Here is a 71,729-nt window from a genome sequence, read left to right as displayed (position 1 = left end):
AATCATTCCAAGAGGAATGGAAATTGTATTTTGCACCGTAGTATTGGAAACAAGAATAAGTGTATTGTTTTTCATTTAATATTGATAGTCTGACCAAGAGGTAAAAATAATAGAGGTTTAATGTCAAAACATAGAACTAATAATAAACTTGTTGTACTAATATTCCTCTTCTTTAACATGTACCACAGGTAATAGCTAACTTTTAAAATTATAGATTTAATAAAATGTTTTTGTGGAAAACTATTGGAAAACTTTAAAGACTCTCCTAAGTATAGAATATTACTAAATTTAGGATTCATTTTAGTTAATAATGCATGTATGTATTTTTCCTCTTTCGTTAATTAATAATAATAATAAAATTAATCCCCCACCCCACCCCCAAATGGGCCTTTCTGAACATGTAAAAATATCCTATACCTGAATCCAAAACAGAATAGTTATGAGAACTGGTTGATCAGATATAACTTTTTTTAAAAAAATTATCTTCTAAACAGACAACAGCCACATACAGAAGACTCCTGTGCCTTCACAGAAATCTAAAATATTGTTTCCTTCATAGTAAACCCTCTGCAAAGAGAAACTGAAGGATGTTTTTATTTGAGGTGCACCCTTGTTAACATTCACTGCATGAGTTTGCAGGTGTTATAAATACTCTCAGTCGCCCGCTCTATCAGGCACTCAAGAGACTCTCTGTAACCTGCCTTATCAGGTTCAGGAGAAACAGATAATCGAACCAGTGGTCAGAATTCAAAGCAGCTTCAATAACGGGAGCAGAGCAGGTGGTGTTTCCTGTTCTACTCAAAGCAGCATAGAGATTACAACAGTTTATTATTTCCTTTATCTCCGGTGACACAATGGTCCCGCTCCTTTCCATTTGCCAAGGAAATCAGGAGGTACAACTTTCCAGAATGCCTATTACATATCAAGAGCCCTACCCCACATGTAGCAAGCCCTTTACCCACTTACATACATTCCCATGATCATTATCAATGCCCCTTATTCATACCAGGGCATAAAAGTTAATATGCATTAGCTAATTATGCATGCCTCTTTTACACAACCCCCCCCCCCCCGCCCTTTGCTTGTGGTTTATTTCTATTGCTTGCTGTTTATGTCTACTCAGCCTTGTGACTTTTGTTATAACTCACAGACACTTGTTTTGGTTTATTAACTTCCTTTTCATCATATGTTTTCATCTCGCAATTGGAACTTTCCACTCCAACCCATAGCCTATGAACAAATATTAGTCTGTTAAAACCTTTAACCCTTTTATAACACAGGCAAAATAAGCTGATCAATGAAATCATATTCAGCTTTTAAATCCTTTGTTTCTCTTTCCTCTTTTTTCTGATCGATTGGCTCCTCCCATTTTCACTTCTTTCAGAAGGGCTAGTCCCGTGATGGCGAACCTATGGCACGCGTGCCACAGGTGGCACGCGGAGGCCTCTCGCCGGGCCACGAGTGCCCAAATCTCCCCCTCCCCCGAGTAGGTCACCGCTGCCATTCCCCCTCTGCCCGAGGGAGAAGGCAGCCACTGGCAGCACAGGGAGCTTATTTATTTATTTTATTTATTTAGATTTTTATACCGCCCCATCCCCAAGGGGCTCCGGAGATACAGGGTCTCAATGCGTGGATGAGAAGGTGGTGTAAAGCAGAGGGTTTCAGATTTGTCAGGAACTGGGGAACCTTTTGGGACAAGGCAGGCCTGTACAAAAGGGACGGGCTTCATCTTAACCAAAGAGGAACCAGGCTGCTGGCGCTCAACATTAAAAAGGTGGCAGAACAGCTTTTAAACTGAGCCCTGGGGGAAAGCCGACAGGAGCTGAGGTGACTTCTGTTCAAAGTACAGTATCTATGGGAATGCAGGCAGAGAGGGAGGTTTTTCTAAATCAACCACATACAAGCGAGGAACATAGCAATGTGCATGTGACAAGGGATAGTGTCTACAAAAGACTTGAGGGTAAAGCACATAAATCCCAGGTTAAGGACAGAGACAGGGTATACAGGTGTCTCTATGCTAATAGTAGAAGCCTTCGACCTAAAATGGGGGAGCTGGAGTACAGAGTTTTGAAGGAGTACTTTGATATAGTGGGCATTACAGAGACATGGTGGAATGAGCAGAACCAGTGGGATGCTGTTATCCCAGGTTACAGGCTCTACAGGAAGGATAGGACAGGGCGTATTGGGTGTGGGGTGGCCCTCTACATCAAAGAGAGCATAGTGTCACATAAAATAGACAATGCAAGGGGAGCTGGTTCCCCTACAGAACCACTGTGGATATCAATACCAGGTGTGAAGGACAGTTTAATATTAGGGATATATTATCGTCCCCCTGACCAAAGTGCACAAGAGGATTCTGAGATGGAAAAAGAAATCAGAGAGGCCAACAAAAACAAAAATGTAGTGGTAATGGGTGATTTTAACTATCCCCATATAAACTGGAAAGATGCATGTTCAGGACATGCAGGGGGGCCGTCCGGACACGCAGGGAGCCATCCGGACATGCAAGGGGGCGTCCGGACATGCGGGGGGGCCGTCCGGACACGCAGGGGAGCGCCGTCCGGACACGCAGGGGGGCCGTCCGGACACGCGGGGGGGCCGTCCGGACACGCGGGGGGGCCGTCCGGACACGCAGGGGAGCGCCGTCCGGACACGCAGGGAGCCATCCGGACATGCAAGGGGGCGTCCGGACACGCAGGGAGCCGTCCGGACACGCAGGGGAGCGCCGTCCGGACACGCAGGGGGGGGGGCTGTCTGGACAAGAAGAGGAGCTGTCTGGACACGCAGGGGGGCCGTCCGGACACGCAGGGGGGCCGTCCGGACACGCAGGGGGGCCGTCCGGACACGCAGGGGGGCCGTCCGGACACGCAGGGGGGCCGTCCGGACACGCAGGGGGGCGTCCGGACACTCAGGGGTTGCCGTCCGGACACTCAGGGAGGCGCCGTCCGGACACTCAAGGGGGCGCCTTCTGGACACGCAGGGGGGCGCTGTCCGGACACTCAGGAAGCGTCCAGACACACAGGCATCCGGACAAGCAGGGGGGGCTGTCTGGACAAGAAGAGGTGCTGTCTGGACACGCAGGGGACGTCCGGACACACAGGCATCCGGACACACAGGGGGGCGCCATCTGGACACGCAGGGTGATTTTAACTATCCCCATATAAACTGGAAAAATGCATGTTCAGGCCATAGTACGGGGAGAACATTCCTGGATATGCTAAATGACTGTGACGCAGGGGGGCCATCCAGACAGTTTAATAGTAGGAATATACTATCGTCCCCCTGACCAAAGTGCACAAGAGGATTCTGAGATGGAAAAAGAAATTAGAGAGGCCAACAAAAACAAAAATGTAGTGGTAATTGGTGATTTTAACTATCCCCATATAAACTGTTAATGGCTGTTATTTGCCAGGTGATGCTGTTTACCATCATCCCACACATTAAGGAGGCTTCTCTGCTGAAGCTGTGCTGTTTATTTTATTAAAAAGGTAAACCTCTAGCACTTCTTGTTGCAGAGATATGCTTTCCCCCTTATATCTCTGCAAGAAAAATAGGGATTTTTGTAAAAAAAAAAAAAGCAGGCTAGGAATTGAGACAACCAGACATTTATATTGTTATATTGATATTCAATTGCTGTTTTTAAACAGCCCCCCCCCCCCCCATGATAGGGGAAGAAAAAAAGCCACCATGAGGCTGGGGTAGGCTGGGGTGACCAACCCATGGCACTCCAGATGTTCATGCTGGCAGGAGCTGATGGGAATTGTAGTCCATTAACATCTGGAGCGCCATGGGTTGGCCACCCCTGGGGTAGGGGAAAAGGTTGTTGAATGGATGGGATTGGGAAACTGAACTTTCCCGCCTACCCAGCAGCCAAGCTTGGCTACATTGTTTCCCAACATTTTGCACCAAATCTGATTTAGGGAAAATTCAAGGAAAAAACAGGGAGAATCCCAGGAGGTGGCCAAATGCACCACAGTACTTGGGAAAGCAAAATGAACAACTCCACTTTACCACTGCAGCAAACCCAGGGCAAGTAACCCACATGGAAATGGCCAAACACGGGCGATACAGCCAAAGAACTCGCTGGAAGAAGCAAAGCTGTACTGATGCCTCCTTTGTGTTTCAAACTGCTTAGGGAGCAACAGCTGCAGTTGTGGGCACAGATTGATCTTAGCAGAAAGAATTAAGCCTTTTAGAAATATGAGCCACAGCAGATGGGACCGTAGGGGGAGAACCAAATGTGTCTGCGTGTACATTTTTCCAAATGGAGGAGCTGCAAACAGAGGTTGACGCAGAAGGCGAGGAAGGTGAGGCCTTCATTTGACACCCTGCACAAATCCTTCCTCTCACGAAGCACCAAGGTAAAAAATAAACGTCAGATCCGTAATTAGGAATTCCTGTGCTTTTTAACCAATTAGTAGCTGTATGCAGATATGCCCCAGATAAGAGGAGAGGTGAGAAGCACTGTTCTTTCTACGGAAATAATAAAAACACAAAGTGCTAAAAGGGGGATAAAAAACGCACTTCTACCTACAGAAAGAACTGTCGGCTCGGTAGTTGGTAGTCAGGAGACCTTTGCACTTGACTAGAAGAAGAAGGGTTGGATTTATATCTCCCCTTTCTCTCCTGTAAGGAGACTCAAAGGGGCTTACAATCTCCTATCCCTCCCCCCCTCACAACAAACACCCTGTGAGGTAGGTGGGGTTGAGAGAGCTCTGAAGAACTGTGACTAGCCCAAGGTCACCCAGCTGGCATGTGTGGGAGTGCACAAGCTAATCTAGTTCACCAGATGAGCCTCCACAGTTCAAGCGGCAGAGCTGGGAATCAAACCCGGTTCCTCCAGATTAGATACATGAGCTCTTAACCTCCTACGCCACAGCTGCTCCTTAACCACTACACCACACCGGCTCTGCTCTTAACCACTACGTCACACTAGGAAACAGCCTGGGTGGAGAGAAGTTACCACCTCTTCATCCCGGATCTTCAAGGGAGTAGACTAGTTTCCCTGAATGACAGCTCACCCAATTACGACCAATGTTTGCTGCACAGCAAGGCAATCACAACTGAATTCACATATATCAACAGAGCGGCATGAAATGCCACAGCTCTGGACTGGATCCAGTTATAGATCTTCACTAGTGGGGAGGTTTTCCAACCAATTTCTACACTTCCACTGCAAAACTTCAACTTGCCCCTCATATTAATTTTTTTTTGGGGGGGGGATCATCAGGGTAGCCAGCAACCTGGCCAAGAAAAGTATCCTGCCCTGTTAACAGAAGCTTAATATATGAAAATGGGTAGCTGAAGCTTTTCATGGGACAGAGGTAAATAGCATCACCCTATTGTGGGAACAGGCCAGAATGTGTATAAATTTGTATTTGATTAAGTTATAGAACCAAAGAATTGCAAAGAATCAAAATGGGAGCTTCTGTGTAAGTGACCAAAAGCCTGCAGTTTTGCAGCAGGTCAAAAAGGCATGTTACAAGCTTGCTAGTGAAGATGCGGGCAAGCAAGATAACATCTTTAGCATCTTGTAACTACAGGTTACTACGTGACAGAAGACAAATGCATTTTAAAACTTTTGTTTTTGGGTTAGAAATGAATGTGATTAGTTAAATTACAAAGTGTTTTTCTATATAGTTAAATGAACACATAAATGATAAGGAGAAATTCACATGTATTAGTATTTCACTATAATTCTATTGTCTTAGAATCATTGTATAATTGTTAGAATCATGTTTTAACATTTCATGCTGGGAAACAGAAAAGTTTTATGATCTAAAAGTATGTAGAGTCAGAACTGCATGCCCTGGAGGTATAGCTCTCTCTGGGAGAAACTTAGCAAAACAGGTTTTTCTTGGAGGAGCAAGCTAGCTTTATTGCTGCCCTTTGTATATGCACAGAGAGACAGCACGCACTAACAGCATGTAGCATTTGACGTAGAATAAGGGGCTGTCTTACTGTGACCAGAGACAGATCTGACCAATGGGGTTTGAACACACATGGTAGCACGTGAAAGAGGTATGGACTATGATGATTGTGTGACGTCTGTATTCTGTATCTATAAAGATTGGGGTCTTTCATATGCTGGGCGTGACTCTCACTTGAGAGCCACCCGAAAGGGGGCGTGTTTCTCACTTGAGAGCATCAGGGCCTCTCCCTCAGGGGAGTTCACCTTCTGTAACCTTCTGTAACTTGTCTAAATTCTGCTAAGTAAAAACTGTCTGTTTGTTTCTAATGTCAGATGTCTTTTGCTTTATTTCAAATTTTAAGTTTTTCTTAAAACTAACTCAGCTGTGTAGGACCAGAAATGCGATCCTGGCCCCACACTATTAATAACAGCTCATTATTTAGGAGCAGCAGTGGTGTAGTGGTTAAGAGCAGGTGCATTCTAATCTGGAGGAACTGGGTTTGATTCCCCGCTCTGCCACCTGAGCTGTGGAGGCTGTGGAGGCTTATCTGGGGAATTCAGATTAGCCTGTGCACTCCCACACATGCCAGCTGGGTGGCCTTGGGCTAGTCACAGTTCTTCGGAGCTCTCTCAGCCCCACCCACCTCACAGGGTGTTTGTTTTGGGGAGGGAGGACAAGGAGATTGTCAGCCCCTTTGAGACTCCTACAGGAGAGAAAGGGGGGATATAAATCCAAACTCCTCCTCCTCCTCCTCCTCCTCATTAAGCCTCTATTGAAAAGGGGCAAGTTTTTTTTCCCTTTGGATTGTTGGCAACCCTTTCTGTTCCCCAGGAGCAACATTCTGGCCGGCGGGGGGATAAGGAAACTGGAAAAGTCTCGTTGCAATTACATAAACAACTTCACTTGGCAGAAATTGCTGCTAGGTCCAATCCATAAAAAACATGGCCTTTGAAAAATCAGCTTTTATTGATTCAGAGAGGTGGGTTGACAACAAGGCCCGACTCCAGCCTTCTGCCCTGCTCTTATAAAGGGCACCATCCAAATTTCTTTCAGTGCCCTTAATTTTATTTAATGGCACCAGGGAAGAATGGGCTATTATACTTTATTTCACGGACTGGGAAATCTTCATCTCGATTGCAACAGAATAGATGCAGGCATAGTATTTCTGCAGGTTTTTTTTTTCACAGACAGTCATGTTCAGAATGAAAGCCTCTAAAAGAACATTCCAGTGGGGGCATGTGTGTGGAGGATTTGAAGGTTTCACTGGACCAGAGTTTGATGAACAGCAAATATAGAGCGCTTCACAGAGGAAGCACATGAAAAGAAGGCAGCTGTGGAAGAAAGAACAGACAGATTCCCTCCTCCTTTGCTCTTCCCGTCGCTTTTCTCTCTTCATCTGTCTGCCGTCTCCCTGCTTTATCTATCAGCTCCTTCTCCCATGGTCCTAACGTAATATACTGTAGCAACTGTCCTACGGCTTTTAAGTAATTTAAGAAGATCTTGCAACCCGCAAGCCATGTGTATACAGCTACTTTCTGCACCAGACCAAGTAAGGGTACAGGCAGAAATCTGGACATCTTCATAGAGCTTGTGGAGGGAGGTATCTATAATTGGAAGAAAGCATATCTGATGTGTCTTTTCCTACATGCACAAATGTATATCTCTTACACTGTGCTTATTACACACAGACATTAACATGGATTAGAAACCCCCCATGGAAGGCCATGGAATGCAGGGGAAACCCCAGTTCTCTCCACAACTGCTAAGAGTACTAAGGAGCTCACTTAGATAATTTTGAACATTTGACCCTTGAGATCAGTGCCACACGCAACATAGAAGCACATTTTTACAGCTCAGTCCTCATATGTTCACCAAAGAGCAAGCCCTATGGGTGTACTCCCATGAAATGCACACATTGTGTTGTTGAAGGCTTTCACAGCTGGAATGAACTGGCTGTTGTGGGTTTTCCCGGGCTGTGAAGTCATGGTCTAGTACAGGGATCTGCAACCTGCGGCTCTCCAGATGTTCATGGACTAATGGGGCTGATGGGATTTGTAGTCCATGAACATCTGGAGAACCGCAGGTTGCAGACCCCGGTCTAGTAGTTTTTGCTCCTAATGTTTCACCCGCTTCTATGGCTAGCATCTTCAGAGGCATGTCACAGTGAGATGTGTTGAAAAACTACCAGACAGTGGCCACCCAGCTCGGAAACCCACAATAGACAAAATGCACATAGGTTCACAATCTTAGCTAGATAAAGGTGGTACATATGGAACTGCCACTTAAGACTGTTTAGAGCAGAGGTTGGCAACCCGGAGCTCCGGAGCTGCATGCGGCTCTTGCATCCTTGTACTGCGGCTCCCTCATTTGGCACCTGGGAAGGAGGGGAAAGGATGCCAGAGGGAGGGAGGGAGGGAGGGAGGGAGGGAGGAAGGAAGGAAGGAAGGAAGGAAGGAAGGAAGGAAGGAAGGAAGGAAGGAAGGAAGGAAGGAAGGAAGGAAGGAAGGAGGGGATGGGGAAGGAGGCGTGCTCGCCACGTCCCAAGTGCAACTTGCCATCATTGGCATCGCCGCTGCTGTCTATCCTGCCTGCTTGGGATAGCCCGCCCCCCTTCCTTCCTTCCTTCCTTCCTTCCTTCCTTCCTTCCTTCCTTCCTTCCTTCCTTCCTTCCTTCCTTCCTTCCTTCCTTCCTTCCACTGACGTCCTTTTCTCTCCTTCCCTCGTCTGGCGCCTGCTGTCACCTGCCCAGCTGGGGGCGTCCTCCATAAGTGCAGCTACCACCCCTGCAACTTACTCTGTCTGTCAGCTTGCTTGGCTGGCTTGCAGGCTGAAGGCGGGACTTGGGAAGGCCAGGGGCGGGGCCTGGGGGGGCGGGGCCATGCCCCCATGGCTCTTTGGGTGTTAAAGGTTGCCGACCCCTGGTTTTGACCATTGGCTTCCCAGCCTTGTTGGACTTGTGGGCACTTTGGGAAATTTGTAAACAGGTACTGGACAGCACTTCAAAATGGCTGCCATGGGGAAGCCGCAGAACTAAGCGCAAAATGGCTTCTATATGTGTATTATGGCCACTGATTGTTCACTGGAGCTTTGATTGGCTGTACAATTTAAAAAAACATTGCTTGGTAGCAGCTGCCACCACAGCACAAGGATCTTCACCTGTGATTAAGGTAGCAGCCATTTTGTAGATGGCTATGCCTCCTGAGGCAGCCATTTTGTGGCTTCACCCAAGAGTCAGAAATCCAAATGTACCTCAGGGTCAAAAAGGTTGAGAACCCCTGCTCTAGGAATCCCTGCTTTGGAACAAGGCATCCATAGAAATCAGGGAATTGATGTAAAGTTTATCCTTTACATTGGTAAGGATAAACTTTACATTGGATCACTTATGAAATGCAACTGGGGTTAAGTACTGGGAATGAAGTCTGAGTTCATCTACTGACACTGAAGTAGATGTGTACATAAAAATTGAAAAAGTAATGTGTGGTGTAAATGATTGGCAATTCATTCCCTGTTTGGATTCACCACGCCTCAGACAAATGGGCAAGCAGTTCTCAATGCAGACCTGCTGTAGGGCCTTAACCTGTTTCCCAGCTGTAAAATGGGGCAGTAACATAGCTAACACAGGAGATGCCACAAAGTTCAAAGCTGTGCTTTTCAGAATAAGGCCCATTGAATGCTATGGAATTTACTCTGTCCAAAGGGCTGATAGCCTATTTTCAGGTGATTATCCATTTGTCCAGGTGAGAGTAAAGAAGCCTCAGTAAGGGAAAATATAGGAAGTTTATTGTCTGCACAGAGACCAATCCAAGAGACCCGAGCGTGCTCTCAAGGTGTCTCAAGAATCAAAAGACAGTTAGGCAATTACAGAAAGTCGGACATCACAGCTGAGCCCAGCACGTTTGCATATCACCATCTGTCAATCAAGATGAGCAGAACCAATTAAAAAGAAGTCTAATGAAGGGCTCTGATTTCTTGCCTGCCCTGCAAGAACTCAGCTGGCTGCAAAGTAAAAAATCTTTTTACGTAGAAGTCTGCAACCAAAACAAGGGAAATAAAGGAAGGCCATAGGATTACTCCTTGCCTCTCTACAAGACATTGCCCTAAGACACAACGTAAACATGTTGCAGGGCCACAGCACCGCTGACATTTAACAGAGAATTGAGGGCTAACTCAAACAGTGGAAACCAAACCCCATTTGTTATCTGCCCATGTCGATCAATTCAATTTGATTCCAATCCGATTTCAGTGATTTGATTTTTTTGATTTAATTTGACATTTCGATTGAATTCGATTTTAACTTGATAAAAAAAAAATGACCCCCCCCCCCCTATTGCATCATGCTGAAAACCATTTAGGTCTGCTGCCTCTGCGCCAAAGCAAATCTCAGCACCGCAGTTCCAAAGGGGCAGTAATAGATCCAAGGTGCAGGAAAAAAGATTCCACCTAAACATTAGGAAGAACTTCTCGGCCTTTTGGCTAAGATCAAGTGTAGTGTAGGAAGAACTTCCTGACTGAGAGTGGGATTCACCGCCTGGGAGAGTCTCCTTCTCTGCAGGTTTTTAAACAGAAGCTAGATGATCATATGTTAGGTGTGCTTTGACTGTATGTTTCTGCAGGGCAGGGGGTTGGACTTGATGGCCCTTGTGGTCTCCTTCTTTTGCAGCTATGAGGGAGAGGGCAAAAGGGTGGGAGCCTGAGAAAGCATTTCTGGGCGAGCGCAGGCACTCCAATTGCCCCACGGATGTACTTTTCCTGTTGTAAAGGCCGCATAAATCCGCATGGGTCCCTGCAACCGGCTTCCTGCAGGCTCCCGCCACGCCTCGTTGCAAAGCGCTCCCGGGCGGCTCTTTGTCCCGGAGGCTGCTCTGGAGCGCCCCCTGTCCTCCCCGCGCGGAGAGGCAGGGCGTTGTCGCCTCGTGGAGCCCGTGCGGGAAATGACCACGTGGCGGCGAACAGGCAGCAATGGGCGAGGTGCTTCTGCAGACATCTGCATACGCTCGTGGGAAACGAGCAGAGGGAGGGGAGGCGAAGAGAGGAGAGGCAACTGCATTGCGGCAAAGTCTGGAATGAAAACGAGAGGAGTGAAAGCAGGAGCCACACCCTGTGCTTCTCCCCCCCTCCTTTGATTTGCGCATGCTCTGTATGACCGGAGCCCTTTTCATTTTTTGCCGGAAGATCCTAACCTCTTCCAAGTTCAGTCGAGCCTCTCAGTTTGTTTCTTGATTTCTCCCAAGAAAATTGGAAGGGGGAGTGTGTGTGTGTGTGTGTGTCGCAGTTGGATTCTATGAATCGGAAATAAGGTCTCGCATTTCGCTTCCTAGTACGTGTGCTTAGGATGGCCGCCCACCTCCTTGCAAATGCAGAGCAATGGTAACTAGTAGATCCTACTTCTTGCGAAGAGAAACGCAGGGTTTTCCTGTTTCCTCCATATGGTTTCGTGACCCCCGTAGCAGCTCCTGTTGTGTTTGAATACGCAAGAGTCCCCGTGCAGCAATTCTGTAGCCTGCAACCCCCTGCTTCGTCCCTGCTCCTTCATTTGCAAGCGACGTTAGTAGTGAATTCAGTTCATCGACTTTTTGAGACGGGGGAGAGTTCGGTGAGCACCTGCCAAACTTTTAAAAATCAGTATCTGAACGTCTTTTGGACTTGGAAGAGAGAACTCCTCTTGGCACACTTGATTTTGTGGTTTTTCTTGCAGAGCTGCCTTTCTGAAGCCGGCAAACAAGGGACTCATTTGTCAACCGATGTGAAACGGTGACCAAGTTTACCCACACTATGCCAGTACATCATCCTAAGCCTGGCTGCTTCCACATTGCCGACATTTCAGCCAAGGCACAAATCGTCCTCTCCCCTAGTTTGGTGGTAGGCTGGCGTCTGAAGAAGAAGAAAAAGAGTTTGGATTCATAGCCCACTTTCCTCAACCCTAAAAAGTTCCGAAACAGATTACAAACTCCTTCCTTTCCCTGCTCCAAAGCAGACACCTTATGAGGTAGGGGAGGCTGAGAGAGTTCTAAGAGAACTGTGAGTGGCCAAAGGTCACCCAGCAGGCTTCATGTGGAGGAGGAAGAGTTGGTTCTTATGCCCTGTTTTTTCTCTGTCTTAAGAAGTCGCAAAGGGGCTTGCAAACCCCTTCCCTTCCTCTCCCCACAACAGACACCTTACGAGAATGGCGGGGCTAAGAGAGTCCAGAGAGAACTGTGATTGGCCCAAGGTCACCCAGCAGTCTTCATGTGGAGGACACAAATCCAGTTCACCAGATTAGAGGCTGCTGCTCATGTGGAGGAGTGGGGAAACAGACCTGGTTCTCTACAAATGGACCTTGAGCTTTTTTGGAGATCCTAGCAGGGGAGCGCAGCTATTGTATACCCTTGACAGAAGAACGGTGCACAGCAGTGGCGTAGGAGGTTAAGAGCTCGTGTATCTAATCTGGAGGAACCGGGTTTGATTCCCAGCTCTGCCGCCTGAGCTGTGGAGGCTTATCTGGGGAATTCAGATTAGCCTGAGCACTCCCACACACGCCAGCTGGGTGACCTTGGGCTAGTCACAGCTTCTCAGAGCTCTCTCAGCCCCACCTACCTCACAGGGTGGTTGTTGTGAGGGGGGAAGGGCAAGGAGATTGTCAGCCCCTTTGAGTCTCCTGCAGGAGAGAAAGGGGGGATATAAATCCAAACTCCTCCTCCTCCACCAAACTCCTCCTCCTCCTTCAGCAGTGGCATAGGAGGTTAAGAGCTCGTGTATCTAATCTGGAGGAACCAGGTTTGATTCCCAGCTCTGCCGCCTGAGCTGTGGAGGCTTATCTGGGGAATTCAGATTAGCCTGTGCGCTTCCGCACACGCCAGCTGGGTGACCTTGGGCTAGTCACAGCTTCTCAGAGCTCTCTCAGCCCCACCTACCTCACAGGGTGTTTGTTGTGAGGGGGGAAGGGCAAAGAGATTGTAAGCTCCTTTGAGTCTCCTGCAGGAGAGAAAGGGGGGATATAAATCCAAACTCTTCTTCTTCTTCCTATCTGGGATGGTCATCCTCTTCCACTGAGCGCTCAGCTTCAGGAGGGACACATGTGGAGCGTTGAGGGAGGGAGGGGACACCCGCCTAGCCAGCCAGATCAGCCAAATCAACCCTGGCGATCAACGGGGTAACAGATGTCATAGCCAGATCGCCCTCACGTCCTGGTTCTCTAGATTTGGAGTCCACTGCTCTTAACCACTACACCACATTGCTATAGGCCTCAGAGATCAGACATTGCTACAGACCACAGAGATCAGACATTGGTGTATACTACAGAGATCAGTTCACCTGGAGAGAATGTTACCGCCAGGAAAATAGGAAAAATATTTTCCTGAGCCTATCGCTGAACTACACTGGCTAAGGACCAGAGCACAAAGACCAGTGTTATCCAAAAGTCTCCATAAGGCCTGGAAAGGACGTACATACGTGGTTGTGCCAATGTTTTACATGGTTTCCCTCTTGTTTTTATCCCTTCTTAGGATTTAAATGTAAGCCCCTCAGTGTTGGATTTATTGGGGTGCTGTGTGGTTTCCGGGCTGTATGGCCGTGTTCTAGCAGCATCCTCTCCTGACGTTTCGCCTGTATCTGTGGCTGGCATCTTCAGAGGATCTGATGATGGTAGGAATGGAAAGCAAGTGGAGTATATATACTGTGAAAAGGTGAGGCCATCTGAATAGAGTAGCCTGGCATGTGAGTCACAGAGAAGTCTGTAGCATGGGAGTAACAATGAAGCTAGCAAGGTCAATAGGTGAATGGACTTTGAACTGAAATCACAATGTTACCCGAGCAGCAGCGGTAACAAGAATGGCCACTTTTGGAGGGCAGAATGTATGGCATCACAACCCTGCTGAACTCCCTCCCTTCTGCAAACTCTCCCTTCACATCTCCAGAAATGTGCCAATCTGAAGATGGCAACCCCATGCAAAGCTTGGCCTTGTATTTATTTATTTATTTATTTATTTATTTATTTATAATTATACATGGAAAGTACACAGAACAGAGAATTAATGTTCTTGTATTTATGGGAGAAACTGGACTGCAGAGAAAATGGACCGTTTCAGGGTGGGAGAAACTGGACTGTAGAAAAATATCACAGCAAGGAAAGGAAGAGTTGGAAAGAGAAAATCCTTTCTCAGTTCTGCATTAATAAAGGTTGTTATGCTAATCTAGAAGCCTGCGGGCACAGAAAACCCTGTTGTGGCACCACCTAGGCCAGTGGTGGCGAACCTTTGGCACTCCAGATGTTATGGACTACAATTCCCATCAGTTCCTGCCAGCATGGCCAATTGGCCATGCTGGCAGGGGCTGATGGGAATTGTAGTCCATAACATCTGGAGTGCCAAAGGTTCGCCACCATGGACCTAGGCGAGGCAACTTGAAATAACAACAGAGAAGTTATTCCATGAAAATAGAGGAAATTGTGTGAGACTCGACTGTTCAGGCCAATGTTTGGGATTCATCCCAACTATGTTTATTTAGAAATAAGGACTAATGACTTACAAATCAGGGGTGTCCAACTCTGGTGCCCCAGATGTTCATGGACTACAATTCCCATCAGTCCCTGCCAGCATGGCCAATTGGTCGTGCTGGCAGGGGCGGATGGGAATCGCAGTCCATGAACATCTGGGGCACCAAAGTTGGACGCCCCTGACTTACATGAAAGTAAATATTTCCACTGTACATTTTCATATGTCATAGAGGAGAGCTCCATCAATGGCTAGTAACTCTGGTTAGTGAAGGAACAAGGCAGTAAACCACTGAAATCCAGCGCAAGCAGGAAACGTTGGGAAAAGCTTCGGCTTCTTTGCCCTTTTGTTGGGCCTCTGGGGTGGCTGGCCGGCTACTGTGTGGGATGGGATGCTGAACTAGAAAGGTCAGAGGTCTGATCCAGCAGGGCTTTTCTTATTCATATCCAACATTTGTATCTCAGGGCCAGCAAGGCAGGTAACAATTAAAAGAAGTTAAATAAAAGCACGTAATAATAAAAAAAACAATTAAAATCATATGTAAGTTCAGGACTTCGCCTGTTGTTCATAGGAAACAGTAATTAAAATACAGGGCAGGAAGGAGGGATTACTGAGGCAATGCCAGATGAAACAAAAAGTGATTCACCCACTGGTTGAAGTTCATGAGAGAAAGGGAAATAAAACTCTCTGAGAAGGGAGTTCCATAGTATTCTGTCTGGGTGGCTCCTCACCTCCCTGCCTTGTGTGTAAAGTGCCGTCACGGCTAGCCAACGGCCACCTCGTAGGGTTTTCAAGGCAAGAGACTAACTGAGGTGGTTTGCCATTTCCTGCCTCTGCATAGCAACCCTAACATTCCTTGGTGATCTTCCATCCTAGGATCCACCATGGGCAAATCTGCTTAGCTTCTGAGATCTGATGAGATCAGGCTAGCCTGGTCCATCCAGGTCAGAGACCCTCTGCTTTAGTACAGTGGATCCTCAGATAGCTGAGCCCTGGGCTGTACCAGCTATGGGAAATATCACCCTGAGTCACCCTGCTTGAAAGAAGCCGGGCGACTCAGCAGTGATGGTGAACAAGCAGCACCTTTCTCCATCCTGGCTGAGCAGCTCAAAGGTTGCTCCTTGTCTCTAGCCCAGTGGTTCTCAACCTTCCAAATGCCGCGACCCTTTAATACAGTCCCTCATGTTGTGGTGACCCCCAACCCTAACATTTATCCATTTTACAGATGGAGAACACTGATGCAGAGTCTTAGGCGACCCCTGTGAAAGGGTCGTTCGACCCCCAAAGGGGTCCCGACCCCCAGGTTGACAACCACTGATAGAACAAAGAACAAAGTTAACCACATGGGCTGGAAACGAAGATTTTCTGGATGCCAAAGAGAGTTAACAAAGGGTATTCTAAGCTGGACCGAGCTGAAGGAAGCAGTTCCGTGCCTGGTCTGAACCAAAACACTTGCCTGGAACAATGCTTGAGATGTGCTGAGAAACCTGTGTATTAGAAACGTTTATTATTTTCTGTTTTCCCAATAAAAGCTTTGGAAAACTCAGAGGTGTGGAGTGTCACTCTGGAAGAAAAGAACCCAGGATTTAAAGAAGCAGGAGTGGACCCCCCCCCCCCATTCACAGACACTTGGGATTAAAGCAACCTGACTAATAACAGGCTTGCTTGCCGCACTTTACTGTCACAGTGGGATGGAGATTACCAGTGACATAATCCTCCCACAAAATCCCCTGGTGCATTTCTATTTGTCTCTTTACTCTTTCTGTTTGTCTCTTTACTCAGATTCTAGCTGGTTTTAATGATGTAAGATCCGTTGAGCCCTGTAGGTTTGGGGGTGGGAAAAGCAGGATACACATATTTTAGACAAGATACATTAAAACAAACATAGACGGATGAGATTGTATCTAACTAGAGCACAATGACACAATTCATGTGGTTTGGAACGGAATATAAACCTCATCCACGATGATGTGTTTTTGTGCAGTAAACAGTAAATGTTTCCTTCCAGTCTTTCCCATAGCAAAGCAATTCTCTCTGCTATCAAGGGTGACAATAATTTAGTCCACTAAATAGCTCCTGCATCCTAGGGAAAGTGTAACGGAGCCAAGTTAGGAGAGATTGAAGATTTGATCATGAGGCTTCTGTTTTTATGCTGTATTCTTGGTCCAAACCTAAATAATAAATCAACAGAGCTTCAGAGGAAATAGTTGGATATCTGCCTGAGTTCCATACTATGGGTACAGCATTAGACCTCTGAGTAACCTGTATTCCACTTCATTTTGGCAGGGAGGTTGGGAAAAACAGTGCTGGGTTATTCACACACATTTATTCACCATTATCTTTTATTTAGCTGGCTGGAAAATGTCACTAAACCCAAGACATAAAATATGCAGACACACACATACATGCAGAGAATGTTAACATAACTTGCCTATTTTTAGATGTTCCCAGCATGATAGATGACCCAATTCAGAGTGGAACATCAGATTCACACTGCTGACTTCCAGCAAGAAATACCTGGGAAATATCTATTATTACCCATCCTCACCAACACTCCACCCAGGAACATTCTCTTTTCATCCCTATGTTTAATAGGCTTAATTCCTGTTTTTTCTACAGCATTTGTTTTTATTCCTCAGGGTGGTGGATTCTCCCCATAAATTTTGTTGTCCAAATTTTGTAAATCATTGTAGTTCATGATTATCTCCTGAATAGAGAAGGAGCTACCCGTTAGAACCAGAGGATACGATGACGAAAGCCAAGGGGAGAAATCTAACAAATCAACACACATCTTACTTAATAGCAGTTGCCCTGGTTTTAAATATGACTGAGACTAGAAATGTGATCTTCTAGGCAGTGGGTTTCCAGCTAGATCCCACTTCTGAACTTAATCTACTTTTTTGGACTTTGACCGGGGGGCCTTACTTCCCCCTCCTCACTGTACAACACAAGAATCCCACATCAGTTGTCACCAAATGAGGCTATCTTTGATTTTTCATTTAAAAAATATGTCCGCTAAAATGCTGTATTTCATGGCCATTTTGCAGAGGAAAACTCAGATGTGACTCCAGGAGGCTCTTCTCTTCAGTTACTGCTGCTTCTTCCTGCTCTTATGATCCACTTTTTGAGAATTACTATTGTGAATTGAACCCACCGTTTGGGAATACATGCAGCTAACAGAAGAAATGTTTTGGATTTATACCCCACTTTTCTCTACTATAAGGAATCTCAAAGCAGCTTACAAATTGTCAAAGGCTTTCATGGCCGGAATCACTTGGGTGCTGTGTGGTTTCCGGGCTGTATGGCCGTGTTCTAGCAGCATTCTCTCCTGACGTTTCGCCTGCATCTGTGGCTGGCAGAGGATCCTCTGAAGATACCAGCCACAGATGCAGGTGAAACGTCAGGAGAGAATGCTTCTAGAACACGGCCATACAGCCCAGAAACCACACGTGTCCAAATCCAACGTGAATGTGAGGCCCTAGAGAAGCAACGGGCTGAACTAATCTGGAAGGAGAGAGACCTGATCGACATGGAAGCACGGGAACAAGCAGCTGCTGCTGACCTCCAACGGGAACTCACGATTCAGGCTACCATGAGGTCGGACTGCCGGCGCGACACGGCGAGTCAGGCTCGCCTGCGACCCAAGGACAACCGATCCACCAGACCACAGCCTTGGAGCTACATTCAACCCGTACCATTGCAGCAAGCTGCCCCAATCCCCCCGGTACCCCCAGGTCGCTGCTTTCCCCGGCCTCGTATGCCAGCTCATTTCAATGGGACGGCATCCAAACTACCCTATCTTATCCTTCAACTAGATGCCCACATGCAAGAATATGATGATATGCATCGCTCCGAATGAGAAAAGGTTCGAGACATTGGTTCAGTATTGGATGGAGAAGCGGCTGAATGGTGTGTGGAATTGTTTGAACTAGACGCGGAGGAGCTGAATTCAGTGGCTGAATTACTGCAAGGACTGCGTCTCCGTTTCGAGGATAGAGATGTTGTTGACAAGGCTAAGAAAACCTTAAAGACGATCCGGCAGGGCAACAGACCATTTGCCGACTTTGCCCAACAATTTCGAGTTGCGGCCATTAAAATACCTGACTGGCCAGATCGCATGAAATGTGAATACTTCTATGAAGCTGTTGACCCCGAGATTCATTGTTGGGCTGTCATGAAAAATGAACCCCGCACCATAGCCGAGTGAATCGAAGTCGGAAGTATCATCGCCTGCCAAAGGGGGCGGAAGCTTCCTTACCCGCCATTCCACGGACTGTGTTATCTCTGACACAATTGGGCCTGGCTGTCACTAGAGCCTAAACTCGTGTGCATCCCAGTCCGGCTCCACCTTCGGTCCCGCCGCCCATCATGTCCCCCCTTACACAATGACATTGTTATGTCTTTCTTACGAGACCTCCTTCTAGCAGGGAGGAGCCCCATCCCGGAAAATGAAAATGATCCTTCACTGGTTTTAAAGGATGGGGTATGGTGAAGGGGGAACCGTTGGTACGTTCCGCCTTCTCTACGTAAGCAGGTACTCCTTGCCAGGCATGATGCTAAACAGGCGGGGCATTTCGGATTTTTGAAAACGCTTCATTTACTGCGCCACCAATTTTAGTGGCGTTCTATGCACAAGGATATTGAAATGTACGTTACAGGCTGTCCCACATGTGCAGAGGCCAAGTCCATTCCTGGCAAATCCCACGGTTTATTACAACCCATTCCTCCTTCCTCCTATCCATGGCAAGTTATTTCCATGGTTTTTTTTAACGGATCTACCCAAGAGTCATGGCAATACTGTTTTATGGGTTGTGGTGGATTTGTTTTCCAAACAAGCTCATTTTATACCTTGTTCCACCATCCCTTCAGCCCCCAAGTTGGCGAGAATGTTCATTCAACATATCTACCATTTGCACTCTGCCCCCGCTAAGATAATTTTGGACAGAGGTCCTCAGTTTATCTCCAAGTTTTGGAAGGCTTTCTTAATGCTTTTGGGGGTTGAACCCGCGTTGTCTTCTCCGTATCACGTGCAATCTGATGGCCAGTCGGAACGGACCAATCAGACATTGGAACAATACCTGTGTTGCTACACCAATTACCATCAGGATAATTGGGCTGACTTACTGCCTTTTGCGGAATATGCGTACAATAATGCGGTGCACAGTAGCACCAAGAAAACTCCCTTTGAAGTTGTTTCTGGACGCTCTGCCCCACCGTTTCCTCTGTTGGGCTCCGATCCCTTGCAACCCCCTGAACTAAATGACTGGATCCAAACCATAGTCAAAGGGTGGGACTCGATTGGTATAGCTCTCCACCAGGCTCAGGAAGCCCAAAAGACTCAGGCAGACAAACACCAGAGTGATTTCCCTTTGCATGTTGATGATTGGGTGTATTTGTCTACAAAAAATCTCTGTGATGTACATAAATATTCCAAACTGGGAAAAAAGTTTATTGGTCCTTTTAGAATTGTACAAGTTATTAATAATGTAACTGCTAAACTTGAGTTACCTAAGTCTCTTAGCAATATTCACCCTGTTTTCCATTCCAGTTTGCTCAAGCGGGCTCCAGATTTTGATGCCTGGCATGGCCCTCCAGAACGCCCTCCGCCAGATAAGGTAATCTTATCTGCTGGGCAATTGTAACAAACTGAAAACCATTTTAGATTCTTCAGGCTCTGATGGCACACTTGAAGAACATCAAGAAATAGGTCAAAAGAGCCAGCAGCAAGTCATAACAGGCCATTGTTTCCTTCTCTGGTAATAACTATTGCTGACGGGCAGCTGATGCCCAAACCCTGCTGTCCAAGGTTACAAAAAAAAATCCTCTCCTTTTGCCAGAGCTTTTTCATTGGATGAGGGCAGAGGCATACTCTGTCCCTCTGAAAGTTATCAGTAAAATTGTGAATTCATCCACCACCACTTCCTGCCCCTCCAACCTCACCCAAACACCAAACTGGACCTGACACCAGCCCTCCAACCTCCCCACCCCCCCGCCCTAAACACCAACCTGGGCTGAGCACCAGCCCTCCCAAGCCCCGTCCCCCACCCTAAACACCTAGTCAGGCCTGGTGGGGCAGCAGCCGCCAAACTGGGCACAGCACCAAAGAACAGAGACACCTCTCCCCACCCTAAACACCAAGGGACTATTTTCTACTGCGGAAGCTCAGTACTCTCTCTCTCTCTTCTGGCAAAGCGCTACTGACCGAACTTAGATCTTTCAGTGGGAAAGGGTATGGTGAACCTTTGGCACTCCAGATGTTATGGACTAAAATTCTCATCAGCCCCTGCCAGCACGGCCAATTGCCCATGCTGCAGGGGCTGATGGGAATTGTAGCCCATGAACATCTGGGGTGCCAAAGGTTCACCACCACTGGATAGGTGATGCTATTTCCCTCTGTACCGTTTCTGCTATGCACATAGTCATTCACTATGATCTATAGCAGGGGTCTGCAGCCTGTGGCTCTGCAACCAATTGCCAATGCTGGCAGGGGCTGATGGGAACTGTAGTCCATGAACATCTGGAGTGCCAAAGGTTCGCCACCACTGGATAGGTGATGCTATTTCCCTCTGTACCGTTTCTGCTATGCACATAGTCATTCACTATGATCTATAGCAGGGGTCTGCAGCCTGTGGCTCTGCAACCAATTGCCAATGCTGGCAGGGGCTGATGGGAACTGTAGTCCATGAACATCTGGAGTGCCAAAGGTTCGCCACCACTGGATAGGTGATGCTATTTCCCTCTGTACCGTTTCTGCTATGCACATAGTCATTCACTATGATCTATAGCAGGGGTCTGCAGCCTGTGGCTCTGCAACCAATTGCCAATGCTGGCAGGGGCTGATGGGAACTGTAGTCCATGAACATCTGGAGTGCCAAAGGTTCGCCACCACTGGATCACTATGATCTATAGCAGGGGTCTGCAGCCTGTGGCTCTGCAACCAATTGCCAATGCTGGCAGGGGCTGATGGGAACTGTAGTCCATGAACATCTGGAGTGCCAAAGGTTCGCCACCACTGGATAGGTGATGCTATTTCCCTCTGTACCATTTCTGCTATGCACATAGTCATTCACTATGATCTATAGCAGGGGTCTGCAGCCTGTGGCTCTGCAACCAATTGCCCATGCTGGCAGGTCATTCACTATGCAGACCCCTGATCTATAGGCAGGTGAAGCTTGGCATGGCGTGGAGGGAAATAGCATCACCAGGTAAACAGCAGCCTCTGTTAAAGGGGCAGGATTTCTGTCCCCTTCTAGGCTGTTGGCAACCCTACTGCCGTCTTGGCCCCAATCCAATGAAAAAGCAAGCCCTTGGGAATAGAGAGGAGTTCAGAAGGGCAACTCCGGGCTTCAACGGAAACATTGTCGCTTCTGGAGAACATCACCCACAGTTGCTATTTACTAGCTTCCGAGTGTGGAGGCAGGAGGGCGGGGCAGAATTCTGCGATAAATCAAGAAATGCAAAGGGAGATTTGGGTGTCTACCTGTCCTTTTCTAAAGGTCCAGGTGAGAGGCTTCAAAGCGGAAAGGGGCATCTTTGTTGAACGGCAGGAAAACTCGCCTACGCACACACAGACGGGGCAGGTGCCCATCATGAACTGAAAAGCCCTCTCTTGTTGGCCTCGTTGCAGAAGAAAATGTTTTTTTAGCATCCTTGTTCCCAGGCTTTTCCAGCTGGCTGCAATGCCGCTGGCACAGGCATGCATCTTTGGCCCCATTCCTGAGACTTGAGAGTGCGATGGAGGCATGCTGGGGACGAAGCCAAGCTGCTGTTGATTAGAAATACTAGCTAGAGCAAGTTTGAGAGGAGGGAGGTATAGGGGGGGTAAGACTTGGGTTTGTTGCCACTGTGCATATTATTATTATTTTTTAATTAAATTTGATTAACCGCCCACCCCCGAAGGGCTCTAGGCGGTATACAACAAAATCACAACTAAAACAATGTGCACAATAAATAAGTGATAAATAGTTAAAATACATAACTCAGAATAAGCAGCATTCCAAAACCTAGAAAAACAATATTAATAATACTAATGATGGCTCCCAGTCCCAAGGCCAGGAGGGGACAGACAGTACCGAAAGATGTCACATTTGGGGTAGCTATTCTTGGCTATTAAGAATGTTCTCTCTAGAGCAAGACAGTGAGTCTAAGTCGGTCTACTCAACGAGGCTTACTCTCAGGGAAGTGGTCTTAGGTTTGCAGCTTCCATTGCAGGCATTTGGGAGAAAGTCCTTTAATACAAGCTTCACACATGGAAATGGGCAGTGGAAGATTTTCATGGCAAGGAGGCAAATATTCACTTTGCCTAGTAAATAACCCATGAAGATTATTAAAGGGGCAAGACATTTTCCTCCAGGTTGGCTGGCTATCCTAACGATAGTCAAAATCAAGCGTTCACCTGCTCCACTCTGTTTCCCAACTGTGGCCAGCTACCCTGCTCAAAGATAGCTACCTTCTGTTGTGGTTTGTCCCAGAATATGATAATTAGAGTTATACTGCCTCAAATCATGGAAGTTTCATTAATCCGTGATGACTAATAACTGCGTCTCCCATGTAATTGCCCCAATTTAACTCAGCATGAAATGCAATGTTGACTGAACTACTTGTACTAAACAGCGCATCCTAAACTTGCCCTGTCCCTGATTAAATTGTAATGATCTCATGCAAAGGGGATAATTGATTTTATGCCACAGAAGCATTTTGGCCATACTGCACCAACCTCTGGGTCCAGGGGTCTCCGACGTGGTGCCCATGGGCACCACTGCACCTGCTGTCACCATTTCAGGTGCCTGCCAAAGTGGGTGGAGTTGGACAGAGCTTTCGGCCAACATCCTTCTGATTGGCTCCTGGAATGTAAAATGGTGCTTTGGCACTACTACAGCACAGGGATCTGCCGCAGCAACTATTCTGTGGTTGGTTTCCCCTCCTGAGGCAGCCATTTTGTTTCTGCGCCCACCATGATGTTGGCATTCCAAACACGCCGGCAGACTCAAAAAGATCGGGACCCCTGTGGCAAACAGCTATTTATTTCCAACTCAGGCCTGTTTTCTTTTGTTTCTTTTAAAAATTTAAATCTTTATTGAATTAAAAAAACCTAGTATGTTTCTTAATTATACCGATCTATGGTATTGAAAAAGATTACATATCGGTCATTAATACGTTCTTTGGAAGATTCAGCTTCAAATATAGAATCATAAAAATAGATGACTTTCGCTCTATGTCCAGAAGTGATCTGGAAAGAAAGAATAACAGACCAAAAAAAAAAAAGAGAAAGAAATTAAGAATGTAGAGGCATCATTGTTGTCTGAATACCATAATATACAATAACAGCTCCTTTACTGTCAATAACCTCTATTATTCTATACATAATCTGAGTATAATTAGAAAAGGAAGAGTTTGGATTCATATCCCCCCTTTCTCTCCTATAGGAGACTCAAAGGGGTTTACAAACTCCTTTCCCTCCCCCCCCCTCACAACAAGCACCCTGTGAGGTAGGTTAGATGACTGTGGTCCCCCCCCTCTCCACGCCTTTCAGTGCTTTCAGGCACTTCAGTATTCATTACCATTGAACGTTTGGGCATCCTAAAATGACTACAGGGCCACCAGCAACTCGTCTCTTCCTCGCCTTCTCCATTTTGCTGTGCTCCGTACCTTCTCTGCAGGCTTTCCCCAGTACTTGCCAATCCTTGCCGGCTCGTCCCTCCCGGGGAAACTCGGAAACCGGATAAGGGAGGCGTCTCACCTTGGTCCGCCATTCGCCCCGCCCCTTCCCCAACCGCGCGCCTCTAGGACTATAAAGGGTCCGCCCAGGCGGCCGGAGCCAGTCTAGAAAGCGGCTTCTGCTCACTGGCGGCTTCGTAAACGAGACAAACAGTGAGGAAGGCTTTCGTCCCCGGACTTTTTCTTCCCGCCAGTCATGGTGAGTGGTGAAGACTGCACCTGACGCCTCTCTGGGGCTTTAGCCGGTTGAGGTCGGGGAGCGCACTTTTGCAAGCAAGGAAACTTTTTGGAAGTTAGTCTGCACAGTGGGGCGGCGCGGAGAGGGATGAGAGTTGCCTTCTGGAGGGTGCCTGGCTCGCCTCCATAAGGCAACTCTCATCACTCCATTGCGCAGACTAACTTCCTAAAAGTTTTCTTGTTTCCAAAAGTTGGTGGGGTTGAAAAGAGCTCCGGGAAAAAGAAGCCTCGTCTCTCTCCCCCCCCCCCTTTCCGAGGGGTCCTGTGAGCAGGGAGAAGGATCACAGCCCACCTCTGCAAGTAACTTCTTCAGGGCAAGACACGCGAGTATATCTCTTGCCCGTGTGCGTACTCCCGCGTAGACTAGTTTGGATTGCTGGGTGCACAGGAGTGCCCCCAGGCGTAAATACGCACGGCAGGAAGGAGCGCCATTTCCTTGGCTTGTGAACCTTTGGAGGTCGGCCTATAGGCAGATCGACCCTCCAGTCTTGCACGTGGGAATGTGAATTAGAACATGGATGAACACTGTCCGAGTCAGGCCTTCAGCGCTCATGCAAGTAGAGCCCCACCCCCTTCCCCAGCCATTCCTCGGTGTGGATGGCCAAAGATGTTTGTGTTGCGGTTGGTTTCTCCGCTACATTTGCTAGGCTGCAGAGAAAAATGCACTGTCCTCTTCCAAATGTGTGGCAAGGGACTCTTGAAGCTTTTCATGGCGTGGAAGTAAATAATGTCCCGTTAAACCTCGAGGGGATTCTCTCTCCAGGCTAGCGGGCCTGGAGTAATAAGCAGTCCAGAAATAGGTGGTATGGTGGATGTTGACCTTGGGTAGGGCAGGTTTGTAGGATAGCCCCAGAATCGAAGGCTCGGTTTATTTTCCTAAAACCTCAGTAGTTCTCCAGAGCCTCGTTTTACCCCTGCTGGAAAATGGGCCGATGGCTTTGAAACAAAGTATCGCCTACAGCAGTGATGACTAACCGTTTGGCCTTGTCGTGTCAAAAATGCAGAAATGGTCTAACCCAGGGGTCTGCAACCTGCGGCCCTCCAGATGTTAATGGACTACAAATCCCATCAGCCCCATGCTGGCAGGGACTGATGGGATGTGTAGTCCATTAACATCTGGAGAGCCGCAGGTTGCAGACCCCTGGTCTAACCTGAGTCTGCTGGCATGTCACTCCTCCTCCAACAAATTATTTACATACTCATTTTTTAAAAATCAATCCAATAATGTGTGATGCTGTGAGTGATTTTTAAAAAGTCAAATGATTACAAGAATGACTCAGACAGGAGGAAGAGTGGGTGTTTTCGGGTGTTGGCGTGCCACCCAAAGCATTATGGCGGGTCATGCACGTCATATTTTCACCCCCACTGGCTTACAGCCTGTGCGTTACCAAGGGCTTCAGGCCAGGGATACTTATTAAAACCACACAGGAACTGAAGCAAAATTCCCTCTCTATACCCTCAACTGGCCAGATGTGACTTTCTTTGGTGTGGTAGCTTCATCCTCTTCTGTGACTACTTGCTGAGTCATTTTTCAGGGTGGGGGGAGGGAGCTCTAGACTAGGAGATAAGGTATGGGAGGAGCTGGTGGCCTGTTGAGTCAACTCATGACTAAACACAAGAAGTTCTGTAGACCTCGGTAAAGCCCACTTCCAGATAGCTGTGAATAGGATCAGCTGGTAGCTTACACTGTGCTGATGAAAGTAGGTTCCCCTTAGCACAGAGACGCTGTTGCAAATGGCCAGCTTCAAAAGGTTACATTTGGAAATCCTCCAGAGCACCTTTAATTGTATTGGAGTCGCCTTAGTACCTTGAATGCCGAAAGTGGCCAAGTCCGAACTTGCAGTCATCTGGTGTTACTCTGTTGAGCGATGCAGGTCGGGGGCTTTATTTAATGCTTCATGAAGCCCAGCTACAGCTGGGTAGGGCAGACTTCTGAGCAGAGATGCTATTGCGACGCACTTTAAACATCAGTTAACAATGGTTCCTCTGTTGTGGCAAGCTCGCTTGCATACCAGACGCTGTTTTGCACTGGGGGAGTGTGCACGCTGTGCGATTGAAAAAAAATGCATAGACCTGACTTTCTCCCAGAAAACAGGGGGCAATGCACCATAAAAACATCAAATAAATTAAGCTTGCTGTGTGCTAAGCTGAAGTAACAAAGGTATGCAGTCCCTCAACACAGCCTGTTTAATTCTCAGTAGAAGCTACTTCCAAACATGTTTGTACTTCAGTTATGCTGCCTTAGAAGCTGTCCATATAATTCTCAGCTGAAGCTCCTTCCAGACACATTTGAGGGTTTAGGATTTGTTCAGCTCTGTATCCTGGATCTTACCGTTCCAGGGTCTCCAGTAGCCCCCAGTAGTTGAAGTTCCTACAGATTGCTATCTACTTCCCTGTGAAGGAGGGGTGATGTGTGGGGAAACACATAAGTGCCTTACATGAAAGCGACAGACAGCTAGGCCTAGTAGGGAGCTGTGTGCATTTCTGGCGGCATGTACACGTGACGACTGACCTGGCTCTGCCTTTGGGCAATGTGTAAAATGGTCGATTTGTCTCGGTCTTGAGGGATTTGTCTTAGATCAGCGGTTCTCAACCTTCCTAATGCTGCGACCCTTTAATACAGTTCCTCATGTTGTGGTGACCCCCAACCCTAACGTTTATCCATATTACAGATGGAGAACACTGATGCAGAGAGTCTTAGGCGACCCCCGTGAAAGGGCCTTTCGACCCCCAAAGGGGTTGCGACCCACAGGTTGAGAACCGCTGTCTTAGATTAACCAATATGGCTTGAATTGCTTTCGGCTAAACCAGGGATCTGCAACCTGCGACTCCAGATGTTCATGGACTACAATTCCCATCAGCCCCTGCCATGCTGGCAGGGACTAATGGGAATTGTAGTCCATGAACATCTGGAGAGCTGCAGGTTGCAGACCCCTGGGCTAGACCCATTCTGATCAGGAGATTGATATCTGGCTGCTTTGCGCTGGAAAAGCCAAGGCGGAAGTCTGATCTGGACTGGGGCACACTGCTAGCCAGGTGTTTGCTGACCCTGTCCCTCATGTTGCTCTCCTTTATTGGCTTCATGCATACCCCATCTTTCTCCCTACTAGGAACCAAAGCATCTTATAGCATTCTCTTCCCTTCCATTTCCTCACAACAACCCTGTGAGGTAGGCTAGGCTGAGAGTGTATGACTGTTAATAATAAAAACCAACCTTCTTCTGCCCTTACTCACTCCAACCAAAGTTTCTACTAGCTGCAGTAAGGAAGAAGAAAGAAGAGTTGTATTTTTACCCCCCGTTTCTGTCCTGTAGGAGACTCAAAGGGGCTTACAAACTCCTTGCCCTTCCCCCCCCCAAAAACAAACACCCTGGGAGGTGAGTAGGGCTGAGAGAGCTCCGAGGAACTGTGACTAGCCCAAGGTCACCCAGCTGGCATGTGTTGGAGTGCACAAGCTAATCCGGTCCACCAGATAAGCCTCCACAGCTCAAGTGGCAGAGCGGGGAATCAAACCCGGTTCCCCAGATTAGAGTGCACCTACTCTTAACCACTGCACCTTGCTGGCAGCATGGGACAGTAGCTGTACTGATCGATGTATTGGTCCAAAACTGAAAGTGAGCAGTGGCTGTTCTTTGGTTTTAAAGAAAACATACAACTTGGCCTTTAAACTCTTTGCTGAAATATCATCCTAATTCAGTGATGGCGAACCTGTGGCACTCGGAGCCCTCTCTGTGGGCACGCGCACACAGAGTTTGTCATGTGGGGGTGGAAAATCACCAACCAACCCCCCCCCACACACACACACATCTAGGCTGGCCTGGGCCACTAAGCACGACGTGCGCGCACCACGATGAGCAGGGAGGACTTGGCTGGCAGGCCTGGTGCCTGTGCTCCGGGTGGCTGCTGCCCGAGCGGGGGGGTTGGGGGGCACAGAAGAGGCAGAGATGCTAGAGAGTCACAGAGTGGTGCACATGGGACTTGCTGGAGGCTAGAGCAGGCTGGCCCCTGCTCGAGTGGGTGGGGTGGAGGAAGAGGGAGCCAACCGGTTTTTTTAAATCTAAAACCTCAGCATTCAGGTTAAATTGCTGGGTTGTCACTTTGCAATAAATAAGTGGGGTTTGGGTTGCAATTTGGGCACTCGGTCTCAAAAAGGTTCACCATCACTGTCCTAATTAAAAGCTATCCTGTATTCCTTCAAGGTATCTTCTAGTTAGGAGGTGCTGTGGGACTCTTGTCTGATTTTGCTCCCTTAAGTGAATCTCTCTTCTCAGATCTCCCCATTTATGAAGCCGGATGAGGGGAATAGTCTGTGTTCTGCTTTAAATTACTAATTTCCTCGAGTTAGGCGGGATACCTTCTGCACAGATATTGCTGCATTTTTCTCACTTTGTCTTAACCAGTTAGAACAAGCTTAATCCTGCTAGGACTTCAGTGTAGCTGGCTTTGGACCAACTATCTGCTCATTAGCATGTAGATGGATTCTGCTAAGGAAGCTGCCCCTACATATGGCGTAACCGTGGATTTCTACTTCTGGAAGCTCTCTCGTTTCTCAGGCCCCTCCTGTATGGACAGAAGAATTTAGAGCATGCTGGGTTGGATCCAGCACTCTGGCAGCAAAAGGTGCTAATAACTGCTCATCTTTCCAGGGATCCAGGAGCAGCAGTGGCGTAGGAGGTTAAGAGCTCATGTATCTAATCTGGAGGAACCGGGTTTGATTCCCTGCTCTGCCGCCTGAGCTGTGGAGGCTTATCTGGGGAATTCAGATTAGCCTGTGCACTCCCACACATGCCAACTGGGTGACCTTGGGCTAGTCACAGCTCTTCTGAGCTCTCTCAGCCCCACCTACCTCACAGGGTGTTTGTTGTGAGGGGGGAAGGGCAAGGAGATTGTAAGCCCCTTTGAGTCTCCTGCAGATGCCATCCTAAGTAAAACTGTCTTCAGCTGCCTGCTAAAGATTTTGAGGGGATCCATAATCATGGGGCTGCTAGTGAAAAGGCCCTGCTTTGTGTACCCACCAAATGAGCTTCTTTGGATTGATGGGACAGACCAGAGGGCCTCTCGTGTGACCTTCATTCTCAGGCAGGAGCATATGGGAGAAGGTCCTACAGATACCCTGGTCCCCAGCCATGTAGGGCTTTAAAAGTCAGAACCAGCACGTTGAATTAGGTTCAGGAGTAGATTGGTAGCCGGCGTAATTGCTGTAATATTGGCATCACATGCTCCCAATAGCTGGCAGTCCGCTCACAGCCTCCAAACACTTTTCAAGCATAGCCCCAACTGTTTTACCCCTTCCTTTTCCTTCCATCGCCCACTGAAAGCACATGGCCATCAGCTTGGTAATGGGCCCTGAATGGGAGGAGAAAGATCAAGATTTCCTCTGATTTTGGACAACCCCGATCCCTCTGTGTATGAGAATGTAGCAAACTTTCTCCTAAAGCATAGGTGTCAAACTTGCGGCCCTCCAGCTGTTATGGAGTACAGTTCCCATCATCCCCTACCAGCATCACGCTGGCAGGGGATGATGGGAACTGTAGTCCATTACATCTGGAGGGCTGCGAGTTTGACACCTGTGTCCTAAAGGTTATAGATGTAAACTTAGATGGATATTAAGCATTAAATTGTTAGTACTAATATATCAATACTGCTGGCTACATCATATAATGGCTACTGATCTTCTGTGTTTACTAATTGAGCTTATGAACTGAAGATTTATGTTTCAGCTCACTGGGTATTTTTTCCTAACTAGTAGTATTATTTATTCCATGCTAGATTTGGAAATCTATAACACTTGATAATCAGTCCACTTCTCAATATGTTGGGAGGAGAAAGCTGGGAAGATCTATCGTTCTTGCATGTACAGATTGGTTTGGATCCACCAGAGGATAGTAGTGTCATAACATATATCCCTGTGCAGACTATTAGGCTAATTTGTTTGCAACTATGGTCCTGGTGCATGTGTAGACAGTAGAGAGTCTATTTATGCACTGCCGGAAGTGTGAAAAGGAAGTCCTTGCGACTGGCAAAGCAAACAATCCTGCATGCGAGGAAACTGTATCCCAGAGGCCTGCAATCTTGAAACCACCAGTGGGCAAAATTCTGCTTTTTACCCACCAGCTCAATATTTAGTTTCTAGAGATTTAATGCCTTCCCTTGTGGCATCCGGCTTCTACTATCCATGGGCCCTCCACATCTTTTCTGCCACTTTGCTGTGCGCTCCGCGTGGTTTCTGCTTGCCTAGCTGCCTTCTTCCCAAGTTGTTGCAACCCTGTTTTCCCGAAAATAAGACAGTGTCTTATATTAATTTTTGCTCCCCAAGATGCGCTATGTCTTATTTTCAGGGGATGTCTTATTTTTCCGCTCCACAGCTGCATGCTCTGGTGTTCTGTTCGACGGGCATGCTTCCAAACAAAAACTTTGGTACGTTTTACTTTCGGGGGATGCTTTGTATTTAGCACTTCAGCAAAACCTCTACTAAGTCTTATTTTCAGGGGATGTCTTATTTTCGGGGAAACAGGGTAGTTTCTTTCATGTCATGCTACTTGGCCTTCTGTCAGTCCTCTGCTTCCCAGCGTCCCTTTCTGTACCAGTTTGGGCCTTTGACAGCACGCAGCTCTTCCTGTCCTTTATGTATGTGTGCCATTTTAGTGTGGCAGTCGGTGTTCCAGATCCTTCAGCCTTGGCTGAAATCTTTAGCGCATTCTATGATATTCTGTCAATACTTCTGGGGTGTGGTTGCTTCATGATGGGTGATTAATAAGGTAATCTACTCTACACCGTAGACCCAGGGTGTGCAACTCTGCCCCTCCAGATGTCCCTGGACTGTGATTCCCATCAGCCCCTGGGACATCTGGAGGGCCACAGTTGCATACCCCTGCCCTCGACTAACATGCTTGCACACATACAAGGTTTGTTTCAATGTTTCTTTATGACACAGCAATATAGATGTTTCGAATATTCAAACACACAGATTCTCTTATTCCAACTTGTTAGGATACACTTCAGCTTGGTAATAAACAAAAGATACAGCTAACCGCTTACAAGACAAAGAAATTGTGTCGTAGTCACTTTAAATCAGAGGCGTAGCGCCAACGGGGTGGGGTGCAATGCCCCAGGTGGAGGCGCAGCGGAGGTGTGGCCAGGACACGGAGGGGCTGTGGCGGGGGCAGGCGTCGCCGTGGCAAGGGCGCATGCACACCCTGGGTGGAGTTTCTCCTTGCTCCGCCTCTGCTTTAAATCATATGCAAAGCTTTACAATTCCAGCATTTTCGCTTCACACTTAACAAAATACAAAAAAATAGTATTGCGACGGGCTAACCAAACTCTGGTAGGTTTTGTCTCGGTAGTCCTTCAGTTTGGCTCAATTGAGTGATGTCAGTGTTGTTGCTTTTTAACAACTTCAAATAGCACAAGAAGTCATCGTATTTCAGAGCTGAGCATGTTTCAGAGGTGGCCACGTTGGTGTACATGAAGAGCAGGCTGGGATAAATACTGCTGGGATAAATACTGCTTTGCATGACTGAACACAAGATACCTGTACCAGGCTGCAAGTCTATGAAGATCAGTTAGGGTGATCTGCTATGAAGGGCATCAATTCTTCATGAGCTCAGCTATTACATAACCTACACCACAGTCCTTTTAAGTTAGGAATTCCCTAGAATTCCCTCCTAGGGATGGTGGAAATGTCAAGGGGGGCGGTAAGGAATTTTGGGGCAGTAGGGGGCGGCGCAGGGATTCCTTGGCCAGCTATCGGGAAAAGGTCAGCAAAGAGATGCAAACATACCCTTCCATATTGCCGAAACAGCTCAATAAAACGGTTTGCTTTTACTAGATCATGTTTTATTTGTGAAAGACGTAGGTGTGTTTGCAGTGTTAGAAATAGTTTTGAATTTGCGGTAGACCAGGGGTCGGCAACCTTTAGCACCCAAAGAGCCATTTGGCCCCGCCTCCCCAAGCCCCACCCCCACCCCTGGCCTCCCCAAGTTTGCCTTCAGCCAAGTGGGTGGGATAGACAGCGGTGGCGACGCCAACAAATGCGAGCTGCACTTGGGACGCGGCGACTGCGCCTCCTTCCTCCCTCCCTCCAGTGTCCTTTCCTCTCCTTCCCAGGTGCCAGACGAGGGAAAGGGGGGAAAGGACGCCGAGGGAAGGAGGGGGCAGAGAAGTAGGCGCGCTCGCTGCAGAGCTGCAGTGCAAGGACAAAAGAGCCGCATGTGGCTCCGGAGCTGCAGGTTGCCGACCCCTGCAGTAGATCGAATACCAAGAAAGAGGTGAGTGTCAGACGGGTGGGGGAACCCTAGTGCTGTCCCTTGGATCTGGGATCCAAGGGACAGCACCCCCCCCCCAAAAAAAAAATTGGGAACCACAGTTTTAACTGGACAGGTGTGGGATTGAACCTGGTACCTTTTAAATTTTTTATTACTTTGCCCTCTCCCAGCCAGAGCGGCTTACGCACATAATTTAAAATATAGCAATTCATCATAAAGCTGGTTTGCAAGAGCAACATTACATAAACCTTTAAAATATTAAAATGCACATATAAATTTTCCAGTGGTGACTAATTAGGTATTCATCACGAACCCCAACACAGTCTAATGACTATCATTATGAACCTCGTCCCATTATGAATCAAGTTGCTGTTCAACATGGGAAGGGAGGGGGAATAAAGGTTGAGGGGGCAACAAAGATGGACTTGGTCTGCAACCTGCGGCTGTCCAGATGTTCATGGACTACAATTGGCCATGCTGGCAGGGGATGATGGGAATTGTAGTCCATGAACATCTGGAGAACCGCAGGTTGCAGACCCCTGGACTTGACTCATGGCTGCCTCAGACAAAGGCCTGGCGGAACATTTCAGTTTTGCAGGTCCTGCGGAACTCTTCAGGGCCCTAGTATCAGATGGCAAGGGGTTTACACCAGGCTGGAGCCAGGGCCAAATTGATTGAGGCCGCCAAATGTCCTTGGTCCAGAGACCACCAGATTATTACCAGAGGAACCAAGTGTACCCCCTGAGCGTTATGGGGAGATGCGGTCCCGAAAATATGAAACAGATGCTCTGCGGCTAACCCGCGGCCCCTTCGTCCCCCCCCCCCCCCAGTTCTCTTGAGAATTGAGAAGATTCAGGGGTAGAATGGCTCCCTATGGACAGCATTGGCAGCTTCCACTGTCTTGGTAGTATTTGAATTATTTTCAAATATACTTTTGGGCTCTCTCCTTTAGGGAAACAAATCAGCATACTACATTGGATCCCCAGAGAGAGACCCTGTCCCCTTCAGGTTTGCCTGACTGTTTCAAAGCTGTCTTCCTAGTGCATGCATAAGTCTTTCCTGAACCTAGGCTAGGGGTGTCCAACTAGGCTAGGGGTACCCAACTGTGGCGCTTCAGATGTTCATGGACTACAATGCCAACAGGGGCTGATGGGAATTGTAGTTCATGAACATCTGAAGCACCACAGTTGGACACCCCTAGCCCAGGCGATCAGTCCCACCAAACCCGGAGGAGCTACTTGACCCAAGCCATCAAATGGGATGTTTGCAGCCACTGAGGAAGACCGCCATCTTCAGACGTGAGCTATGATTCCTGGAAGCTTACACTCTGCTAGATTTCTTCTTAGCCTTTAAGGTGCTACTGCACTCTTGTTCTTTTCTACTGCTAACTTGCCTTTCGTTATGCTGCATGAGCTGACTTATAGCAACCGGAGTCCAAGGCTAGAACAAGACAAAGGGCAATTTGCTCATGATACTCCCTGCTTTCCTCCCGTTTTTTGGTGCTTTCGTGTTGCAATACAGTAAACTCCTCAGTTGAGTAAACAGTTGCACTTAAGGCTTCTAGTTCTGGGATGGGTAATAGTGTTTGGGGTGTGATGAAGGTTGGATTATTGCTTTATCATGTAGGGAAAGGGTTGGCCTGTTATAGATTTGCTCAGAGGGGGTGGGTTTTGCTTGAGGCCTAGATAGCTCTCCAGGTGACCCACCATCCGACCCTGCAGTTCCCTCTATCAAACTAGCACAGAGTTGGGTAGCCTGTAATTCAGTTTTCTGTGACTGCTTATGCTTAGCATGTATCCTTTATGCATGATTAAGGATGGGCAGTTGGCTACAATATTCTTAAGCTAGCAAGAGCTGGTGTGATGTCATGGTTAAGAGCAGTGGACTCTAATCTGGAGAACTGGGCTTGATTCTTCATTCCTTCACACGAGGGGCAGACTCTTAACTGGCAAACTGGATTTCTATTCCCCACTCCTACACATGAAACTAGTGCTAGTCACAGTTCTCTCCGAACTCTCTCAGCCTCATCTATCTCACCAGATGTTTGTTTTGGGGAGGGGAAGGATTATTTAGACCCTCCTTTTACATATTACGACCAGATCCTCCTGTCACATATTCTTATATGTTATGCCCACTTCACACAGTGCATGCTCAGAAAGATCTTAAGACCTCTCCTGGGTGGAGATTTAATGTTATAATGAAGCCTAGGTCAACCCAAGGGGTCAACCTCGCACCAAGAGAGAGATTATTCCAGAGAGAGGAGGATGTTTTAGCAAAACAATGTATGGTTCTTGCCCTAGAAATGCATTTCAAAGTCTTCTTGGCAGCCTGACAGCTGGAACTGGAGGTACTGGGTGCGAGAGTATCTGCTCACCCGTTCAAGGTAGCTTTGAGTGTGAAGTTTCCCACTAGGCTCCTTCCTGTGTCACAGGTGTTTGGCACCATTGTCATGCTAACGGAGAGGCATTGTGCATGTTATGGCTGTGCTTAATGTAACAATTTCAAGACACCTGGCTGACAGACAGATAGAAACTTAAACATCAAACCCAGATATTGCTACAAGTATTTCAATGTGGCTCTTTTACTAGAAACATCAGACAACCATTGTTTGTTTCTCTTAGCACCATGGGAGGGAAGCTTGCCAATTTGAGCTGTTTTCTGGCCTTGGTCAACTGGCTGCTTCCTCCGGAATATATTCCAACAGTAACAACTTGTGCATACTAGGAGCTACAAAATGTATGAGTATGTTGTATTTCTAATAAAAACAATAATTTCTGTTTTATTACATTTAACTGTTAGAGTCCATCTAGACCAGTGATGGCGAACCTATGGCACAGGTGCCAGAAGTGGCACTCGGAGCCCTCTCTGGGCACGCGCACACAGAGTTCGTCATGTGGGGGTGGAAAATCACCCCCCACACACAGACATCTAGGCTGGCCTGGGCCACTGAGCACGATGCATGTGCTCCAGGTGGCTGCTGCCTGGTGGGGGGGGGGGGGCACAGAGGAGGCAGAGAGGCTAGAGAGAGAGAGGCACAGAGCGAAGCGCGTGGGACTTGCTGGAGGCTAGAGCAGGCTGCCCCCTGATCGAATGGGTGGGGAGGAGGAAGAGGGAGCCAACCGTTTTTTCTAAACTAAAACCTCAGCATTCAGGTTAAATTGCCAGGTTGGCACTTTGCGATAAATAAGTGGGGTTTGGGTTGCAATTTGGGCACTCAGTCTCAAAAAGGTTCGCCATCACTGATCTAGACACACAGAGAGGGAATACAGCTCATAAGAAAACTCATTTTGAGGTGACACCATAAATCCAAACTCTTTTTCTTCCTCTTCTTCTTCCTGTCTTTGAGTGATTGCTCAGGAGGACTATTAGACTAGTCTCTTAAAAAAAATTAATTTCAAAAACTATGAGCCTGTCAGTTATATCAATCTTCAACATTTGGTGTCTTCACCATCCTTCAAATTAAATGGAATATTTGTTTACAATAAAATACTATTACAATATAATAAATAAATAAAGTTAAACAAAATAAAAAGAATTCTTTCTTCTGTACACTTTTAACCTCCTTAGAAATATGAGAAAAAAGAAAGAGAATAATTGATTGAATCAATCAATGATAGTAAGTAGATGCATCAATCAATGTCAATATGGAATTTAGTCTGAAAGAAATCTTTAAGACTATTAAACTAGTGGTCTTTTGAAAGGTTTTATTTGATGGCTGCTTAGAACTTACTAGCTTGTGTTTTTTTTTCAGACTAGGGATATTGGAGATGGGGCGAGATTGTGTTTGAAGTAAAATATGTTTAACTTGCTAGTTTTTCCAACTATCTTAGATTTAATCCTCTGTCTAAAGGTCTATTCTGAACAAAGTTAACTTTCACTTCTCAAATTAGTTTGCAAGAGAGATCTTAAAAAAGAATTCTGAGAGGATAGTTAGTGAATAAGCTACATACAATGACCACATTAAAAAAATCTCGTCACAGATGGCCGAAACAGGAGTTTGATGAGAAATGGGAACTATATGTCTCATATAAGACTGAATCTGTGTATGAACAATAACAATTGTAACAATATTAATTTGTTATTGATTTAAGATACAAGCAAATGCTCATTAGATACTTATTGTTGTGTTGGAAATAAAGGCTAGAAGGTTACAGATTTTAAAACCACATCATGTTCTCTCTAAATGTTAATAGCTTTGTAATTCTAAGATCCAGTGTGTTAGAGCTAATGTATATATAGTTTAAGGGTAACTGTTTACTTTTTCCTCTTTCTATATTATCTGTTTTTAAACTAGATTTGAGAAAATTAATTTTTAAAAAACCCAGTTTGTGCAATTTCTGTGATCCTTAAAAGAAACTCCTTCTCTGGAGACCCTTTAGAAAGGGTTTAGGACAGCTGACCACAAATCTTCAGATTGCAGCTCTCTGCTGTTGTTTATCTAGCCTTCTCTGCTGTGAGTCAGATGGTGAGAGCTGGCTGGTTTAAGCTGGTTTAAAGGAGTGGGGGGAGAGAGAACCGCAAGGCTTTGAGATTAAAACATAGCAGAATGAGTTCAGCTAGGTCACACAATTATTAGGCCGTCGTTCAGACACAAAAACGGGGCTAGCTTCTTGTCAGTTCTATCAGGAATGTTCTTGGGGCTGGAAAATGACTGGCTTGCTTTTAGGGGGAAAGTTTTTCATCTCTTCTGAAGATCAAGGTAGAAGGTCCCAAAATAGTTCGCTGGGCAGGCATTCCAACTTCAAAAGCGTTTTCACATGCAACTGTACCATCTCCTGCTAGCGGCTATTATTAAAATAGAAGCATTAAAATTACAGTTGGCTTTTTGTTCTTCTGGAGCAGACGTCCGCATATTGGCAGCTTACCCTAGAATCATGATTGCTTTCCCTCATCTTGGCTGCAGATTGTGGTTCCCGTGCTGGCATTCTGGCTTCTGAGCTAGTAGCATATTTGGAGAGACTCGGTTGTGTAAGTTTTTCAAATGCACTTGGAATGCGAAAAGCATGAAGTCACATGGATGGCAAATGTGTGTCTGAATCGTATGCTGATTACTTGAAGGATTGTGCGTGCACATAAATGGAAAATGGCTGAGCAGACAGCTACTCAGAAGTTACCCAAATGGTCTGGGGCCACTAGAAGTTACTGGCTTGAAAGAGGCCTAGTTAGCCTTGGCTGGGCATTTTCGTCACTGGCTGCAGCCTGGTGAAACGCTCTATCAAAGGAGACCAGGACCTTGCAGGATTGGATGCAGTTCCACAGGGCCTGTGAGAGACAGCTGTTTCACCAGGTTGAGGCAGAGATACACTCCATAGAACAGTGATGGCGAACCTTTTTGAGACCGAGTGCCCAAATTGCAACCCAAACCCCACTTATTTATTGCAAAGTGCCAACCCGGCAATTTAGCCTGAATGCTGAGGTTTTAGTTTAGAAAAAAACCATTGGCTCCCTCTTCCTCCTCCCCACCCGCTCGATCAGGGGCCAGCCTGCCCTAGCCTCCAGTAAGTCCCGTGCGCACTGCTCTGTGCCTCTCTAGCACCTCTTCCCTCTGCACCCCCCACCCCTGGCAGCAGCCACTCAGAGCACAGGCACCAGGCCCACCAGCCAAGTCCTCCCTGCTCATCGTGGTGTGTGCACGTTGTGCTCAGTGGCCCAGGTCAGTCTAGATGTGTGTGTATGGGGTGATTTTCCGCACCCCACATGATGAACTCTGTGTGCATGTGCCCACAGAGAGGGCTCCGAGTGCCACCTCTAGCACCCATGCCATAGGTTCGCCATCACTGCCATAGAAGCTGAAAAATAATTAGGCCTCCCTCTGCCCTGCCTCCTCCCAAGTTGTGACTAGTACCCCCAGTAAGAATTTTGACTGCCATCTGTTTTTACCATTTTTAATGCTTTAACATTTTAAATTCTGGAATTGGTATTTTATAATATTTTAAAATGGTCATTGATTAAATTGCTGGAAGCCCCGTTGAGCCCCAAACAACAGCATAAAAAATGGAATAAATCCTAAGTGGCTAGCAGGCTCCTGAATAGCTCCAGTTGAGACTGGTTTTGTGCAAACTACGAAAGAAAGCTGGATTCGTTCTCTGGTGTTCTGGGGTCAAATAATAAACAATGGTGAAGAATGGAGATTTACATGATTACTAACCCAAGGCCACTGGATGAATTAGCACCTAAGTCATTAGTTGGCTTCCAGGAACCATTCAAACAATTGGGTGAGATCGTCTTGGGATGCAGAAGATATAGTGTTGTTAGCATGCAAAGTAGTATCTAGCAGTTCATGCTCTGCTTGGCAGCTCGGCCTCTGCGTTCTACAGAGGCCAATTTACTAGTGGTTCCCGGCCCCTCAATGATGCGGCTGGCCTCCACTCGGGCCAGGGCTTTTACGGCCTGGTGGAACGCTCTCCCTCCAGCTCTCCTTCCAGCTGTCCAGGCCCTGCGGGACCTTGGTGAGTTCTCCAGGGCCTGTAAGACTGAGCTGTTCCATCCGGGCTTTTGGAGAGGGTGGCCGCTAATTGTACACCCCCCTGTGTCATAACATCGATGGACCCTGCCATTCCCCTCCCGGGAAGGTTTTTAACTGTTGGATGCCCTTTTGAGGGTCCAATAACTTTGGACCACCTGAACCAAACTGCACCAAACTTGGGGGATGCCATCATGACACTCTCCAGTATTTTCAGTATTTTTCCAGTATGTATATTTTTCTGAATTCATGCCATTTCAAACTTCAAGGGTAATTTTATCAGGTATGTTTCATATTTTTAATATTTTTCAGTAGTTTCAGTTTTTTTGCCATGCAAGGGAAGGGGAGTGAGTGAGGGGTGGCATGCAAGGGAGGGGAGGGGGCCCGGCATCTGGACATGGCCCACCCACCTTAGCGGAGGGAGGGGGAGGGGAAGCAGTGAGTGGTATCATGCAAGGGAAGGGGAGGGAGTGAGGGGTGTCATGCAAGGGAGGGAAGGGGAGGGGGCCGGCATCTGGACATGGCCCACCCACCCTAGCGGAGGGAGGGGGAGGGGAAGCAGTGAGGGGTATCATGCAAGGGAAGGGGAGGGAGTGAGGGGTGTCATGCAAGGGAGGGGAGGGAAGGGCATATATTAATTTTTGATACGCTGTTTTTAATAGGGTTAGTATTTAATGTGAATAGGGCTTATATTATTTATTTATGGTTGTTGATTTTTAACTGCACTCTGTTTATTGTATATAATACTAATACTAATAATATACATGGAAAAACATTGACTGATGTGGCATTTTTCCAAGAGACTGGTTATTTGAGTTCTCTGACGCTACCTTGGATGCCATGGGGGTGTGGCTTAGCGGAAGAGTGTCAGACTTGCATTCAGAAGACCCCTGGTTTAGTCCCTTACTTATCTAGTTTAAAAGAATCAAGTAGCAGGTGATCTGAAAGACCTCTGCCCAGTGCTCTGAAGAGTTGCCAATCATAGAATCATAGAGTTGGAAGAGGCCACAAGGGCCATCAAGTCCAACCCCCTGCCATGCAGGAATATGTAATCAAAGCAGTGACAGATAGCCATCCAACCTCTGTTTGAAAACCTCCAAAGAAGGATCCATCACCATATTCTGAGGCAGCATATTTCATTGCCTAGCTCCCTAAGTTCCCTGTCCAGCTTCCTAAACTACTGTAGGGTACGAGTTCCAGACCTTTTACCGTTCAGTTGTCCTCTTCTCGATGTGTTTCAGCTTATCATAAGAACATAAGAACAAGCCAGCTGGATCAGACCAGAGTCCATCTAGTCCAGCACTCTGCTACTCGCAGTGGCCCACCAGGTGCCTTTGGGAGCTCACCTGCAGGATGTGAAAGCAGTGGCCTTCTGCGGCTGTTGCTCCCGATCACCTGGTCTGTTAAGGCATTTGCAATGTCAGATCAAGGAGGATCAAAATTGGTAGCCATAGATTGACTTCTCCTCCATAAATCTGTCCAAGCCCCTTTTCAAGCTATCCAGGTTAGCAGCCATCACCACGTCCTATGGCAGCACATTCAAAACACCGATCAGGCGTTGTGTGAAAAAATGTTTCCTTTTATTAGTCCTAATTCTTCCCCCCAGCATTTTCAATGTATGCCCCCTGGTTCTAGTATTGTGAGAAAGAGAGAAAAATTTCTCTCTGTCAACATTTTCTACCCCGTGCATAATTTTGTAGACTTCAATCATATCAATATCCTTCTTCCATTGTGGACTGGACACAATCAAGACAGTCTTGACCTAGATCGACCCCTGGTCTTGACTTGGTATAAATTGGCTGTGCTTTTACTTGCTAAGTCTATATTAACCTTTCTCCCTACAGCGTGAGTGTATCTCCATCCATGTGGGTCAGGCTGGTGTCCAGATCGGCAACGCCTGCTGGGAACTCTACTGTCTTGAACACGGCATCCAGCCTAATGGACAGATGCCCAGCGACAAGACCATTGGGGGAGGAGACGACTCCTTCAACACATTCTTCAGTGAGACGGGGGCGGGCAAGCACGTCCCCAGGGCTGTGTTCATAGACTTGGAGCCAACAGTGATCGGTGAGCATACAAGCGACTTTGTCCTGGCTTTCAGTAAACCCAAGGCATTGGGAGGGGCTAGAGCTCAGTGGTACAAGGACGCTCATGCTTTGCGTGCAGAAGGGTCCCAGTTCAATATCTGGCATCTCCAGCTGAAAAAAATCTTCATAGCAGAGCTGAGAAAGACACAAGAAAACACTTGTCTATTGGAGCATATGGTGTTAGGATAGGTTGGCCCATGACAACATTTATTAGAAACAAGGGCATTGGTTGTAACTTTTAAGTTTTGGCTGCGTCTTTGTTTCTGCACTGACCCTAACAGTTTGTCCCAGTTAGAAATGAGAGAGCTTCAGCTTTCGAAATGGTGGCTACATATTGAAAAAAAGATCTTTTCCTTGGGCTTCTCTTGGGAGGCCCTACAAATGCTCACCGCTCCAGAGATTTACCATCGCTTAAAGTCTAGATTATTTGATCAAGAATATCAATTTCTCCTGAGCAAAGCGCAAAGCTCTTGCTCTCCAATGTTCTTTGGGATTATCCCTCAGAAATCTAGCCCTGCTATATACCTGGAACATCTTGTTAATTATAATTGCAGATGGGTCATGACTAGAGCAAGGTGTAACTCTTTTCCATCAGTACATCTCCAAGGTCACTTCTCTAATATCCCACAAAATGAGCGTTCCTGTCGATTCTGTCCTGATACAACTGATTCACTTTCTCATATTCTGCTTCACTGTTCAAAATACAACAACATCAGAATGATTTGAGAACTGTACTACCAACAGGATTTATGCTCCTTTCTGATAAGGTAAAAATGGCTAAGCTTCTAAATAACTCTAATGCTGAAATCTCTGAAGCTGTTGCTACATTTTTACTCTGTGTACTGCAAGTTGTGCAATAATGATCTTTTTACTGTATTTGGAATTCATGACACACACCGGTTTTATGCCTAATAAAGGTTTGGGATTTGGATTTGGAGGTTGGCCCATGGACTAGGTAGGACTGCTTCTTCTGAGGATTGTATAGGGGACTGAAGATTATATGGGTTCCAGAGACTGTTTTCAGTGCCAGGGTTGACTCTAGAAACATAAACAGTAATTAACGTTCAGAGTGTCCAAGCTACCCACATAATGGCAGATTAGGGCGCTTGTCAGCAGAGATTCAGGAATAGACTTGCATAGCTAGGAAATGCTAATTTCATGTCCCGCCATGCTCACTGTGGAAGTGAGGGATCGGACGACTATATGCAGAGTTTACATCTCCTGGACTGGGGGCTGGGTATTTCTTGGTCCATAAAACCAAGCATCTCCTTGAAGGCAGCAACATTAGACGTTAGGTCAGTTTCTGAAGGCATGGAGTGGGGGGAAGGCAGAGAATTTCAGTGACCAAAGAGTTAAGATTTCAGCATACAATGTTAAGATCCCGATCTCGAACAGCCGCCTAGCATTGAGGTGCTGTGTGGTTTCCAGACTGTATGGCCATGTTCTAGCAGCATTCTCTCCTGACGTTTCGCCTGCATCTGTGGCTGGCATCTTCAGAGGATCTGATAGAAGTCTTCGACGATACATTGCCTATCATTCTTCCCAGGTACCTCAATGCCTCCTCAAATTCAAATTGTCCCTTTCAGTTTTGTGCAGCTGCTGCGTTCATTCTAGGTGGTACCGTGTTTCCCCGAAAATAAGACAGTGTCTTATATTAATTTTTGCTCCCAAAGATGCGCTATGTCTTATTTTTAGGGGATGTCTTATTTTTCTGTGTTCTGTTCGTCGGGCATGCTTCCAAGCAAAAACGTTGCTACGTCTTACTTTTGGGAGATGCCTTATATTTCACACTTCAGCAAAACCTCCACTACGTCTTATTTTCAGGGGATGTCTTATATTCAGGGAAACAGGGTAGTATTGTGTTTCATATATATATGGGCTCAAAAGAACAGTATCCTCAGTACTCTTCACTTGCTTCTTCCCACAGATGAAGTGCGCACTGGAACCTACCGCCAGCTCTTCCACCCTGAGCAGCTCATCACTGGCAAAGAAGATGCTGCCAATAACTACGCCCGGGGCCATTACACCATTGGCAAGGAGATAATTGACTTGGTTTTGGATAGGATCAGGAAGCTGGTGAGTGACCCCTAGCCAAGGACAGCAAGAGGTGCCCTTAGCTTCAGTCAGACTGTCAAATTGAGGACTTGGGAGGTCTATTCTGCCAGAGAAGCTGTATGTTGGCCTTCTCAAGCTGCCGCTAGCCATAAAGCGCCGTTTGCGTGCAAAGAGGAAGTGCTGCCTTTCCAAATTAAGGTTTGCCATCTGGGCTGTTTCTCAGCCGAAGCAAAGAGTTGGCTGGTTTAAAACTAGATTTAAACTACACTTGTGGTAACATCTGCAGCTGTTGCTGATTTCAGTTCCTTTCAGATCATAATCTGCTGTCTTCGTGACTTGTAAGATTTAATTTAGCTGTGTTTGATCTACGTGGCTTGGCTCGCCAGTTGCCCCCAGGTTTCAGGTTGGGACATAAACAGTTTGTGTGTAAATAACGTGCCATCAAGTTGCAACAGACTGACTTACTGTGACCCCATAGGATTTTCCAGGCAAGAGACTAACAGAGGTGATTTACTGTTGCATTTACTGTTGCTTTTCTCTGCATAAAGACCCTGGCAATTTTTGGTGGTCTCCTATCCAAGTACTAACCAAGGTCAACCCTGCTTAGCTTCCAAGATTTGACAAGCACCAACCTGGGCCATCCTGGCCAGGGTATGACAAGTTTGGTCTGTGCATACTTAAGATGGAGGTGATAGCGTTGGCATAAAGTAGGCTAGCCCAGTTTATGCTGTGGTTCCTAAGTTTGGATGTCATGGGGGAAATAACCTGTGAGCAAATAACTCTTCCTGAGAAAAATGTTTGTATGTTTGGGTATGGTGGTCCACAGGTCCAAATTTCCTTGGTATAGTGACCCATTTTTAAAAAGCACATGCACAGATCTGCATTGAAGTCAGGACGTTCTTTCCCTGACTGTGTTACCCACACATTGAGAAATCCTGTCTTGGAACCGCTCTATAGAGGCTCCCAGAGTCTTCCTAGAAAACCAGTGATGGCCACCTAGGCCTCAAACCAATCCCACAGAGGAGTACAAACGAGCTCAACATCCTGATCCCATCATTCTTGGGCTACATCTCAGTACAGGAGGAGTATTAATGGATTGTGCCAAAAGTTCATGGAGATGGTGGGAATTGAAAGATGTATAGATTATTATCAAACATGTGATGTAGCTGAAACAGCTATTACTTCTCCCCTCCCCAGGCTGATCAGTGCACAGGTCTCCAGGGCTTCCTGGTCTTCCACAGCTTTGGGGGTGGCACCGGCTCTGGTTTCACTTCCCTGCTGATGGAGCGCCTGTCCGTTGACTATGGCAAGAAGTCCAAGCTGGAGTTCTCCATCTACCCGGCTCCCCAAGTCTCCACAGCGGTCGTCGAGCCCTACAACTCCATCCTGACCACCCACACAACCTTGGAGCATTCTGACTGTGCCTTCATGGTAGACAATGAGGCCATCTATGACATCTGCCGCAGGAACCTCGACATAGACCGCCCCACCTACACCAACCTCAACCGCCTCATTAGCCAAATCGTGTCCTCCATCACAGCCTCCCTGCGATTTGATGGTGCCCTGAATGTAGATCTGACAGAATTCCAGACCAATTTGGTGCCCTATCCTCGTATCCATTTCCCCCTGGCCACCTATGCCCCGGTCATCTCTGCTGAGAAAGCGTACCATGAGCAGCTCTCTGTAGCAGAGATCACCAACGCTTGCTTTGAGCCAGCCAACCAGATGGTGAAATGCGACCCTCGCCACGGTAAATACATGGCCTGCTGCCTGTTGTACCGAGGTGATGTCGTGCCCAAAGATGTCAATGCTGCTATTGCCACCATCAAGACCAAGCGTAGCATCCAGTTTGTGGACTGGTGCCCCACTGGTTTCAAGGTTGGTATCAACTACCAGCCCCCCACAGTGGTCCCCGGGGGCGACCTGGCCAAAGTGCAGCGTGCCGTTTGCATGCTGAGCAACACCACGGCCATTGCGGAGGCCTGGGCTCGCCTGGACCACAAGTTTGACCTGATGTATGCCAAGCGTGCCTTTGTCCACTGGTACGTCGGGGAGGGGATGGAGGAAGGCGAGTTCTCCGAAGCTCGTGAAGACATGGCTGCCCTAGAGAAGGATTACGAAGAGGTTGGAGCCGACAGTGCTGATGGAGACGACGAGGGAGAAGAATATTAATTTTCCTGCCTCTCTAGACTGCCGCTACTGTCCATTGTGCCAATACTAATTAAAAGCTGTCAAGCACTCTGTTTACTCTTCTTTGTGTACAACAAACTCTGCTCTGTGTTACTGGGCTGTGTAAAGAGCTTGTTGTCTTTCTGCCGTGGTCTGGTGCTGTCTGGGAACATGCTTGTTGAATGGCTGAGTGAGAATGGCTGGGCTCTGAACTTGGCAAGGCCTGAATGACTTTGTAGCAGGAGGGAAAATGAGTCTTTGCAACCCCGGGATGCATTCAGGAGCGCTGACCTGGAAATTTGGAGTGCTTCAGCAATTCTGTGGCTGACGCAGGAGCACAAGAAGGTTAGAATCCCCCATCTTTCAGGGGTTTCTTTCTTGTGCGGCTTGTTGTTTAAATTAAGCCACTACAAAAGATCCTTGAAATATTTCAGGGTTAGACTTGGTAAGCCTCTGGGTTGTTTTTTCTTTTAGGAAGATGCACCTGGCTGAAGGGAGTCAAAAGTCATTCTGTCTATTAAAAAAACCCTTGTAAACAGCTGCATGGCAACCCTTGCCTTAGTTGTCTGTGTCTGTGAGCAGCAGTGGCGTAGTGGTTAAGAGCAGGTGCATTCTAATCTAGAGGAACCGGGTCTGATTCCCCCTCTGCCGCCTGAGCTGTGGAGGCTTATCTGGGGAATTCAGATTAGCCTGTGCACTCCCACACACGTCAGCTGGGTGACCTTGGGCTAGTCACAGCTTCTTGGAGCTCTCTGAGCCCCACCCCCCTCACAGGGTGTTTGTTGTGAGGGGGGAAGGGCAAGGAGATTGTCAGAAGAGAGAAAGGGAGGATATCAATCCAAACTCCTCCTTCTCCTCCTCTTCTCCTCCTCCTCCTCTTCTTCTTCCTCTTCCTCCTCTTCTTCCTCTTCCTGCTGCTGCTGCTGCTGTAACTGTAAGCATCAATTGTGTCAAAGGCCAGAGAAACAAAAATTAGCTCCTGGGCTGTAACTGGTAGAGTCTGTATCATTCCAGTAAGAAAGGGGAGTTAGAAAATAACTGTGACATTGTCCAACATTGGATGCTGAAGCTTGTCGCATCTTTCCCCCTCTGCCATCAGTTAATTTGCCAATCACAATCTGCATCTACAAAAAGGATACACTTGATCTCTAGCAGATCTGCTGATTGGTGGGGGAGGAAAAGGATAATGTGGGATGTATTAGATGGTGGAAGAATGGTTTGGGTCTCTTCTGACCCAAGGCATAGGTTACCGCAGAAGAATGGACTCACGCAACCGGTGCGCAGGAATCTGCTGTTGCTGTGATTGATCTTGTGATACCTTTTTGAAGACCCAAGTTTCCCTGGACCGAGGCACGAAGCTAGGAGCATCCAGGGGAATTCCTTTGTGGGAGCAGATGTCCAGTCCTATGGTTGGCTGATGCCAACCCTGCATTGTTGTGAGAGGAATGGAGACGGAGACAGAGAATGTAGTTCGGTGGGAGAGGGCTCTGCAGAATCTCTTCTGTCTGAGGCTCTGACACCCGTTTATTTAAGGGATTTAGCGGGGAGGGAAAACAATAGAAGGGCAGGGTCTTCAGGCAGAGGTTGCAACATCGATACCAGGAATGCACGTAGCCACAGCGGAGCCAAGAAAGTCTGCAAGTCAGCAGATTCTGTCCAATACACGTCCCCCCCCCCGGGGGGGGGGGAGAGACAGGTGGCCACAAGGACGTTGGGATGCCAGCTCCAGGCCAGGAGTGTGCTCGACTGGGGGGAATCTGCCTCCAGACGCCCATGTTTTCCCCACACTTCATGTGTCAGGGAATTGAGTTTTAGCTGCAGAGTTCTGATGGTTAGAGCTATGCTATGTCAATGGAGAATTTGTAACAACCTGAAAGCATCACTTAAATCTTATTTATTTATTTATTTATTAGATTTTTTTTATACCGCCCTATCCCCGAGGGGCTCTGGGCGGTGCACAACAATAAACATAATATAACATAAAATGGCTAAATTTTCCACCTTCGTCAGGCCCGGAGGCTGGCTCCTTTCCTCTCCCAAGCGGACTTGGCCACTGTGATCCATGCAACGGTCACCTCCAGGTTAGACTATTGTAACTCGCTCTACGCGGGCCTTCCCTTGCGTCTGATCCGGAGACTGAAGCTGGTCCAGCACGCAGCGGCGCGGTTGCTTACAGGCAGCTCCATCTATGATCACATTCAACCTGTATTGCGCCAGCTGCACTGGCTCCCGGTGGAGTTCCGGATCATTTTCAAGGTGCTGGTGTTGACCTTTAAGGCCTTACGCGGCCTGGGGCCCTCGTATCTTCGAGACCGCATCACCCCGTATGTCCCTGCACGGCCTCTCCGCTCAACGGAGGCTAATCTGTTAGTGGTCCCTGGCCCCTCAATGATGCGGCTGGCCTCCACGCGGGCCAGGGCCTTTACAGCCCTGGCCCCGGCCTGGTGGAACACCCTTCCTCCGGCAGTTCGGGCCCTGCGGGACCTTGGTGAGTTCCGCAGGGCCTGTAAAACGGAGTTGTTCCGCCGGGCCTTTGGAGGGACCAGCCGCTGAAACGGTGCCCCAGCCAGTCTACCATCTGGGCTCCCATCTACTGTGGCTCGCCTCCCTTCCTCTCCCCCAATTTCCCCTGGGAGAATTTTAATGGAAAATGGGGTTAGTCGGACGCCTTCCTATTATTATATTGTTAGTATAGTGTTACCGCTGTTTTAATGTTTTTAATAACTTATTTATTGTATTTTAAGTTGTTGTACACCGCCCAGAGCCCCTAGGGGATGGGGCGGTATAAAAATGTAAACAATAAATAAATAAAAAAATAAATAAATAAATCTTTAAAAGCAGTGATAAAACAGTAAAAGCTAAATCTTATAAATACAAAACATACAATAAATCTTGTTGCTTGTTAGGGTAGCATAATGCATCGCTTATATATCCAAGTTGAAGGAAACTTTCTCCATCAAGCTTGGGAGAAAGCCAGTAAAAGCTATGATGTATAGTTGATAAAGCTGGACTCTAGAGCTGGTTTTGATTGGAGGGGAAAGGGAATAGGGCAGTGGTTCTCAACCTGTGGGTCGCGACCCCTTTGGGGGTCGAACGATCCTTTCACAGGGGTCTGCATCAGTGTTCCCCATCTGTAAAATGGATAAATGTTAGGGTAGGGGGTCACCACAACATGAGGAACTGTATTAAAGGGTCACGGCATTAGGAAGGTTGAGAACCACTGGCATAGGGCTTGGTAATTTAACTCCAAATGGTCCCTCTGATTACCCTGGCTGTAATATGTAATCAGGTGCCCGTCGGGTGTTGAGAAGAGATGTGTATGTAACGAAATGGAATTGGAATGTAGTTGAGGAACTGAATTCAGAGCCAAAGAATGTGTCAGGAACCGTTGAGCTGGAAAACCAGGAAAGTTACTTAATAATAGATGTGGATGGTTCCGCTTCCTTTTAAAAAAAAAATCTGCTTATAGCAGTGATACTCATTCTGTGGCTTGTGGAGACCCACATTTAAATTTTCTGTGTGTACAGTGCCTTCAAGTCACCGCCAATTTATTACAGCCCCATGAGGTTTTCTAGGCAAGAGAGGAATAGAGGTCGTTTGCCATTGAAGAAGAAGAGTTTGGATTTATATCCCCCCTTTCTCTCCTGTAAAGAGACTCAAAGGGGCTTATGATCTCCTTGCCCTTCCCCCCTCACAACAAACACCCTGTGAGGTGGGTGGGGCTGAGAGAGCTCCGAAGAACTGTGGCTAGCGCAAGGTCACCCAGCTGGCCTGTGTTGGAGTGCACAGGCTAATCTGAATTCCCCAGATAAGCCTCCGCAGCTCAAGCAGCAGAGCTGGGAATCAAACCCGGTTCCTCCAGATTAGAAGGCACCTGCTCTTAAACCACTATGCCATTGCCTTCCTCTGCATAGAGATCCTGGTATTTCTTAGTGGTATCCCCTCCAAATATTAACCACTGCCAAATGTGCTTAGCTTCCAAGATCTATACCTGAGCCCTTCGGGGGAGGGCGGTATACAAGTTTAAATAATAATAATAATAATAATAATAATAATAATAATAATAATAATAATAATCCTGCTGTCTGGTGACAGCAGGATTGATGAGAAGCAACTGGAAAAACTTACACGATATGAGGATTTAAGGATTGAACTACAAAGACTCTGGCACAAACCAGTAAAGGTGGTCCCAGTGGTGATCGGCACACTGGGTTCAGTGCCTAAAGATCTTGAACGGCACTTAAAAACAATTGGTGCTGACAAAATCACCATATGTCAGCTGCAAAAGGCCACCCTACTCGGCTCTGCACGCATTATTCGTTGATACATCACACAGTCCTAGATGCTTGGGAAGTGTCCGACGTGTGATGTAATACAAAATCCAGCATATTGATCTTGTTTGCTGTGTATAACTGTTTTGTATCAATAATAATAATAATAATAATAATAATGAGATCAGGATAACCTGGGCCATCCAGCTCATGACAACCGCCTACCAAAAATCACATGACTACTGTGTGCCCTGTGCACTATCCCAAACACATACCGGAATGTAGCTGTTAATATGAAATATATCATTATAACCTTATAAATCAACAGAGTATTTCTCTCCGCCATGATTGCACCTGTTTGTCCTTTTGCTTCCCTTGTTTCCTTGAGGTTTGCTGCTTGGGGGTCAGCAAGCTGGGGAAGGCTGTTCTGCCCTGTGCCCGAGTGACAGTGGAAGTAGGGTTGCCAACTCCAGGCTGGGGAATTCCAGGAGGGTTGGGGATGGGACCTCAGTAGAATATAACCCTCCCATGCCGCCATTTTCTCCAGAGAAACTGGTCTCTCGCCTGGAGAACAGTTGCAATTCTAAGATCTTCGCGCCCTGCCTGGAGGTTGGCCCTTCTTGAGAAAGCAGCAAGGGAGAGCCACAGGTGGCACGGCAAAGAGCCCCACTGGCTTCTAATGACCCCAGATGCTGACCATATTAAAAACTGTACTGATGTCCAAACTAGGAACTTCAAGAGCAGCGAATCTGCCATTCTGTTAGCAATTCACCCAAAATGCTCAGAAGCTCCTGCAGTCAGTGAGCTTTTCTGTAGTGATACGAGCTCTTAGTAAGGATCCCTGTGGCAGAGGCGTATCTGCCTAGGGACATGGGGCGCAACTAGTCTGGTCATGGGGGGCACAAAATTGGCCCCCGCACATGACCAAATGCCTTTCGGGAAGACGAGGCAGCAGGAAATCCTGCTGCCTTGTCGTCTTCAGCCTCCCTCCGTTCCTCCCATGTTGTTGTGGATGTGGGCGCGGAGGGAGCCTGAAAACTCTGCCCCCCTACTGATGCCGCAGCCTCCCCCGGGTTCCCTGTAACCTGGGGAGAGAAGCAGCATGGCCTCCAGCAACCTGCTTTTAGAAGCAGGGTGGGCGGGGGCTTGGGGGTGTGGTCCCGCCTCGGCCTCCCAGCTTTTAAAAGCATGTTGCTGTGTAGGCCATGCTGCTTCTTTCCCCAGGCTCTGGGGAGAGAAGTTGAGCTACAGGGAGCTTGGGGGGGCACGCCCAGAGCCCCACCCCTGAGGACACAAGGGGGGGTGCCTGGAGAAGGAGTTGTCTCCGGGTGCCATTTTCCCCCGTACGCCTCTGCCCTGTGGTGCAACGTGGGAAGCTGCAGCCTTGCCGTCAAAAGCCTTTTTCACAACCTGAGTTCGATTCTAAGAGAAAGTCGCTTTCGGGTAGCCGGCTCAAGGTTGACTCGGCCCTCCATCTTTGTGAGGTCAGTAGAAGGAGTACCCAGCTTGCTGGGAGCAGGTGACTGGGGAAGGCAACGGCAAACCACCCCGTAAACATAGTCTGCCTAGTAAACATTGTGATGTGATGTCACCCCATGGGTCAGTGATGACCTGAAGCTCTGCAGCTGCTGTTGGTTGAGGGCTGCAGGTCTTGTTTTTCAGACCATATCCATTTGATGCTTGTCCTCTTCAAAACTCTCACCTTTGCTGTTTCATGTCTAAAGGCAGAGGAGTAAATGAGTGGGTGCGTATTGCTACGTCGGCAACTTGGCACCATGCTTTCGGTGCAAGTAAAAACAGGCTACTGCCTGAGTTGTTTGGGTAGCGGAATAAAAGGGGAGAGGGAAATTGAGTTTGTTTTCTTTGCTTTTGACTGTGTAGTAGCCACGGCTGTTTGCCCAAACAAAAACGCAGGGATTGGAGCTGTGTGAAGTGTGTTTAGCTTGGATTTATAATAGCCTGGTCACCTCAGGCTGGGGTAATCGTACGCTTACTGATGAGAAGGCTGTTGGCTAGGATTCCAGCTGAAATGTGGGACCTATCGAAATCTGGCAAATAAATTGCTTGATCGTTCTCAAACTGCACAGAAAGATCCGGCTACTTTCATGGTAAAAAGCCTTATACACTTCCAACAGAAACGAGGAATTTAGGGCCCTTCGGAGCAGGGAGATAGACCTCGGAACGCGAGAGGCCGAACACATTATGTGCTGCAATATTCAGCAGGTGACTGTAAAATCTCATCCTGTACATATTGTAAGATTGGGTGATACTTCCCCCCCCCCCCTTCCATTCTCTTCATGTTTACCCAGTGACTCTCATCGTATTAACTGAGAATTTCAAAGCACTGCAATAAATTGCTGCATATTTTAGCAAGGCTAAATAGGAAAGAGGAGCTAAATATGTTATGCAGGCCTTTCTTAGAGAGTCTGAAATTCACTTATCTTTTCCAAACTGAAATAGCTCTGAATCAACCCAGTAATACAACAGCTTTTCAGTGGCTCTGATACTAAATACCTTCCGCAATGAAGATAAGGTATGTACAGAGGTGGGATTCAGCCGGTTCGCACCGGTTCTGCACAGAAATCCAGATGTGTTTTTAAGCTGTTTCCCTGTAGTGAGGTAGCTTAATATTTGTCTCAGAGGCTGATTCCGCATGGGCCAAAAACAGCAGTGTGAAAACGGTGTGAAAACGGTGTAAAAGGGTTTGTACTATTTTCACACCGCTGTTTTTGGCCCATGCGGAATCAGCCAGAGTGAGACCAGGGCCCTGCGGGATTTAGTGCAATTTTATAGGGCCTGAAAGATGAAGCTGTTCTGTCACGCCTGTTTTCCATCAGGGTGGTCTCCCTCCCCAACAGGTTTGAAGATATTGATGTGTGAGGGTACTGGCTATGTTTGATCGCCTTGATTTTAAGGTGCCAAACTTTGGGGGGGATTGTAGAACTTTACGTCAGTTTTATGTTTTTTTTTTAAATTGTATGACGATGTTCATGCTGGGCAAATGCCCACCCTGAGCTCATTTGGGGGAAGGGTGGTCTAGAAGACAAATAAATAAAACATTGTGTGATAGGATGACCAACCACCAGGTGGGGGCTGGAGAGTTCCCAAATGACGATTTCTCTCCAAACCACATAGATCAGTGGTGGCGAACGTTTTCGAGACCGAGTGCCCAAATTGCAACCCAAAACCCACTTATTTATCACAAAGTGCCAACGCGGCAATTTAACCTGAATGACCCCCTCGAGCAGGGGCCAGCCTGCTGTAGCCTCCAGCAAGTCCTACATGCACCGCTCTGGGCCTCTCTAGCATCTCTGCTGCCTGTCCCCCGTCCCCCCCCCCCTGCCGGGCAGCAGCCACCTGGAGCACAGGCACCAGGCCCGCCAGCAGAGTCCTCCCTGCTTGCTGAGGTGCATGCACATCAAGTCCAGCGGCCCAGGCCAGCCTAGATGTGTGTGGGGGGGGCAATTTCCCCCCCACATGATGAACTCTGGCTCTGAGTGCCTCTGAGAGGGCTCTGAGTGCCACCTCTGGCACCCGTGCCATAGGTTCGCCATCACTGACATAGATTATTTATTTACTGAAAATGTATTCCACTACTGGAAGAAAACACTGTTTTGGAAAATAGAGTGTAGGATTATTATCCCCTTCCCTATCTAACCCCTCCCTCTGATAACATGAAGTGGTTATGGTCAAGTTAGGACACAAGGTGGGCTCAAATCCTGCCTACCTTGTGTTGCTTTCCTCCACTCTCGATTCATTTGTGAGTTTCTTAAATGAATGAGATATATAAACATAATTCAATACTTGCTTTTGCGTTGGAGCTTCAAGCTAGGGGCGGATGTCCCAGCAAAGCACAGAGCAGGCCAAGGCAAATGCAGTATGAGTCGTCGGGAGACCAGCCACACTACATGCCTGCTTTTGAAAGGCGGTGAACAGGAATAGAATTTGCGTAGTTTAAAGGCTGCTAAAGGAAGAAAAATCTGCAGAGGGTGAGGGGGCGGGGGGGAACCAATCACACCCTTGAGTTCAACTGCAGGAAAGCAGCTGTTGGCTACATAGAATCATAGATTTGGAAGAGACCACAAGGGCCATCAAGTCCAACCCTCTGCCATGCACACCATCAAAGCACTCCTGACATGTGATCATCCAGCCTCTGTTTAAAAACCTCCAAAGAAGGAGACTCCACCACCACTGAATTCCACCGTTAAACTGCCCTGACGGTCAGGAACACACCATCAAAGCACTCCCAAGGTCAGAAAGTTTTTCCTAATGTTTAAGTGGAATCTCTTTTCCTGCAGCTTGAATCCATCACTCCGTGTCCTAGTCGCTGAGGCAGCAGAAAACAAGCTTGCTCCCTCTTCGAGGTGACATCCTTTCAAATATTTAAACATAGCCATCATGTCTCCCCCTTAACCTTCGCTTTTCCAGACTAAACATCCCCAGCTCCCAGTCAGCCTTTTACTGACTGCTTTTTCTGTAGTTGGTTTCAGGCCTCCTCTTCTAAATCAGCTCACCCTAACACAAAAAATAATCCCACACCGTTGCATGCACAACAACGCCCTCTAGTGTACATCTGGCTACATCCAGGGCGGAGGAAGATGTTCATTGTAAGCGTGCCCCTTCCATAAAATGATGCATGCATGCTCGGAAGAAAGTCCCACTATAGTTCATCAGGGCCGACTCCCAAGTCAGTGGGCTGAGCAGAACTGCAGGCAGGGGGATAAGCGCATGGTGCAGGTCTAAGGTATTCTATGCCCCCCCCCCTTCTGTTTGAATTCCCTTTCATAAATCGCCCTGCGGGACAACAGCTACCTAGATAGGGAGTGGGGGTGAGTGTTTGGGGCTGGCACCAGACTCTGGGAGACTGGGTCTTGCATGATGCAGGGTGTTTTGGAATTCAATAATATGGACCATTTGCCCCAGGAACCCCATCAATGAAGAGACAAGACAACACTGTTACCCACTGCCAGGGGTAACTAGAAAGTGATGTCAGAGTGATTTCAGCTTTGGTGGCAGTGAGCAGATGGTGAGGCAGGCTGCCTTCAGAGCAGAGGTTCTTTATTGTGATTTCAAGCTCTTTCCAGGCCAGACTGCCATCTACAGAACGAAACGCAGCCCTTTTTATACAGTTTTTCACCCAATCAGAGGGAAAGGGGGCAGTCCCCTGCCACATAATATAGACAATCTAAAACAAAGAGCAGGAAGACAGTCTTTTGTTTTTGCTGATGGGATTAAGTCCCAGAAGAAAAGGCTGCCAATGAATCTTGAGATCCTAGAAGTGGAAATCCAACAGTCCAATGGGTCTTGAGATCCTCTTCAGTGAAGGTTCAAATTGTCCAATAAGAAATATAGGATGCTGTCTCCAATGGCCATGGCACACCTTCCTCCTATCACTTGTAAGAACAAAAGTCTTTTGTGTATGTTGATGGGTCTTCTTGATTGCTGAAGGGTGTTGGCTCACTTTGCATCTTCTAACTCACTTCCTGGAGACCTTAATAATACCCAAACTAAAACTACTATAATCCTATGGAACTTATTCTACTAATACAATAAAGTAAAAGGAATATTTCTAATACATTTCTTGTCTATTACTTAATGTAACTCTATAGACTCTCTTAACCTTATAACAACATGCTTATATATGCGGGGGGGGGGGGGATAACACTGGTAATACATTTTTACTACATACACACATGGGTAGCAAGCAAAGCAATATCAATCAAGGAATCTACAACGTATCTAAAGGCACATATATAAAAAATAAAGACAAGGAAGGAGTTATTTAAGTAGTATCCTTATTTCTAAGCCTACTTCTTTAAAGGTTTACACAATTGCATTCTTCCAGGCAAAGGCTTGGTCTTGCTTTATCCCTTAAAGGCCTAAACAAATCTTTTATTAGTACTAACACACACACACACACACACACACAGCTATATATATAAAAAGCTAACCATCCGTTTGTTGGTGACTCCCTAACGCCGAAACGGCTGGACCGATCGCCCCCAAATTTTTACATGACGTCCCTCCCTGTTGCGGGCAGGTAATTGGAACTTCAAATCACCGAAAGTCCATACCTGAGCCAGGTAAAATGTCTTTTTCCTGGCACACCAGGCCATGAAGCTGCCTCTGTTTAACTGTCACCCTTAGAATGTTCATGCAGCCTGTCTGTCTGTGGCCTGAGGGCTTGGTATGAGGGCTTAGAAGGTTCGCTCAGATGGGCAGAGATGAGCAGTGAAAACAGTAAATAGGTAATACTGTTAGGTAATACGAGTGGAAGTGAAACACATACACACTTTGCCGTGTGAGACATCAGGTGGGGTTTCCCCCCGCTCACACGCAGGTAACTTTCACTCTGCCTCACTCACTGCTACCACATAACACACATACTTTCATACACATCCAGCTCATCCTCACACACCTCACTCTGCCCTCCCTCACATCCAACCACCACTTACCCACTCCCTCACCCATATTCACCACCGCTCTTTTACTAAAAGTGAGCTGGAGTTTGCCTTTTTCTTCTAAGAAAATCCGTGGGGTGGGGGCGAACCAACACTACTGTCTCTGCTTCTTTTGCACATGGCCCTTTAAGAACCCAGGGAGCTGGCCTCGATCTGAGCACCTCACCACCCAGCCTCTGCTGCCTGACTGGGATAGCCTCCTTGCCCCAATTCTGCCTTACCCAAGCCAGGACTGTGCGTGTCAACCAGCCTCATGGACAGCGGGATTTGCACTCTGGACAGTTCCGTTGTGGAATGGAAAGGGTTACCTTATACTAAAAACCAAGACAGCACCATATAATAATGTGAATTGAAAAGGGAAAGAGGGATTCCATTTGACCACCCCAGAAGAAGAAGAGGAGGAGGAGGAGGAGTTTGGATTTATATCCCCGCTTTCTCTCCTGTAGGAGACTCAAAGGGGCTTACAACCTCCTTGCCCTTCACCCCTCACAACAAACGCCCTGTGAGGTGGGTGGGGCTGAGAGAACTCTAAAAATCTGTGACTATCCCAAGGCCACCCAGCTGGTGTGTGTGGGAGTGCACAGGCTAATCTGAATTCCCCAGATAAACCTCCACAATTCAAGCTGCAGAGCTGGGAATCAAACCCAGTTCCTCCAGATCAGAGTGCACCTGCTCTTAGCCACTATGCCACTGCTGCTCCTAAAAGGCTATGCTGGGGATCATTGGATCTGCATGGACATCTGGGTGGGTTGTGGACTGTGATGAGAAGGACAATTGCCACAGCAACGCATGGCCGGGCCCCGCTAGTATATATATATATATATAGGGTCAGGGTTCAACAGAATATATTTCTAATAAATTCTGGGGGTTCACTGGTAACAACATCTTGGGATTAACTAGTTTATTGTTAAAATTAAACTGATCTACCATTAACTATGCTGAAGTATTTAAATAGGCGGGCTGAGCTAGTCAGCCTGACGGTTGCTCATGTTGCTGGGCAGACCCACCCTGACTCCAAACTTGCCAGCCTCATTTATCATCGCCTGCACCAAATGGGCCCAGTGGCGCCCAGTCCATCGTCCTGCCTACCGTGGTCAGCCCCGCTCTGCCAAACTACCTGTGGCCAAGAGGATCCCATGACTAGGCCTAGTGAACCAGGCTCCACCACAACATCACGAAGCAGGCGGAAAAAGGCTCCCCCTACAGCCGATCTGGGGAAGCCCCCCAAATTCCTGCTTGGCCCCAAAAGGCAACCAGCTAATCCCCTGAGGTCTCAAGCAGGGCTGGAGGGGGGAGCCGAAGCCGGGCTGTGGGTAGGCAAGGCTGCAAAAAAATAAATGTATTAAAGAAGCTGGCAAGACGCCCCTCCCCGTGAGCTGGACCCAAATAGCCTCAGCAAGTTCTCTGTCTCAGCAGCTATTATGTTTTACGCGATTTGACACCCACGCAGTAGAACTGAAACATTGACCATATACAACAATAATATATTAATTTCCAACATCTAGTTAGTAAAGCAAGGAGCTTGTTCTCTCCCCTCCATTTTAACATCATGCCCGGGAAATGCAAGACAGCTGCATATTTAAACATCTTGTCTGACCCTAAGCTGAGGTGGCTATTGACCAGAGCGAGAACCAACACATTTCCACTAACCTTTTCCCCAGAGAGATTCATGGTACCTTCACAGTAAAAGCGAACCTGTGAATACTGTCAAACCTCTGAGAAGTCATTGGAGCACATTTTATTAGTTTGTCCAAAATTTAATGATTTTAGACCAAACCTGTTTTTAGGGGATCCCTTACTGGTCCATCCAAGCCTTTTTAATCTTAAATTGAACTATCTTCTGAATACAGAGAATCCCAAGCAATTGGACATAGTGGCCAAATTCTTGCTCACTATTACGAAATAATTTCCTGGTCTCCTCTTTCGCTCTGATGTATGCATTTTTGAAACAGGAGTACCTGTTTTATCTTGTAAAACTGTATTTGGATTACTTAGCTCTGCTATGTTTTAATGCCTAATAAAGGTCTTTGAACTTGAACTTGAATATATTAATTTAAAATATGAACAAGAAAACAATCTCAGGGCTTGAAACATTCTCAGAGTCCCTTACCGTGTCTTTTAAGGAATACGGCTGACAACCATGCGCTGATTTTCAAAAACTCTTTAAAGAGGGTAGACTTGGCTCAGCGAACTATTTTTTTGTGAAGGAATGAAATGTGGAAATGATGGAATTCAGGAGACCATGGGATGGGGGCAGAAATTCCAGGACCCTCCCCCCCCCGGGCCAGATAGAAATGTCGAAGTAAGAAAACTTCATTGAGTGGCACCCTCAGAGTGCTCCCCCCAAGCAAGCTGATTGTTGCCCCCAAGAAAGGACTTGGCCTGCACCCACAGAAAGCCATTGTCTCTATGAGACCTCCCCAAAGACAGGTTGCCCCAGGCCCCCACTAGGCAGACTTGCCTTCTGGACTGCCTCCCCCAAGCTCAGGCTGAAAGAAGGGATAAGCAGCTACTTCCTCTGGCCCATCCCTTAACAACAGTCACCTACCCCCAGCATCGGATGGACCTCTGCAGCCTTCTTTATAACGGGCATGGTGGCCACAGCTTCTGCTTCATGACCTGCCTTAGAGCTTTTCCAAGGACTCCAGAAAGATGAGAGAGCAAGGTGACCTCTGCCCTCTCACGAGTTGCTGTCAGTGCTCCTATGATTAGCGTGCAGCGTGCACTTGATTTCATTCTTGACGTGTGCCTTCCTCAATTCTCTTGTTACTTTCAACACATGTACAGGTGATGGAAACCACACTTTGACTCGGGCACCACTCCCGAGTTTCCTTTGGGAAGTGAACGCAGGTTCTCTCTTCCTTATCAACAAGGGGACTGTAACGGATCGAAGCTTCTTTAAAACTGGCTCAGAGAGGTACTAAAGCTTGGCGGTTACAGAGAGGTTCTTTTCACTTAGGTTTCAGAGACGTTGTTGGCACTTTAGTTTCACACAGACACACGCAGGTGTCTCTTCCGAGAAAGGTTTTACTTTAAAATATCAAATGCCTTTACGGACAGACGCTAGTCTTTTGCTGTACCTCACCCCACTGAATCAACACACACCCAGTCTATGCCCTGTGAGATTTTGGCATCCAAGCCTCCCTCTCCCACTGTCCCAAACTGGCCAAACTGCCACTGGACTGGGCCTCCCAAGACTGGTGTTGAACTGGGTAGGACAGACTCTAGGTCTGGACAGTCTCACTGTCAAGCCTCTGACTGGCGGGTCCCTTTCCGCCAGCCTCAGGGCCTCCACCCTCTAGCAAGCCTCCTCAGCTCGTAGAGTTATCTGAATCCTGACAGCTAACACAGCTGAGTCAGAATCCTTCTCTCTCTCAACTGTCAGTTTCAGACCCCAAACTCTGACTGATCTTCAGTCTCGACTGCTCTCTGACAGACTCTGATTAGAACTGTCCTGTGCTGTAAGCACACTCGCTCCCCCTAGCTTTGGCCAATGTTATTGGACCTTTTCCAACCAATCAGGAGGGTTCTTTGCTTGTGGAGCCTTTTTCTTTACTCCGGCTGTTGCTAAGGCCTTCTTAACTAGGCCTGCTGTACGCCAGCCCTTCAGGGTGGGAGCAAGTTCGTTACAGGGACCCATGTCCCTGTGGGATGTAGAGGCACTCACCCCTAATGCACCCCAATGTGTTACCATTCTTCCAAAGGTAGGCAACCCTGAATCTAGCTGCAGAACTTCACCCTCTGCTGCCAGGGAGCAGCCTGGGCTGCCAACACAAGAGCAGTTGGGTCCGTTCTGAGCCCAACGGTCATCTGGAGCATCTTTCAGAGTTCTCCGTCTCCATGGCGGCCGGAACCCTGGCACTGTGACACGGCTGGAGGGAGGGCCCAGCTTCTGGAGAGAAGGGGTTGCTCTCTGGGACTAGAGGCCATGGACTGGCGGGCTGGTTCTGGGCAGGCAGGCAGGGGAACCAGGCATCTTTATGGGATGGATGACGGGGGCTGCTTTGGACAGGAGTGACTGGTAAAGGGGATAGCAAACGCCAGGACCAGAGCTGTGACCACTCCACCACACAGCCTCGCAACATATAAGGCAGGGTATTAGAATTATATTCCCAACATATAAAACTGGGAATTAGAACTGCGTTAATATGTGTCTGATACTCATTAGATGGGTAGCAATATTAGTCAGTTGGTAGCAGCAGAGGAAGCGAGGAATCCAGTGGCGATTTACATTTTGGTAAATATTTATAGTGCTGCTGGGCTCCAGTTTCATTTCACTACATTTAAGACCTCTAGTTATTTTTATAGTATTGATAGTTGATGTTGCAACCACACACACACACTCTTTTGTTGAAGGGATGCTAATATTGCACATTTTCCCATACATTTTCTGCAACAGATAACTGACTTAACACACTATGGCAAATGTTCTACTCCAGCACCACAGGTGGTTGGGCCAGCTTCTCCTAACCCCGTGGTAGCGAACCCTTGGCACTCCAGATGTTATGGACTACAATTCCCACCAGCCCCTGCCAGCATGGCCAATTGGCCATGCTGGCAGGGGCTGATGGGAATTGTAGTCCATAACATCTGGAGTGCCAAGGGTTGTAGTCCATAACATCTGGAGTGCCAATTGGCCATGCTGGCAGGGGCTGATGGGAATTGTAGTCCATAACATCTGGAGTGCCAAAGGTTCACCACCACTGCCTGTATCTTTTCTCTGCCTTTTATTTTCACTGGAGCAAGTCGCTGTAGAGAAATGAGGTATGGACATGAAACCTCTCACTCCTGAGAAGCTGTTTAATGGTACATGCCTGTTCTTCACCTCTGACTTCAATTTTTTCATGGAAAGCAGTGAATCTTCTCAAACTATTCCACACCGCACAGAGTTTGGGGAAGTAAATTCAATTCAGTTTGAAGCTGTCATGTTGCATGATAGGTTCAACACATTGGGAGTTAAATATATGGAAAGGATAGATTGCTTACCTGTGTATGTGCAAAATGCCCTTAAGTCACAGCTGATTTATGGTGACCCCAGTAAGGGGCTGTCAAGGCAAGTGAGAAGCAGAGGAATACTGCAGAGTATTCCTTGGTGGTCTCCCTTCCAAGTACTCTTAGCTTCCGAGATGTGACATAATTGGTCTATAGTACCAAGCTGCCTTCCCCCCCTGAATCATAGAGTTGGAAGAGTACCACAAGGGCCGTCAAGTCCAGCCCCCTGCCATACAGGAACAGACAATCAAAGCACCCCTGACATATGTTCATCCAGCCTCTGTTTAAAAACCTCCAAAGAAGGAGACTCCACCACTCTGCGAGGTAGTGAATTCCACTGTTGAACAACCCTGACAGAAAGTTCTTCCTAATTTTTAGGTGAAATCTCTTTTCCTGCACCTTGAATGCGTTACCCCATGTCCTAGACCAGTGACGGCGAACCTATGGCACTCCAGATGTTCATGGACTACAATTCCCATCAGCCCTTGCCAGCATGGTATCATCTGCAAATTTGATTAACAAATTTAGGGTATTAGAATTATAATACTAATTAATATAGACAGCAGTATTCTGTTGCTGTATATATAATATGATTTTCTGGACTTCTATGCTGTGTCCATGTCTGTGTCCATCAGTGCAATCATACATATGCCATACTTAGGCCCTTTATGTACTGTGGTCTGCTCCACAACAAGTGTACATTACATTTGGTTCAGATTCTCAATTGTGTACATTTTCCCCAATCCCAAACTCACCACATGGCAGCTGAGAGAATCCCTGTAGTTTCCAAAAGCAAAGAAAGTGTGACTTTCCGCCCTGCCTTTGCAAGGAGAGCGAAGCAGATGGCATGTGTTCTTCCTGCTTCAAGTTTTCTCACTCCTCCCCACCTTCCCTCACCTGAGTTCTGCCGTTTGAGATAGCTTTGAAGAGCTTCTTTAATTTTTGTAACAGGTCCAAAGGTCTATCGATGCAGCAAAGGACTATGCCAATGAAGCAATGCAGAAGTTATCACCCCAAAAAGCAAAAAGAAGTCAGCCAAAAAACAAAAACAGGAAATAAGAAGGCAGCAGGTGGGCAGTAGTTCCACCAGTTTCATTAAGTGCAATCTGAAGGGCATTTTAAAAGCATTAGTAGTGAAGATCTATCCCCCCCCTCAAAGATGGGGGGAAGGCATCAAAAGATAACCCTTTTGCAAGGCAGCAGAGGTCAGGCAAAATGGGGACTCAGTTTGTCTCTTCTAGGGACACTTTGCAGCAGGAGATTCCCCTTTTGAATGGAAAGCTATGGGAAAACCGTCTGCAAAGTACACAGCCGCACCATAAACAGTAAATACATAAAAAGCCATAGTAGCGAGCCCCACTGCGTTGGAAGGGACTTTCTCCCAGGTGAGTGTCTGTAGGATTTGCAGCCTATCTAGAAACAAGATTTTCTAGAACAGATTTATTAAAAATCACTGTCTTTATTCAAAATGTTGTGTGTGTTTCTTTAAAACCAGAGTTCAGTTGTAGGTGTAGTGGTTAAGAGCAGGTGGACTCTAACGTGGAGATCCAGATTTAATTCCCCGTTCCTCCACCTGAACGGCAGACTCTTATCTGGTGAACAGGATTTGCTTCCCCACTCCTGCACGTGAAGCCTGCTGGGTGACCTTGGGCCACTTATCGCTCTCTCAGAACTCTCTCAGCCCCACCTATCTCCCAAGGTGTCTGTTGTGGGGAGAGGAAGGGAAAGAAGTTGGTGAGCCCCTCTGAATCTCCTGACAGGACAGAAAGGGGGTATAAATCCAAAGTCTTCTAGAAGGAAGGGGGGTGGAAGGGGAATGAGAGAGTGAGGTAATTGGTGTGGTTGTTGCTGAAGAGTGTGAAAAATCTGTGCTAAACTGGGAGGGAGACAGACTGTCTGTGCTAGTGTTATATTAAGTGTAGAATTGCTGAAAAAACAGGTGAAAACCTTGAGAGACTAGATAAGGAGTCAAATCCCAGTATGGTCTCAGAAATGCAAAGGAGAGAATGGAGTGTTGTGAAGTGAAAGTTGCCTCAGCAGAAGATTGTTGCCTCAGATTGTTTTATTTATTGTAAACCACTTCTTGAAACCTTTAAGCTAAAGAACATATATAAATAAAATGTTAATTTGTTAAATGTAACCGGGAATCCCACACTAGTAATTTCCACAGGACCACAAACAGCCCTTCGAAACTGCTTTAAGGCTCGGATGCACTACTTCAGGAGAAATTATAAAGGGGTTGGGAAATAACGGAAAGAAAGGAATCAATAAACATTATTTTTGCACCTGTTATATTTACTTTCAAAGAAATAAAAGCAGGCATTGCAATCCCTTTTAAATGTGAAGGCATGTATGGAGAAAAAGCAGTTTCTTTCCCACACTTTGCGGCATATAGAAAACAGGACTTGAAAAGGATGGGAACCCACAAAGAGGTCAGTGAAGTGGCGCCAGTAAAGGCAATGGAAGGATTTATCCTAACCACCCCTGGCTTTTATTTTAATGCTTGATGTCATGGGATGAGGCAGCAAAGTGCCTCTCCTTCTGAAGGCCTGTTACCCAGCTTCTTATTGGGTTCTTCAAGCCTGGCTGGGCTTTTGACATCCTTTTCCCAACAGCGGAGCCCTGGAGGGGCCATGGGGGAGAAAGGATCTTGGCAACTCTTTTGTAGTTGGTTGCCCTGGCAACCCTGCCTTTGCTGAGACAAAGACAATGAGAGAGGGCCTAGATCTTGCCTCATTCTTCAAACCAGGCCTCAGGTTTTAGGGAGCGGCAATGTCCCAAAGCCGGCCTCAGCTAGGGATATGTGAAATGAGGTTGGCAAACCAGCACTCCTTTGCTTCTCCACAGGGTTGCCAGCTTTTAAAGCAGTCCTTCTGTGTCTTTAATACCAATCGGTCCATAGCAGAGGTGTCCAACTCTGGTGCTTCAGATGTTCATGGACTACAGTTCCCATCAGCCCCTGCTGGCATGGCCAATTGTGCTCCGCCCCCCCGCCCCCGTTTGTGGGTTTAAAAAACATTTTAGTGTTTTTTTTGTTTTTGGCCTGCAGGGGGCGTATTGTTTAGGCTAGCAGCACCAAACTTTCAGGGATTGTTTGGGGGACTCTCCTGATGATACTGCCCAGGTTTGGAGAGGTTTGATTCAGGGGGCCCAAAGTTACAGACACCCAAAGTGGGTGTCCCCATCCCATTGTTTCCAATGGGAGCCAATAGAAGATGGGGGGCTACACTTTTGAGGGCCCATAACTTTGGACACCCTGAACCAAACTTCACCAAACCCGGGTGGTATCATTAGAAGAGTTTCCTAAAGATACCCTGAAAGTTTGGTGCTGCTAGCTTAACAATTACATCCCTGACAGCAGGCACCCCCAAATCCCCCCAGATTCTCCTTTTAAATCCACCCCCTTCGGCATGGATTTAAAGGGAGAATCTGAGGTCCTCAGTTTAGAAGAAGAAGAGTTTGGATTTATATCCCCCCTTTCTCTCCTGCAGGAGACTCAAAGGAGCTTACAATCTCCTTGTCCTTCCCCCCTCACAACAAACACCCTGTGAGGTGGGTGGGGCTGAGAGAGCTCCGAAAAGCTGTGACTAGCCCAAGGTCACCCAACTGGCATGAGTGGGAGTGCACAGGCTAATCTGAATTCCCCAGATAAGCCTCCACAGCTCAAGCAGCAGAGCAGGGAATCAAACCCTGTTCCTCCAGATTAGAATGCACCTGCTCTTAACCACTACGCCACATTGAAAGTGATGCTGTTTCAGGGTGGGGGATAATCCACCCCAAAACAGCATCACTTTCAATTTTGTTTAACTGGGGACCCCAGATTCTCCCTTTAAGGTGGATTTGAAAGGAGAATTTGGGCTCTCTAGTTTAAACACCATTGAAAGTGATGCTGTTTGGGGGTGGATTCTAGCATTACAGCGGTTACAGCTGCTTTTATAAGCGCTAGGCCGGGGGGGGCTTGGGGAGGTGTGGCCATGCCCTAGAGGCGGGTGGGGGTCTGGCCCCACCCCTGAACCCCCCCATAAAAAATCTATACCTACGTCCCTGAGTGGAGGTGTTATATAGAAGAATCAGATAATGCCTTAAAAGTTCCTCCCACCAAAAACAAGACCCTGACCATAGATAGCTAGCATCTCAGGTTGAAGGCCATGCTAGTATTCCATAAAGGGGATTTTTTTGCCTCAAAAATAGCTAGACTAAAACTTTATGGAAATAATAGAAGAGAAATTTCCCTTCTTGGTATGTTTGGTTGGGGAAACAACACTTCTGGAAGTGAGGCATCAGTAACTTCAGAATGCCAGTGTACCATTGCCTGAAACATTTTGCCATGCAGATAGAAAAAGATTTTGCCATGCAGATAGTGTTTCCCAGTGTTTCCTTATGTAGTGTCCTTATGTAGACTCCCTGGAAATTGCTGGGATATGCAAATATTCCCTCCCTGCCACTCGAGCAGTAACTTTATTATTTTTTTTTTAACAAAGAGAATTTCATTTGATTCAGCATCCAGCTTTCAGCAAAAGCCCTTCCTCGGGCTGGGCTGGCTGCAGACGATCCATTAAGGATGAAAATCCAACGCAGTCGGCATTTCCCTAATGTTTCAGTTGCTCTGCTTTGCTCTACCTGCCCCCTTCCCTTTAACTGCGCTTTGGGCATCTTTCAAGTCCCTCAGCAAATATATTCAATTGCCTGGCTTTCCCGTAAGTAGCTGGCGCGGTTCTCAGACAGAGGTGGGGGGTGGGGAGAGGAGTGACACACAGACATGGGGAGGGTGGCTGGAACGCTGAGAGAATGCCTGATCCAAATAATGTCTGTCATTGAATTTCTGTCCTCCCTGATGGAGCCGTAGATTCTAAGCCTGATTTGTCATCGTCGTCCTCAGGCTGACCTTGCCGGGGAGGGTCAGCAAAAACAGGCCAACCCATCACCAGAATTAGGAAGGACAGCTTTGCTGTATTGCTGGCTGGAAAATGGTACAGAGAGACTGGCTCTCTGCATCCTATGTCTCAGTCTCAGACATCCTGCCAAGAGTGTCTCTAAATGGTAATTTCTTTTTCTGAAACAGCTAAACAGGACTGAAAGTGGATCTGCATACTATATATAGCCCCATAATTATTTAAAACGTGCTGTTTTGTTTCCCAAGTGCAGCCACCGGTGCTGCTTTGTGCATTAGGAGAGGGTGGCTGTTTCTTCCCTAAGAGGTGAGGGTGGTAGTGGCATTTTTTAAAATGGGAAAGTGGCACGGGGGAAAGAGTTTAAAAGTCCTTTCCCCAACCTCCCCCTCTTCTTGAAATAACAATGTTGGTAAGAGCATTTTGGAAAGAGAAAGTATTTTATAATAATCATGGAACTGTAATGTGGTGGGAGTGACAGCAGCATTGCAATTTTGCTGTGTGTAATGTATTCCACTGTAGGCACAGAGCCAGCTTAAAGGATTTTTCAATTCTTATAAGTAACCTATAAGTAAGAGTGAAACCCCCCATTAGCTCCTTTTTCCTATAATGGGGTGCTGGCAACCATAAAGCTGCTAAACAAGAGTACATGCAGGCCTTTTTACTTATTGTTCTTTTCCTGTTGCTAATCAGATTTGTAACAACCCTGAAGAATGCCCCTTGTTCTCACTTCTACATGGGAATGTAAGAAATTGTGAACTATGTTGTTTTCGAGGCCTTGCTGACTCCACTGGTACCTTGAGTCTGCCCTTTTTCTGATACAAAGCAGGAACGTGGCAAAATGTTTAGGCTCTTTGTCTAGAAAATAGGGCAGCAAAGAACAATACTGATAAGGTGAGGCTGGGCCTTAGTTCGCAAGACGTCAAAGGGTGAAATAATGACATCTCCCAATCAGGGCATTAGTATGTCCAAAATGTTTTGGGGAAGGGGATGATCTCCTCCTTTTCAAATGATTGATTGATGATGATTGTACTTTGGGGTGTATTCGTTCTAATGCTGTTCTGATGTAACCTATAAAAATAAGTGACCGTAGCCATTTTGGTGTGGCTCCTCTGATGCTAGCTTGCCCATATGTTGGCTTGAATAAAATACTTCTTTGATTTTATTCAGTATCGGCTTGAGCTTTTTGGGCTTAATTTTCTTAATTCGTTACCCCACGGTAACATCACTGTGCTGGAAAATGGCAGAAATGCCCCAACCTCATTTTAATTCATGGTCTAAATTATGTGATGTTCAAAAACTCTCTGTAGCTTTGCTTGTCTTTATTTTTTGATCCTGGTATCACTGCTTGCAGTCTTTGTTTCCTGAGTGCTATCCTCTTCAGGTCTTGTACTGCCCAATCCTATGTGTGTCTACTCAAGATGCAATTCCCATTGTGTTCAGTGGAGATCTCTGAACATTGTGGCACTTACACCCAAGAAAGTGTGCAGAAGATTGAAGTCTTTCTCCCTAACCGAACTCTCCTCTCCAGGATTTATATGACTGTACATGAGTCAGTGTAGTCTTGTGGTTATAGAGTTGAACTAGGATCATGGAAACTTAGCTTCAAATCTCACATTCTGCCATAGAAGCTTGCTGGGTAATTTTGATCCAGTCACAGTATACCCTCAGCGCTATGCGAGCAGCTTTGGGTCTCCACCAGGAAGGACAACGGGAAATAAATGAAGCTAAATAAAGCCATCTTGTCTGACGGACTCCTATGCCTGAAACTCCCTTCTAGAAGGCCTTCCCAGAATCCCATTTCCTTCATCCACCAAACCCACCTGAAAAAGTCCATAAGTACAATGTAGCGATGAGAATGTCAAACAAGGATTCGGGAGAGCCACATTCGAATTCCAGCTCTGCAGTGGAAGCTTGTTGGATGACCTTGGGACACATATTTTCTCTCAGTCAGACCTATCTTACAGAGTTGTTGTGATGATAAAAGAAATGTGTGTACACCACTCTAAGCTCCTTGGTGGAAGGGAAAGTTATAAACATACTAAATAGAAGCATCTTTTATATAAAGCTGTTGGCTTAGGCCGTTTCCGCACGGCCTTTTTATGGCGCCCTGGGGACGGGAAAAACGCAGTCCCCAGGGAGCCATTTGCACAGGTGGCGCTGCTGCAACGCAGCAGCGCCGACCTGACTGCGCTCCCCCTCCCCCAGGGCGGCGTCAGGCTGCCCTAAAAAACAACCCTTTAAAGGGTTGTTTTTGCCGCAACAGCGTGTTCCCCGCGGCGCGGTGCAAACAGCACCGCCGGGAACACCCTAACCCTAACCCCTGGTTGGAGGGCAGCGTGGGCGGGGCTTCGGAGGCCAGCAGGCCGACGACGGGGACAAGGTGAGCGGGACAGGGAAGGGGGCAGAGGCGGCTTCATGCGGAGCCGCCTGCCATCCGCCGGCCTCTCCTGAGGCCGGCCGCACGCTTGCGTGCGAACGGCCTCCGCCTCCACGCCGGCAGAATTCTTGCCGGTGTGGAGGCGCCTGGGGGGCCGTGCGGAAACGGCCTTAATCTTTTAGTCTTCACTGGCTACAGAAACTAAGCCTAAATACAAGTGCATTGATCTGTTGCCATTATTTTCCTTCTCTCCTTTTTGCCCTCCTTTTCCGCATCCTGACAGTAAGAAGTTTGGAACTTATATTACCTTATAAAGTACTCTCTGGCTCATTCCGCACATGCAGAATAATGCACTTTCAGACTGTTTTCAGTGCTCTTTGAAGCTGCGCGGAATGGCAAAATCCACTTGCAAACAGTTGTGAAAGTGGCTTGAAAACGCATTCTTTTGCGTGTGCGGAAGGGGCCTATATGTTGGGATAATGCTGTAGAATCAATCACTTCCAATTCAATTCATTTATACAGCCTAGACCAGAATTTTTTTCAAAAAATTACATCTGCATAACATCACAGCATATAAACCAAGGAGCAATAATTACAAAATGTTATACTGTCAACATGACGATATTAAGATGGATAAAACCTTGGCAAGTAAAAACTTTCACATTGTTTTATCAAAATACAAGCGCACAGCATTTTGCCACAACAAGAAATACATTTGGGAACAAGTACAGCTAGAAATTTTTGAAATTATGTCTGGAAACCAAATATGGCAAGACAAACAGACTGAGATGACGAAGATGTGAGCTGGCTTTGCGGATTGGATGGGAGAAGTCGGAGTCACAGAAGAAAGATGGGTGAAGAGGCTAGAAAGGACGAACCTGCTGCTGCTTGCTTAAGAAATGAAGAAGAAACTACTCCTGAGGGGGAGGGAAAAGGGGGGGGAAATGTATAGTTTGGATAAAATATAAAGTTTTGTATGTGTAAGTATGGAACCAGTCTGATTAGAGTCATTATACCAATTAAAAAAATTATTAAAAAAATTTTTTTTTGCCACAACTTATGTAATGTTGGGGTCTCTGTCTTCAAGCAAGACTTTTACATGGAAGGAATCCGTTTCAACTGCACCTGTACGTGTGAACCGGATAAACAAAGGAGAAATTAGAGAGAACAATCACTTGTAGAAGAAGAAGAAGAAGAAGAGTTTGGATTTATATCCCCCCTTTCTCTCCTGCAGGAGACTCAAAGGGGCTGACAATCTCCTTGCCCTTCCCCCCTCACAACAAACACCCTGTGAGGTGGGTGGGAGACTGGAGAGAGCCTCCTGAGAAGCTGTGATTCGAAGCCCAAGGTCACCCAGCTGGCGTGTGTGGGAGTGCACAGGCTAATCTGAATTCCCCAGATAAGCCTCCACAGCTCAGGCGGCAGAGCTGGGAATCAAACCCGGTTCCTCCAGATTAGATACATGAGCTCTTAACCTCCTGGTTTTCCTTGGCAGAACTAGGGCAAAATCTCAGAATACTTTCTGGGGGTGAAAGGGCAGAACCAAATGAGTTCGTTCAGCTCCATCTCGCCCTCCCCCCAAGCTTATCCTTAACTACTCTTTGCTGGCGCTCCAGCCACTGTCTTTTCTTTATCGTCTTTATAGCACCTTCCAAGGCGCCAAGGGCTCTACAGTAATTGCTTGACTGATCTTCATGCTAATAGGTCATTCCTATTGTCTATTTTTGAGATGAGGGACTGAAGCTGCAAAAGAAAATGAGAACAGCTTGCCAAAAGCATGGGCCAAATGGTCATCACCGCTACAGCGGAAGCACAAAGCCAAATCTCCCAGTTGCTCTGATATTCACTAACGGTCTCCAACTTCCTTTTGCTCCTGTGGTTTTGTTTGCTCCTGTGAGTGTGTTTGTGTGTAAACAGAACCCAGAAATCCTAGGCAATGTGTTGATAAACCAGAAAACACCCAAATTTGGCCCCTTCTGCACATGCAGAATAATGCACTTTCAATCCACTTTGACAATTGTTTGCACGTGGATTTTGCTATTCCACACAGTAAAATACAGCTGCACAGTGCATTGAAAGTGGATTGAAAGTGCATTATTCTGCATGTGTGGAAGGGGCCAAAGTAAGAACAAGGCAGGATGATATCTTTATTCGGATCCTTTAAAATATTACACACTAGTGAACCAGCTTTTGCAAAAAAACTTTCTATTGGGTTGAAGGAGAGAAAGAAAGGTAGACCATCAGCACAATCTTAAACAGCGATGCCCTTCTAGGTCCATTGACTTCAATGAGAAGGGTGTAACTCTGTTTAACACTGCGCAGCATCAGTCTTGAAGTGGAACATAGGCGATGTCATTCATGCTTACAGGTTAGATCGTGACCAATGGAAAACAAGATCAGCCTGATTGCTGATTCCATCCATTTTTGGGCAATGCTGGCCCTCCTGGCCTTTGGGTTGGGCGCCATCTGTGCATGCGTCTGTGCATGTATTTTTATCTGTAATTTTTGGAATTGCTGCTATAATGTATTTTAATGTATTTTAATGTTTTATCGCTATATTGTATTTATGAGACCTTATATTGTATCTGTTTTATGTCTCATTGTACGTCGCCCTGAGCCCTTCGGGGGTTGGGCGGTTTATCAAGCCTAATAAATAATAATAATAATCTCAGGCTGCACAAACGACTACTGGGGAAAAGATGCTCTCTGCTGAAAAATATAAACGCCAGCAATAATTTGGAACTCTCTCCAAACTGAATTGTAACACATGAATATTTTCTAAGGCAATATGCACAGAAGAAATGAGGGTGGGGGGAGCCTTAGAATCTAGAAACACAATCTAGGCACCCTGGGACCATTCCCCACAGCCTCTGATGACTGCACAGTAGGTTTTGGTGCGTGAAACAGATATTATTTCAGAGGAGCAGCAGTGGCATAGGAGGTTAAGAGCTCATGTATCTAATCTGGAGGAACTGGGTTTGATTCCCAGCTCTGCTGCCTGAGCTGTGGAGGCTTATCTGGGGAATTCAGGTTAGCCTGTGCACTCCCACACACGCCAGCTGGGTGACCTTGGGCTAGTCACAGCTTCTCAGAGCTCTCTCAGCCCCACCTACCTCACAGGGTGTTTGTTGTGAGGGGGGAAGGGCAAGGAGGTTGTAAGCCCCTTTGAGTCTCCTACAGGAGAGAAAGAGATATAAATCCAAACTCTTCTTCTACTCTTCTAATTGCATGTTACCAACCATTTAAATTGCTGTCCTCAGTGGTTCGTCATGGTACGGCAAGCCATGCCAGTCCAACAGACCAGTTTCTTCCCTGGTACTGTGAACATCCTAAGAGAAGAATTTGCACTGGCAAGGATGCAACCA

General features: G+C 47.0%; 1 protein-coding gene and 1 long non-coding RNA gene across 2 annotated transcripts; one reads left to right on the top strand and one right to left on the bottom strand.

Moving 5' to 3' along the window:
- Window positions 1-23,435: 23,435 nt before the first annotated feature.
- LOC125428397 lies at window positions 23,436-24,086 on the bottom strand. Its single transcript, XR_007243823.1, has 2 exons — window positions 23,941-24,086; window positions 23,436-23,609 (listed from the first exon to the last, which is right to left on the bottom strand). It is a non-coding gene; the product is annotated as an uncharacterized LOC125428397 (long non-coding RNA).
- Window positions 24,087-24,152: 66 nt separating this feature from the next.
- Window positions 24,153-45,440, top strand: LOC125428396 (tubulin alpha-1C chain). Its single transcript, XM_048488426.1, has 4 exons — window positions 24,153-24,296; window positions 40,905-41,127; window positions 43,075-43,223; window positions 44,400-45,440. The coding sequence occupies exons 1-4, from the start codon at window positions 24,294-24,296 to the stop codon at window positions 45,372-45,374; spliced, it is 1,350 nt and encodes a 449-aa protein (XP_048344383.1). The 5' UTR covers window positions 24,153-24,293; the 3' UTR covers window positions 45,375-45,440.
- The last annotated feature ends 26,289 nt before the right edge of the window (window positions 45,441-71,729 follow it).

This window comes from Sphaerodactylus townsendi, linkage group LG03 (assembly GCF_021028975.2).
Source record: "Sphaerodactylus townsendi isolate TG3544 linkage group LG03, MPM_Stown_v2.3, whole genome shotgun sequence".
Classification (NCBI taxonomy): Eukaryota; Metazoa; Chordata; class Lepidosauria; order Squamata; family Sphaerodactylidae; genus Sphaerodactylus; species Sphaerodactylus townsendi.
The sequence above is the reverse complement of the archived record's forward strand: the minus strand, read 5'-3'. Positions and strand labels throughout refer to the sequence as shown.

Excerpts from the sequence above, each read along its gene's own strand:
- LOC125428396 (XM_048488426.1), top strand. Across the intron at positions 41,128-43,074 it reads CTTGGAGCCAACAGTGATCG|ATGAAGTGCGCACTGGAACC; the intron begins GTGAGCATACAA and ends TTCTTCCCACAG. Across the intron at positions 43,224-44,399 it reads TGGATAGGATCAGGAAGCTG|GCTGATCAGTGCACAGGTCT; the intron begins GTGAGTGACCCC and ends TCCCCTCCCCAG.